The following is a 72,089-nucleotide window of genomic DNA, read 5'->3' as shown; positions in this document are numbered from 1 at the left end:
CTTTTCTACAATATGGATAATATCATATTGTTTTTCTACTGTCATCTATTAATATTAAGTTCCTGTAAGCTTTCCAATATTGGAGATTACTTGCATTCCTGGGTTAAATCCTTTTTGGTTGTAGTGCATTTTTTTTCATAAATTGTTAGATTCTGTTTTCTAACTTTTATTTGTAATGTATATCCACATTTAATGTGTAATAGTTTTGTTCCATCGTATTTCCCTTCGAGTACTATTTCCTCCCTTTTACATATATGAAAGAAGTTCTATAACATAAGAGTTAAATACATACTGAAGACTGCTAGAACTAGCTTGGAGCAACTTTGAAATTAGTGCTTTGAAGTAGATAGATTTTTGACCAGTGATTCAAATTCTTTAGCAGCTATTCAGACCTTTATCTTTCTTCCCGATAAATTCTTACTTTTCAAGAAACTAGCTTTAAATATAACATAATTTTTTTTCTAACATTCTCCTTGTTCCAGTGTTTGTTGTATCTGTGATTACATCTTCTTTTTTCGGTATTCAAACTTTATTTATGGTTATTCTCTTTATGCTTAAGGAAGTGCTTTCTTTTATATTTATTAATATTTTCAAAGGCACTACTTTATTTTTATTTTTATGATTTTTTCATTGTGTTTTATTTAATTTATTTCTACTCTTACTTTATTTCTACTCAATTTGGGTCACTGGGGATTTTTTTCCAATCTTTCAGAGTTGAACACTTAGCTCATTGTTTTTTTTTTTTTCTTACTGTTTCCTATTAAGTGCAATTAAAGTTACACATCACACTGTAAGAATAATATAGTTTCATCTTACAAGCTTTGGCATGTAGTGTTTTTATTGTCATTCCATTCCAACATTTTGTAAATGTTAGGATTTCTCTAATGACATAAATAATTTATAAGTATATTGGATTTTGTTTAAAAAAACATTTGTTGTTTTTTAGGAAAATATGCCATACTTTTGTTATCGATTCCTAGTTGCACGGTTCTACTGGTAGAGACAGTATAATATGATAAATTATTGGTAGTATAAAAAAATTCCTTTCTTTGTGTTGTAGCAAATGCTTCGGCTTTTGAAATGGTTTTTATTTTCCTGAAAAAAAAAATGTCTACATATGTGTTAGGTGATACATTTGTTTGCCTTTTTCTATGAATTTGTAGCTTATTTTTGCTCTGCTGGCTCTATCAGTTTATGAGAAAGATCTATAAGAATATTTTACTGTGACTCTGGTTTTCAGATTATCCTTTTAATTCTATTTTCACTTCATGTACATTGATACTATGTTATTAGACATTTGTTAGAACCATACAAATTCTCAATTATTTTGTTACTGGAAAGGTATTCTTTTTTTAATTTAATAATTACATCATTTTACCCAAGATATGCTTTTCATGAAAAAACTATTTATTGTTCCAAGTGCCTCATTTTTCTTTTAGTTGTATCTTATGAATTATTTACTTGTATTTGTTCCATGTTCCTATATGCTTTTAATCTTTGTCTCTCCACTGGAGGATTTAGTTGATTTACCATCAAATGTATATTATTAATATATTTTACTAATTCTACCACAATTTATTGTTTCTATAAGTGCGATTATTTTTCCTTTTGTCTTCAAATTTTTTCATTTTATTTTTCTTCTATGTTTTTGGAAATCGTGCCAGCTCAGTCATTTTGTTTGCTTGTGAGTTTCTTATTGATGGTTACTCTTTGTAATTTATTATGAAAACATAATATCTCAGAGAAATAATTTGCCTATCCACATGTCAGCTTTTTCATATGTAAAATTAGGAGGTTGTCTAAAGTCCTACTCATTTATATACCCTCTAATTTTTGATTAGAGGGAGAAAATAGGCTATATCTTATTGAAGCAGCCGTATTTGGAGTTTTAAAAGTTTGTAATTTCCTTTACCATTTCGGGAGATAGAGAACAATTCCAGAGAAAAGAACCATGGTCCTGCCTCTGCTTCCCCAGGAGTAATTCTGTGCTTAGTCTTTTTAGTAGAGTTCTGTGTTGGATTTTACTCAAGGAGAGGTTCTTAAAAAATAAAAAAAAAAGCAGCAGAATAAGGTTTTAAATCTATTACAAAGATGAAAATAAAATTAAGATAGTTCACTGATTATTGACTAACTGTACCCAACATGGTAAGTCAAAAATCAGTGGCAAACAATAAGATCTCAGAGCTTTGCATGTGTCCCTGACTTTCCATCTTTTTGGTTATTTTTCTCAATGGACATATATGAAGTGTGTTCCAATCATTTTGTTTGCTGCAAACTTGATGGGGCTAGAAAAAAAATGCTGAGTGAAAACTGAATAGAAAAAAACCAGCATCTTCAACAGCAATTTTCACAAATATTTAGTATTTTAGGAAATTTTATTATACAATAACTAAGAGGATAGGTTCAACCTGAATGAAAGAAAATTTGGAAAATATGTGATAGATGTTTCCAAAATCTGAACAGTTGTCATGTTTATAATGAATTAATCAGAGTGGTTCCAGAAAATAATACTAGAACAAAATATAGTCAACACTAGTTTATTAACAGGTAGAACTTCCAAGCAAGCAGTAGTGTTTAAAAAATTAGTGGGCTGTCATCTGCAGAAGTTAGTTTATTTATTACTAGAAGCACTTGAACATCAGAATTGCTGGGCTCTTCTAAACAGAATCCTCAACATAGGTGGTGGATGAAGTAGATAGAATTGAAGCTGCTTTCTAATTCTACAGTGGTATACATTGCAAATTAAACCTCCAAAGGTCGTACTTAGTGTAACACTTTGGTTCACAATTGCAAATCATTTTAAAGATAAGGCAGAATGAATAAGTACATGAATAAATAAAATTATAAAAAATAGTTAAATATTTATGTTCAGAGTTTACATCATTACAATGTTATTTTCTGGACATTTACTTGTCATAAAATAATTATATGTCAAGAAGAAGTTAAATATTTGTGAATAAAAAGTATAAACAAAAATAAGAAAAAAATATACTTGTATAGTTACTAAAACCATCACCGATACTATTGGCATTTTCATTCTCTTATTCAGTTTTACTCAAGTGCATAATTCCAGAAGGCACAGGTTTTTGTTTTGTTTTGTTTTGTTTTATGGAATTTCATTCTTGTTGCCCAAGCTGGAGTGCAATGACGCAATCTTGGCTCACTGAAATCTCCACCTCCTGGGTTCAAGCGATTCACCTGCCTCAGCCTCCCAAGTAGCTAGCTGAGACTACAGGCGCCCACTACCACGCCTGGCTAATTTTTTGTATTTTTAGTAGAAATGGGGTTTCACCATATTAGCCAGGCTGGTCTCGAACTCCTGACCTCAGATGATCCACCCACCTCAGCCTTCCAAAGGAAGGCACAGCTTTGAAGCATACTGAAACCTCAGCAATATACTATGGCGGGAAAAAGGTGGAAGCTCAGCCAAGGTGGCCCTTGGACTAGCACATGCATGTCTTGGAGAGAAAAACTAACTGTCAAACTGAACGTTCTAAAGGCATTGGGCACAATCTAAGTACAGCAATGTCTTATCCAGAGGTAATCTCCTCATTTGGCAGCAGCATTCTCTGTCCAGGTCATCAGTACCTTCACAGCTGCACCCCACCAGTCCTGGGCACATGGACAACAGATCAAGCTCCCCCAGTATCACATAAGTTAGGCACCAAAGAGTTAGCAAGGGTATTCAGTTCCCACTTAATTGATTTGCATATCATGCAGGCTCTGGTTTCAGTACTAATTGAAGTACTAAGCAGAAAACCAGGACAGTGTTCCGAAAACTGGACCAAGACAACAGAATAAAAGATATTCAACCTAAAAGCACTTTTCTGCCAAGGACTCAACCTAAATATCCAAGAAACTCAACTATAGGATTCAATTTCTTTGTAAAAATCATCTGAAGTCTCAGGGTTGTCGAAAGCCCATCTATTTCCATTGGAATTGTCTCAGGAACTACACGGACTACAAGGATATCAAGGAAAGGGCACAATATCTGTGAACTGTAATCAGAAAAGTAATAGGCTCAGTGGGTAGTTCCCATCTCTAACTATCAAAAATATAATGCATTATTTTAAATAATTTCTTGAGGACAAATTCACAAAACACAAATTAACCATCTTAAATAAAAAATTCAGTGGCATTTTATACATTTACAATGTTGTGCAACTAGCTCGAGTTCCAGAGCATTTCTATCAGTCCAAAGTAAATTGTCTCACCTATTGAGCAATTTGTCTCTATGCCCTGCAGCCCCTGGAAATCATTAATTGGTGTCCCTTCCCTATGAGTCATCTATTCTAGGTGCTTCATATAAATGGAATTTTAGAATATATGACCTTTTGTCATATATTCTAGAATCCTAATCCTAGAATATTATAGAACATACAACAGAAGACGATCTGTCTTCTCTCATTTAACATAACACTACATTGTAATATATATCAGTACTTCACTCCTTTTTATGACTGAACAATATTCCATACACACACACACACATATGCATATCACATCTTTGCCCATTTATACATTGATGGATATTTAGTCAATTCTATATCTTGGTTATTGTCAATCGTGCTGCTATGCACATGTGTATGCATGTACGTGTTTGAGTATTTGTTTTCAATTCCCTTGAGTATAGAGATAACTCTATGTTTGATTTTCTGAGAAATTACCAAACCGTTTTCTGTAGCAGCTGAACCATCTTACATTCCCTTTGGTAATATATGAGAGTTCCAATTTCTCCACATCCTTATCAACACTTCTTATTTTCTGTTTTTTAATGATACCCATTCTATTATAAAAATAGTGAGTGTAAAGTGGATCTCACTGTGGTTTTAATTTGCACTTTCCTAGTAACTAATGATGTTGAGCCATGTTTTTTCCATGTTCTTAGTAGTTATTTGTATGTTTTCTTTGGAGAAATGTTTATTCAAGTCTTTCTCCTATTTTTAATTGGATTGTTTGTTTTCTTGTAATTTATATTCAAGAAAAGTCCACTAGATGAAAATAAAAATGTTATTTTGTTAAACGTTTCAAAGAGATTAATTTTGTAGATGGTACAACCATCTGATTTCTTTACTTTTTGTAAACCCTTTAAAATTACTTCCAAATATGATTTTAAGAAAAAAATAAACTTGTTAATTTTGGAAGTTGTAAAGTAGATACAGTTAAAACTGACTTGCATAACACCAAAGAAAACATTTTAATTCCCTAAGCCAGTAGTAGGGGTAAACTGAGAACCAACCTAATTTTCACCACAGGGCCCTCTGGAACTAGAGGAACTAAAATGATGACTGAATGTGAAGAGGCAGATTCCTAGAACGTCACTCCTACTGCATTCTTTACCTCCACTCCATACCCCTTCCTTCTTCACTCAGGTAGGACTCTCTCTGGAATGCATGACAACATGCACAGTTAAGAGCTTGGATGTGATCCTGGAAACGGGCTTAAGTGACCTTATGAACACTGAATGCTGATTGCAAACACTCTCAACCTTCTTCCTCTAGTTGACTTCTATGGCTGTGCCAGCCAGTCCTAGACCCTTCTAGAAGAAAGCCAGACGATACATTTCTGAGGTATTTTATTACTTCAAAAGAAAAAAGCTAAGCCTAATAACATCATGTTTCTTTTTTAAAAAAAGCTCATGTATATCACTGTCCAGGAAAACTCCAAATCAATCAGCCTCTTCATCTGCTAAGAAAAAAAAAGTTCAAAACAAATGAAGATTAATATTCATAAACACAAGATATAATGACTGAAGCAAGAAGAAACGTTATGTAAAAAGAAATAGAAAACTTAAAACAACAACTGGAAATTAAATACATATTAAGAGAGTCTTAAAACCACATAGAAGTCTAGACAACAACATTGAAAAGAAAAAAAGAAAAAAATTTTCAGACTTAGAAGAACAAGGCAAAGATAGGGGAATAAAAATTTAAAAAAAAGTAGAACAGTTCAATATCCAAAATTATACAGTTCCTGAAAGAAAAAATAGAGAATATGAGAATAGAGAGAAATTAAAAGTCATTGAAATAATTAGAGAACATTTCCAAAAATAAGTTGACAGACTGAAAGAGCTGAGTGCCAAGGAAAATAAATGAAATTTGACCAACACCAAGGAATAAAATTTCAGAACACAGCAGACAAAGAGAATATTCTGAAAGCTCCCAAAAAGAATAAAACATAAATCAGCATGGGTTCAGACATCTTAACAGAAGTACTAGAAACAACAATCAGTGGAACTATGCCTTCAGAATTGCAAAGGAAAATTATTTCCAATTCAGATTTTTACTCCCAGCCAAACTGTCACTTGAGTATCAGAATAGAATACAGTGTTCTCTAATATTGACAATCTGTCTAACAATTCTTTCACTAGCAACAGAATATACTCGTCCAAAACAAAAAATAAATTTAAAATAGAGAGATATGAAATACAGATACAAGAGACAGAACACAAGAGTTAGGCAAAGCATTAGGACTTGGAGGAAGATAAAGGGAAGATCCAAAATTGGAGAGGTTGTAGCAGTGTGACTCAAGAAACAGACATACTGAGGGCTGCCATTTACTAAGAGTTTCATTGGTATGATACTGCCATCAGAATCTGATAGTGAAATGTCTAGCTGAGACTGGTCCAGCTCCATATCTCTTCTGAATCTGTGTTAATCCTGTACTGATGAATTTATTGTTCTTGTCTCTATGCCTTCCTACCTGGATTAGCTGAGAACACACATTCTCCTTCATACCGTTCCAGCAGTGTTTTGCTCCAATGTACGTCTGAGAGGTAGAGGTATAAAGGACAGAATAAGCTCAGCGGGCAAACATAGACACCATATATTAATAGAATACCAGTACTTGGTCCAGCACTAAAAGCCATAACCCTGGTAAACTCTGCCCATGCCTCAACGCAAGATTCACACATAACCTTGCTCATTACACAGGGTCTCTTATATCTTTATTTTTTTTTTTATTATACTTTAGGTTTTAGGGTACATGTGCACAATGTGCAGGTTTGTTACATATGTATCCATATGCCATGTTGATTTCCTGCACCCATTAGCTCGTCATTTAGCATTAGGTATATCTCCTAATGCTGTCCCCGCCCCCCCCACCCCCCACCCCACAACAGTACCCGGAATGTGATGTTCCCCTTCCTGTGTCCATGAGTTCTCATTGTTCAATTCCCACCTATGAGTGAGAACATGCGGTGTTTGGTTTTTTGTCCTTGCGATAGTTTACTGAGAATGATGTTTTCCAGTTTCATCCATGTCCCTACAAAGGACACGAACTCAAGATATCCTAAACCAAATTATTAGAAACTGTTTTTCTGGAAGCCTTCATCTAACAATATAAGTATTGCCTTTCCTTTATATAGCTAGGGTGTGCTGGCTACTCGTTTTTTTAAAAAGTGAAACACATATCATTCAGGCCTATAAACACAGATGATAAATTTTTAAAGAAAAAGGAGGGAATGGGCAGCATATCATGCAAGGAAATGGTTTTCTTGACATTGGAAGAAGCACATAATTATGGAAAAGCAAAGAGATTTCTAAAGTACTTGTAATATTATAATTCTTAATCTGGAAGGTGCACATGGAGGTTTGTTTTACAATCTTCTTTAAGTTCTATGTATATATGAGCTGCTTTTCTGTATTATGATACATTTCTCAATTTTTTTAAAAACTGTGGCTCAACTAAGGTGGTTAAAAGTCCAGAACTCCTAAACACAGCAAGCTGGGAAACTTTCCACAGTCCCAGATGATTAGTATCCAAGAATGGCAGCTCCCACAAAAACAAGTTACTTCACATATTCAAATTTTATTACTATAGTAATTAAATCATGCAACTTTTGTTCTGTTAAAATATTGACCAATCTCTTTTTAGTGACCTGCTGCATTGATGGCCCACTAATGTGTAATATGGAAAGTTCCAATTTGGTAACTAAAATTGAAAGTATAAGTAGCATCTCTTCCTTTTGATTTAATTGCATGGAATATGGAGGAAAATTAAATTTGGGAGAATAAAGCAATTATCATTTGTGGTTTATGTGTTAAAATCAGTCCTGTAGTTGTAGACAGGATTAAGTAATTATAGGTTGGAAAGACAGCTGCAAAGGTATTTTAAATATATCATAATTCAAGAATTCTTATATTGTAATTGAATGTTTGGTATAATAATCTGAAATTATTTTTATGTCTGGGTAATGAAAATGCAATAAAAAGTTTAATTAGAAAAAATGCAGTGGATAAGAAGATAATGGAAACAAACTTTGAGAGAATATAATCATGCCTTATATCATGAATGTATATTTAAGACACCATCAAGTGCAATAATTAAGTTAAAGATAATCAAGGAACATTGTTATAGAAATATATTAATATGACGGTAATTTCTTTTTAATTATTTTTAAACATTATATCCAGGGATCTTAATGCATTTTATATTACCAGTTAACTCTGTAATAAGGCAAGTATTTCCCTTCATTTCTATTATGATCCTGCTAAACTGAGTCAAAGAGGAGAAAATTGTCTACCTATTTCAGAGTAGCAGTAACTACACTAGACCTGTAGCATGAAGTATATACTCTGGGAGCCCCAGTGAGTCCCCAAAATATGAAATGTGATAATACATTTAAAAACAGAAGATTATATTAGGATGCTATTAAGCATCCCTCAGGGGAGGTTCAATTAACTGTCTAAGTGACTCTGCCCTGCATAGTCAACATCACTGGTACATTCCAATTCATGACTATGCAGAATTACAAATCACATCATGCCACACTCACTTTTCAAAAATTAAAAATGTATCACTTCAAATACCAGGGATGTATTACGTCCTTTTCAAGTGCAATCTTAATTTTAAAATAGTTTCCAAACTAGTCCTACTGTGGATATGCCTCAGGAATATTAATTGCATTAGAGTCAATGACTAATCTTTATTGAAAGCCTACTACAGTCAGGAACTCTACTTGGAGCTTTATGTGTTACCTTTGTTTAATTCTCAAAATAATTCAGTAGGTTAGGCATTTGTGTTGTCCCTGTTTCCAGAAGGTCGTGACTCTAAGTAACTAGTCCAAGTCAACACAGTGAGCGAGTGAAAGATGAGGCAGCCAATGGCTTGAAGCGGGGAGAATATATTTTTGCATTCCAAAAGCATGCTTTTCATTTTAACTGTTAAGTGCTGGAAGACTCAGATTATAGATTTTATATCATAAGTCAAACTGTGAGGGGAATGCACAGAGAAATAAGAGCATGTTCTCCCCCATGGAGAGGATATGACATTATCTGGCCTGTGGAAGGAGTATAGAGGAATCTCAGACTGGAGAAAACCAAGTTAAAGGCTGGTGTAGGACTCCTTCCTCTTCCCAATCCCAGCCTTTACTTTGAACTAAGTTCTAGGGAAAATTAAATCAACAAAAACCTAAGATAGGGTTAAAGGAAATGAAAGAACAGAGGTGTTTGTGCCTGGGCAACAGAGCAAGACTCCGTCTCAACGAAAAGAAAAGAAACTTCTGTGGCCTGAAACAATGTATACTCATTTTTAAAATGGCCCCTCTAGGCTTGCCTCTCACTTTCATATCAATATTCTTACTATTTTCTCTTATATTTTCCCAATTTCATGGTCATATTTACAACAATAGATCTTCTGACTCCCGCTGTTATTCTGTTTCCCACATTCTCTCTCTCACTCACCCATAGCTTAGCATTTACAAGTATAGAAGAATATAGCAAATAAGTGTTTATTGTTTGCTATTTTTTTTTTTTTTTTTTTTTTTGCTATTCTTATTTGCTATTCTCTCCAGGTTACTCTCGTAGACAATCTGGGCACGTTCCTCTTTTAAAATGCGAGACCTGCAGTGTTTGGCATCCTTTTTCTTCTAGTTTTAAAAATGTATAAAAGAATAATCCCCAAAAAGAGGTTCCCGCGAAAAGAGAATCGGAAACTATTTATGGAGTAGATACGGATCTATAAACAGTGATCTCTAAAACCTCTTTTCTTTTTTCAATCCCCCCTCTGTTCCAGAATGTGTTTCATTAATCTCCCAGCATACTGTCTGAGATCTGTAATTTTTTTAAATTTTACTTTAAGTTCTGAGATACATGTGCAGAACGTGCAGGTTTGTTACATAGGTATACATATGTGCCATGGTGGTTTGCTGCACCTATCAACCCACCACCTAGGTTTTAAGCCCCACATCCATTAGGTGTTTGTCCTAATGCTCTCCCCCAACCTTGTCCACCAATCCCCTGACAGGCCCCAGTGTGTGATGTTCCCCTCCCTGTGTCCATGTGTTCTCATTGTTCAACTCCCACTTGTGAGTGAGAACATATAGTGTTTGGCTTTCTGTTCCTGTGTTAGTTTGCTGAGAATGATGGCTTCCAGCTTGTTCCATGTCCCTGCAAAGGACATGAACTCATTCTTTTTTTATGGCTGCATAGTATTCCATTGTGTATGTGTGACACATTTTCTTTATCCAGTCTATCATTGATGAGTATTTAGGTTGGTTCCAAGTCTTTGCTATTGTAAATAGTGCTGCAATAAACATACATGTGTATGTGTCTTTATAGTAGAATGATTTATAATCCTTTGGGTATATACCCAGTAATGGGGTTGTGGGATCAAATGGTATTTTTGGTTCTAGATCTTTGAGGAATCACCACACTGTCTTATACAATGGTTGAACTAATTCACACTGCTACCAATAGTGTAAAAGCATTCCAATAAAACCTGTCTCTCAAGTTTGGGTATAGAGTCCAGTGCTGAAACAGTCTTGATAAAGGAGCTTTTGCCAAGATAGGAATGCACAGGACTCATCTTAGCATCTCAGTGTACAAGAACAAACCACAGTTGGTCATCTCCAGGAGGGTGTGGGCTTGTGCAAAATTAAATCACACAAACACTGCCTGATTTGATTAAGAAGGATTTAAAGCAGAAAGACTAAAAACAAAACAAAACAAAAAAACGGAAAAAGAGGAAGCCTGATACTATACAGAATATCAGGTGTGTCACAGTGAAGAACAAACAAGTCATGAACATTGCCTATTAATCAAAAGAAGAAATATATGGGAAGGAATATGGGACTCATACCTGGCCCAGGGCCTCAGCTTTAGTGATTAATGCAGAGACTGTGGATGTTGAAAGAAGTAAAACTGCGTTTTTATCCTGTAGGTCACATAGGACTTATCAAAATATCTCATGTACCCCATAATATATACACCTACTATGTATCCCTAAAAATTATGCTTGTACTTTAAAATTCTCCCATTTTAAAAGGGAAATGTGGCGGCCTGTGCTCAGATTGTCCACAACAGTAAACTGGAGGGATTAGCAAATAAATATTCTCCTATGCTTATAAACGCTAATTTATGGTGGGTAAGAGAAAGAATGTGGGAAACAAAATAACATGTAGTCTGGTTAATTTTATGTGTCAACTTGACTGGGCCATGAGATGCCCAAATATCTGGATAAACATTATTTCTGGGCATGTCTCTGAGGGTGTTTCTGGAAGAAATTAGCAGTTGAATTGGTGGACTGAATAAAGCAGATGGCCCTCCTCATTGTGGGTGGGCATTATCCAACGTGTTGAGGACTCAAATAGAATAAAAGGGCTGAGGATGGTTAAATTAACTCTGCCTGACTACTTGAGCTGAAATATCAATGTTCTTCTGCCTTCGGACTTGAACTGGGACTTACGCCATCAGTGCTTCTGAGTTCTTGGGCCTTTAGAGACTAGAATGATACCAGCTTTCCTGCGTCTCCAGCTTGCAGACAGAAGATCCTGGGACGTCTCAGCCTCCGTAATCGCATAAGCCAATTCCCTATAAAAACCTCATTTAAGATAGAGATAGAAATGATAGTGATAGAGAGAGAGATGGAGATAGAGATATCTCCTATTGGTTCTGTTTCTCTGGAGAATCCTGACTAATACGCACTGAAACCATGACGGTAGATGATAGATACCATCAGCAAACAGTAGAGTAGTTTGGAAGACTTTCCAAAGGCAATAGAGAGTAATGGGGCTGGCATAAGGGAATCAAATGGGATCCCAGGCATAATGTTCTTTGGAAAGTGAAAGGAAGAGCTAAGGCCACATGTGAGCAAAGAAGAATGAAAAACCCAAGTCAACACACCAAAAGATGATCTTAAGAGTGGATAGAATAGAATTTTAGAAACAGAGTTATGACTAGAAAGAGCTAACAATATCTAGACACAGTTTTTATTTATCATATATCCCAGAGTCTTGTAGAAATAATTTTCTAAATGTAAGCAGGAAATCGTCCCACAGCTTGTTTTCTTTGGGGAAATAGGTTGGATTTCCTAGGAAGGAGATGACATGGAAAATAAAAAGAAATTACCAGAAAATCCAGTTTCAAAATATTTTGCCATCTTACCTAATAATCCTGAACCTAATTTATCTTGTGGGAAATAATTTCATAATTAAATAGAAAATATAAAACTTTAAGATATATGTGGACTGGATGATAATATTTTATGTTTCTGAGTATCGTTAGCTTTTACTAAATGCTTTTTACATGCATCATCTCATTTTCACCAATGATCTACAAATTAAATAAGACACATATGGATTTATCCATAATCCATTTTATGGATAAGAAAGTTGTGATTTCAGGCAGTTTAAGTAGTTAGCCCAAGGTTTCAAAACTAATAGCAGAGCTGAGACAAAACACCTTTTCAGTATGCTTTAAGTTGAATGATTTTCACACAATATCTCACTGACTTAGTAAAATGTGCATGGCTAGAAGTGGACCAGGACTATGCTAGGGGCAGGGCATTATCTAGGCAGAGAATTTGATTTCTGAGAGTATTTCAGAACAAAGCAATACCATTTGAAGGTAAACTCAAGAAACTCAAGGAATAACACCAACATATCAATTTATTTAACTAGGGATCTAAATATTTTCTTGGATGTATTTGGATTACTACCTACAGAAAATAAATCTAAGGAGACTTCCAAGATGAAGGCAAAACTGTAAACAAAGTTAGTTCTATCACTTTATGATTAACATGGGTCTACCTTGAGAGTGTACTATTCTTGTGGACATCAGCTAACTTCAAATCAAACAGCCTTAGTTTCAGTTGGCCGAAGCCACTATTTAGTTTATTTTGGAGCTGTCTAAGGTGCTCATCTCGAACTGTAGCTTTCAGCTTATCAAGCCCACCTAGCAACTTTTCTGGTCCTATCTGTTACATTGATAAAATGACTGTGATTTTCTTTTTTATTTAACCACAATCTATAGTAAGTAACACACATAACACACATAACTGAAAAAAAAAAACCCTATGATATTTTCTATTCTATTTTTCTTTACTGTAAAGAAAAGACTGTCTTTATAACCCATTAAATTGGTTTCATGACTCACGAATGGATTCTGACTCACAGTGTAGAAAAGAAAACTGAAAAGGACTATTTATATATTTATTTTTGAGACAAGGTCTTGCACTGTCATACAGGCTGGAGTACAGTGGCATGATTACAGCAAACTGCAGCCTCAACCTCCTGGGCTCAAGTGATCTTCCCACCTCAGCCTCCCAAGTAGCTAAGACTACAGGCATGTGCCACCATGCTCAGCTACTTATTAGATTTTTTTTCACAGAAATTAATTCTCACTATGTTGCCCAGCCTGGTCCTGAACTCTGGGACTCAGGCCATCCTGACTCCTCGGCCTCCGAAAGTGCTGGGATTACAGTTGTGAGCACCACACTCAGCCTGAAAAGGACTATTAATGACCATACTCATTGGATATACCTCTTTGTCTCATGTCTTATTCACCACACCTGCCCTTGTCCTCTTGCCTTGAATGTGTGTTCAGTCCTGTCACTTTACTGCATTTTCAAAATGACATCAGGTAAGTTCCTAAAGAAACCATGGTCAATTTGATTTGGTCTCTAATATACATCCTCCACTAACCCAAGACCATGCCCCTTCACTCAAATATAATAAAGCTAGGGAGATCATGGGGTGGGGTAAATAACTGAAGTCTGAATTGAGAGTGCTCTTTCCAAAAAGGATCTGCCAAAGAAAGACCAAAGACACCAAACACAGGTAGCCATTCATATCATTTTTCTGTTTTTCACCCCACGTGCTTTTCTTTCATTTTTAGCAACTCAAGGGCAAATGTAAACCACTCTATTGCTCATGACCACCTTTCATCCACATCAAAGTTTGCAGGTAACACTTTCTTTAAAGTCATACAATAACTATAAGGTCTGAATTATTCTCTTCACTTCTGTGGATGTGAAAACTTAGCTTCCAGGAGGTGAAATAGATTTCCCACGATAAAATAGGTAGGATGTGATGGACATTGTAAGCTTAGTATATCAATTAGACAAATAAGAATTGTTTGGAAGTGCATTACATAATGCACAGTTTAAGAACATGAACAGTTTAGATACAACATTATAAACTAGCATGTATTAAGTAAGTAAAAAATAATGAAGCATCCATCATTACTTTAAAAAGCTATTAGACCCTTAATCCTTGTGCTATTGCACAATTTAATCACTGAGTGACATTATTTTAACAACCCTGGCTATAAGATAAACAATCTTAAGTAATCTTCTAATGAGAAAATAAAGCAAGGATCTTTTTCAACCATAGTACAACAATCTGGAGTAACTATCATCTACCCTGAGTGGAGCAGTGATCATCTTAAACTCAGTCTTAATCAGGGGAAATGATGAGGGAAAAAATATCGAGTTTTACTCCTGTCCCTTGTGTTTTTCTGAAAGCTTTTAGAAATTCCAATAAATATTTGAACCATTAGAAACATGGGCAGGAGCAACATTAAGAAATAGAAATGGATCCAAGGTGTTTTGAGAAATATTAAGACATAAGGGAATATGAAGGCAAGAAGACAGAGAGCTATAGTTTTTGAGTCTGTAAATGAGATAATATATTTTTCAATTAGTCAAATAATAATATATAAAAGTAAACAATAATTATGGGGGTAATTATTCCAAGATAATGCATTCAACCATTTTTCACAGGGTAGGAGTTTCTAGAGGTAGGGATATCTGAGAAGATCTGAAGAGTCACTGGAGTGAAAAATGAAGGGCTGGAACACAAGAACCATGAGGAAAGGGTAATAGTTACAGCCATTTGGGCAAATGAAAAGAAAGCAAATGGTGACTGAAAAAGTCTTCAAATCAATTCACGTGTATTGTAAGAACGAGTCCAACATTGTTACATTCCAACTTTTTGAAATTCTTTAATTGCCTTAAAATCATTTATATTACACATATATAAATAAAGTTAAAGTGAGGCAGTCATTTAAGTATTAGCACAGGCCACATCGAAGGGAAACGACTGTTCCTGAAATTCTCAATTAGGCTATGAATGCAAGATGAGCTGAAGGGAAATAGGTGATTTCCATTCTGTAGTGTGTATATATGAGGTTTTATTCTCATGACAAGAAACAAACCATGCAAATCTCTTTAATTTCTAGCATTTCAGCTTTCTAGAATTATTTTCCTGTCTAATTGAAATTCGCCACTCTATTGTGATGACAAAGTGTAATTTTACACTTTTTATGTAGTTTGTGTCTTTAGCAACAATATATTTCACAACTGATAGAGACCTAACATGAGTATAATATCCTCAAGAAAATACAATTTCATCTGCCTTTCAGAAATGTATTGTTCTAGACCCTCCAGAGGACTCAAAGCTGTGCCCTGGATGACGCCCCCATAGAAAAATTCAATTACCTATTTTTCTATATTTCTTTGACTAAAAAAGAAATACTCAAAAATCAACCCACAACAGTACATGGGGGTCAAAGAAAGAAATTATATGGAGACTACAGAGGAACCTACCAACTGAAACAATGTTAATTGAAGAAATTATGTAAATGATTCATTTTTCAAATTCTTTACCATCATTTTCATTAAAAAATGATAATAGTATGATAATAGTGGCAAATTGGTTTTATGATCCATATCATCTAATAAATTTTCGATTTCAGGTGTTCTCTAATTCTGCTTCAAAGGAACATCTGTGTTCTACCCATTGAACTGAGACAATCTGCCGAAAAAATGACAGCACCTCTCAACTAGTAATAAAAAAAATTTTTTTTTCAGATTTTTTTCTCATAAAACTTCCTCAACCTTTGATAATGTATGTGCACTAGACTCTAGTAAGAATGATTATACATTCTGTTAATTTAGTATAATTTAGAAGTTATACATTTAGTTATTTTAAATTAATTGTGTCAATATTTCATTCTCCTCTCCCCAGAGCATCCGGGTCTAGGTGGTGTGAACTTTAGAGCAGGACTTAGAATCCAGGCATTTGGCTCTTTCCCTAGCATCCTGCCTTCCAGATCTAAATGCTTTAGTGAGATTTTTGAAATACCAAAAAGAAAATATTTCACAATATTTCTAGGATTCTTGATGAAAAAGTACATAGATCTAATCAGACATTTGATTGAATAATGCTTTTATTTTTCAATCCAAAACATTGAAAGTCTCTGGGTGCTGTTCCTTTTTAAAATTTTGCAATTATCACACAAAATTAAGTATAAAAGGAGTGAAGCAGGGAATAGAGATTTACCCCAATAAGGGTATTCACTGAAGTCCTTATTTGAACAGGTTCAGTAAAAGGTGAATATTAAGATAGGAAACTAGAAGATGAATAATACAGCAAGGGAAATCCAGACACCTGAGCATTCATAATAAACTTTTATCTCTATAGATTTATAATTCTCAAGTAGGAAAATTTCTCTCTCCATTTTCTACCTCAACTTTTCAACGTAGAATTTTGTCATATGAGATTCCTTAGTCAATAATTTCCAAGAGCTTTCATGTGAAGACACAAAAGTGGCCAGGTGTGGTGATGGGCACCTTCAATCCCAGCTACTCAGGAGGCTGAGGTAAAATAATCATTTGAGCCCAGGAGTTCAAGGCCTGCCTGGGTAACATTGAGAGACCCCTGTCTTTGGAAAAATGGTTTTAAAAATGATATTTATTTGGAATATATTACAAGGCAGCATGGGCAAGAGTCATCCAGGGACTCCGGATGCCTCAGTCTATGTGCAGAGGGGCTGAGGGGATTCATAATATCATGGCCCACCTACCACCTGCTAAGTCCTGACACTCAATTGGGAAGCCTCCCACTTCTTAGACTATCTTAGAAAAGAGAATCATTTTCTTACTGAGACTAATGATTGCTGGAAATAACTTTATTTATCTGTCATGTACCTTACATGCATGATCTCAACTCACCCTTTAACCAAATGTATGAGATAGGATCTATTATTAAACCAGTTTTTTGGCTGGCAAAATGACAAATCTGGAATTCAACCATTAGGTTTCTAACAATGTAGTTTCCAAAACACTATGTGCTTCCATGTCTCTTTTGAGTCAGAAAACTAAATTAGTATTTCAAAATAATATAAAGCGTTTAAGGTCAGCAAGCAATCTGATGATAAAGCTAATATTCTAAACCCTGGGAAATATATTACACCAGTGGAAAATCCATAGGCACCACAAAAGCCAATGAAAATCTATGGATAGTTTATTAGAGAAAGAAAATGTAGTGAATATTTCTCATTTCAAATTTTCTGACACTAGAATCATTACTTAAAAGTCTTTCTAGAAAAAGGGCTCTTACATAGCAGACATGTTTTATTGGCATAGTTATCTAACTGAATATCTAGGCACGGCAATTTAAATAGAAAAGAACTTAAACATCCCATTCCCTCAGCAAAATAAAATATATATATTTATATGTACACATTCATAAAAGCCTTGCTTACATACGATTACTTAAAAACTCTGTGTCATCAGTATTTCTAAATGTATTACCAAATAAGTAAGAGATTTTAGATAATTTTCAGTTCACAGTACAATTCTTTGAAATTAACCCACAAATTGGTTTTACCTTATATTTATATTTTATCAAACCCATCTTTCTGACGTAGGCATTCTTTTCTTGAGATTCTTACCAAGATGGTTATCATGCACAGAGTACACACTAGCCTTTAGTGGTTTTAATCTCAGCTTAACATCTGTGCGTTTAGTACAATTCTTTTCTTTCATCTGATCATGTACATGCTAGGATGTCAAAACTGAAGTCTTCTGACATATCAGTCATAGGTCCTAGAAAATGTGGAAAACCTTCAAGGTTTCAAATTCAGTTTAAGCAAGAAAACTAGAAAGTTCATCACAATGATAAACTATATTATCAAATCTTAATGAATGACATTTATAGTTGGTGCACAGCCAAATACGCTTTTTTATTATAATTTGAGTTCAATGTCTCATCAACTGAGAGGCAGGAGGGGAAAAAGCAAGTTTTATTACAAATTATCATCAAATTCAAATACAACCTTTCTTGGTTACTGGGCTTCTTCACAAAGGATTTCAGACTAACATGCCTATAAACAATAAAATTTACCTAAAATGCAGTTTTCTGGAAACCGAGCTGTTTCATTGGTTTGTGAGCAAAGCTCACTCTTGTACTATATTTTTCTCTCCTCACAATTCATTTCCCTTAATTAGCTTCAAAGTTTTCTCACCATCAATTTGAGAATGAAATTTCACTTAACAAAAAACCCATAATAATAAAGGCAACAATTGCATTTACAGGTAGCTAAAACTTCAGAGGTCTTCAAGACAACTATTAAATTCATGGGAAATTCACCTCTTTGAAGAGACTGGTAACAGAGCTCCAGATCTTCTTAATAGACAGCTCATTACTGCAGATTGTCTATGCAAATTGTACACTGACTCGGTCCTCAGGGAAGGGTTTTTTGTTTTCTGTCTCGGGTACTAACCTAGTATAACTTGCCGTATAACTGCCCTCTTGCCAGTAATGTTGATGATGGTGATTATTAGTAATAACTCTGAGTAATGAGGTTTTCTTCCTTGTACTCAAAATAATTGTTCCACGTAAATCCACAGCAATTTTTACAGCACGCTAAAGATTAGTAACATTAGAAACTTGGCAAATCTTACTTAGAGAGGCATTTTACCTAATGATCTAATCCATCAGTTCCTAGGCTCAGTCAGGAGACTCAGGACCGAATGATCTCCCCTCTTTCCACAGTAGCACTAGCAAATAATTTAGTCACCAAGCTACATTTTTAGGAGTTTTTTTTTTTTTTTTTAAGTGCTCTGAAAAATGTAAAGTCTAGTTTAAGCAAGGGAAGCCTGTGAGGGCATGAATATACGAAATGTACTGAAGGTTAGTCACATAGACTGAGCAATACCTTAATTGATCATTAAGTAAACATGACTTAGTTTTTAGACAAAATTGTTCTTATACTTCGATGTCTAGACTCATTTCTAACCATGCTAAACTTGCAGTGTGTCAATCATGTGAGCTAGTGTATGAGAGTAAAGAAGAGGTTAGAAATATGAGCTATGTGAGTTTTTTCTCAATCTCATCACTGCTCACACATTCCAGAACCTCTGATTTTTTTTTTTTTTTTTTTTAAAGAACAGGCCGGGCGCGGTGGCTCACGCCTGTAATCCTAGCACTTTGAGAGGCGGAGGTGGGTGGATCACGAGGTCAGGAGATCGAGACTATCCTGGCTAACACAGTGAAACCCCGTCTCTACTAAAAATACAAAAAAAAATAGCCAGGCGTGGTGGCAGGCGCCTGTAGTCCAAGCTACTCGGGAGGCCTCAGGCAAGAGAATGGCGTGAACCTGGGAGGAGGAGCTTGCGGTGAGCCGAGATGGCGCCACTGCACTCCAGCCTGGGTGACAGAGCGAGACTCCGTCTCAAAAAAAAAAGAAAGAAAGAAAAATAACATATGTATGGAGAAAGTCACTACTGGTCTTCCTATCTATTTTTTCTAACCTCACTGTCAGTTCTTCCCAAGAAAGATGTGGGACCACACATGCCAATGAAGAGGGTAAGGGAAAGGCAGGGAATGCAGGTTGGCGGTCTTGTCTTGCTTTTACATGGTGCTGTTTACAAATAAGAACTAGGCTGACCAGAGACAAGAACTCAAGTTCGCATCCTAGAAAGTTCCTTCTTTGTCCAAAGAAACTTCAAATAATTGGATCTTTTCAACATATGGGAAAGTAGCACAAGTTTTCCTACTTCATTAAGGGGCCCTTGATGCAAACAAGGGCATAAGTAGAGGTCAGTAATCTATTCATAATTCCACCTCTGTTGTATGTGGATTTCATATATATGTATATTTCTAGCTGTTTATGTTTGTGTGCCTACTTCTAGACCAACACCGTCTCACTTTATTTATTATAATAACATAGCAAGTCTTGATATTCAGGAGGAGAAGTCATCCTTAATCTGTATTATCCCTCTCCAGCTTTGGGGTTGCCCTACAATTTACCATATGAATTTTACTTAATTCATTGTCATGACACACACTGTTAGTATTTTTAGTAGAACTGCAGGTTTTTTCAATAGAAATGTCCAGCTTAGGGTTTTGAGTTTCTCATTAATGATCACAATATATATTTTATATTTATTTCTAATATACTATTTAATTCAGAAAGTTTTTATTTCATTGATTAATATTTATTTGTTTTCTACGTCATTCATTTATGTTTTTATTTTCTATAATATATTTATTGACTTTTTCTAGTTGGACATATTATTTATTTTCAATATATTTAATCTATTGAAGGCTATTTCTAAGCATGACTTTCACTTCATCCAAAAAGTGTTGTTCTATGTACCTTCTTAGTTATTTAGTTAAAAATATTTCACAAATTCCATTGAGATTTCTTTTTAACTCGTAATTTATATAGTAATGCATTTTTAACTCCCAAAAATAGAGGGTTTTTCTTTTTAAATTGTTAACTTTAAATTTATTTTAATTACAATCGAGTAATGAGATTCAGTTTCCTGTTGTAGAAATATATTTGTGTTCTTCTGCCTCCTTAGGCCCACAACTTCACATAAACTTCATATTTTGGAAGTAGTATTTTTCAGCTTCCTTGAGGCAAGCAGCTCTACCTCAACATCTACCTATAAGCCAAAACTTTGCTTCTGTGAATTTTCTCCCGTAGAGAATTTCTTAGTTTTCGTCATTCCATGGGAGTGGTACTTGGAAGTAGCAGAGTACACCAGAATAATAAAAACCCACTTGGTAAACCCTTGGCTTCATTTGTATGAATGAATCATTTTGTATATCAAGGAAAGATTTACCTCTTCAGGCATCTGGGTATGATATTTATTGTTGCTTTTAAAAAATACTTTCAGTATAATCATTAGGTGTTTAGAGTATAAATAGGCACATCAAATAATGAATTTACTAGCATATTGGCTGGACACCCTAGATAATATTAATAATTGCTATATCAACCACCACAGAATGAGATATTATTATTCCATGGGATAAAGAAACAACCCTACAGAAGTTAAGAAACCTGCCAATCAGACTTAATGAAGCCCCGGAAGAGAGGAACGCAATCACTCAAGAAAACCTTTTCACATACATGTTTGAAAGGAATTTTTAAATTTTGAGAGTTTTAAAAATATTATTTTAAAAAACTTTTTAAAATGCTGAAATTCTGAATTGGCACAGCAAAAATACACCTATATCACTCTTCTTCCACACCTTTTCTCAGGCTTGTGTGAACATATACAAACATGCATACTTAGTGTTTTTATTTATAAATGATCATTATTTTTGTAGTACATCACCACCATTTTTTCTTAATACATTATGAATAATCTTTGCGCACATAGATCTAAAACACGTCTTTTTAACAGTTGCCTGATATTCCATAAATAGATATATAACATTTTATCATTTGTCTCATTGATGGATTTTGAGGGATTGTGTAAGGTTTGGGGAAATTATGTTTAGTATTATTAAATTCTTCCTTTTAAAATCTGCGCAGCCAACTCATTGCCTATTACTTTGATCACTACTTGTTGTCTTTCAGACATCATGCCATCTGGACTCTCCAAGTGTGGCTGATGCACATTGCAACTAACACACGTGCCCTTGAGTTAGTCTCATTCCTAAATGAGGGAACAAGTGACTGGGAAAACAACAAAAAACTGTACACCTCAAAACTCTTCATGACTTTTCCTCAAAACTTTTCTACTGAAAGTTGAAGCTATCTGAATTCTAATTTCTGAAGGAATTGTGTTTCAGTTGTATTATGAATTGTGAGTTTCCAGTTGGGGGAGTTTTCCAGGAATGACTTTTCTTGGCCTGTCATATTTGACCACCCCGAATGTATTGGGAAAATGCTATGAGGCTTCTCAAAATAATGCGTTTCAACTTTCCCATTTCATTTTACAAAGCGTAGCTGTACATGCTCTGCAGGCAGGTATGATAGAAGATTTCAGCTACTGTCCTAGAAGAAAGTAGAAATCATCTCATTTGAGCATGTAGTAAAGCAACTATATATATTTTTTTGTATTATATTATATACATATATATATCCTTTTGAGGGCTAAATGTGATTAAACTTTGATTCATGGAAAAATAGAACGTCTTAGATATAAATTATTTGGCCTCAACCTTCATTAATTAATAACATTTTTCTTGAGTCCCTTTGTAAGATTCACCTAAATTGATGTTTCTAGATCTATGTTCAGAAAATAATTTCAGATTTTTACAGTACTTTTTATATAACAGTGATGGTATTTTGTGAGTGGTCACCTTAAGTCTTATGTTAGCTCACAAACACCATGTGATCCGAGAAACAAAGAAGAGGTGTTAGAGTGATAAAAAGAAATAGCAGATATTGACATACTCAGGTAATAAGGTATGTCATTTACTAATACTGAATTGAAAAAGCAATAATATAAAATCAGAGAAGATATCAATATTCTTTAATTTATTGGAGCTATAATTGCATAATGAGAATATTGGCTCCTTTGAGGCCATGTAAAAACTGTGCTAGTCCCTCTGTCACTTGGACCAATGGATCCATTCATTCCAAGACTTGATTTCCTGTCCAGTTTAGCATGCCATTAGCTGAAGGTAATTGTTGAGAGGATACTCTGTTACAAAAGCTACAGAAGCCTCCATCATTTCAGTGCAGGATAGGTACCCTGAATAAAGGATCCTATTTCCCCAGCGTCCCTCATTATGTTTGTTTCTTCACACAATTGTGTGATTGTGTGCTGCTAAATAGTTATTTGGTGGTAATGGTGCATTTCAAATTGGTGACTCAAATAACAAGAATGGAGGAAAAACAGGGAGTGAGTATGATCTTTGCCAAGCCATACACCTGCACGTTTCAACTTAGTCAATCAGGGAACAGAATCCCACATAAATGATTTCAAGACCTTTTGCAATGGCTGAGTGAAGGAGTTCTGTGAAGAAATTATTTGAAAACTGTGTAGATATTACATGACTTAAGCCTATCAGTTTGCTTAGAACTGCAGTTACTGTCTTCCTAGATAGACAAACTCCTTCTCAGTCTTTTTCTACACATTCAATGCTTTGAAGTGTGGAAGTGAGCAAGAGCTTCACCTACCATTTTTTGTTTGTTTGTTTGTTTGTTTGTTTGTTGTTTGTTTTTTCAAAGAAAACAGGGAATGTGATCTGGATTGGCATCTCTTTAAATTGTGTCTTCCAGAGACATTTTCCCACAATAATGTTCATAGATGCAGAAGAATTGGCTTTTTCAGCATATGAGCTTCAACACGTTGTTGAAGAGATGTGCTGGTAGAAAATGTATATTGTTGAAGAGATGTGATGGTGGAAAATTTATTTTTTCTTATGTTTGCTTTTCTTTTTAAATTAAACCAGATTTAATTATGTAGATTATTCTCTAACTAGCTGAGGTTATGCAATTTGGTAAATAGTATGAATTAATTTCTGCCTTAAACAAGTGAATCTTGAGTCTTGAAAATTTTTTTATACTCTTTGGTGTAATTTTTTTGACTATATATGAATTTATACCTATGAAGAATTAAAACAAAGTTGAAATCACTAAAAATATAATTTGTAGTCTGCAGAATTGTCTAGCCGTTAAATTACTGAAATAGGCCATGTTTCATTGAGTCTTCCAATATTTTGAAAATCCTGAAAATGCTATGAGGATGCAGAAAGAAGCAATGAAACTTTCTACAATTTTCACACTAAATCTGTGAACGACATGAATTAACATGCCTGTGTGAGAATGGAAGGATAACTACAAATAAAGCACTCTTTCACTAATATAACCAAGACATTGATGTGATTCCATCAAATGGAGTTGATTGATTCATTATCTTTGATCAGCATCATGATCAATGTGTCTGTCAATCAAGTCTTAAACCTTCTGAATCTCAGTTTATGTTCTAGTCAATTCAAGTTAATAGTACTTATCTGTCTGACAGTAGTAGCTTTGGCTTCACCAATTTAAATGTTAGAAAGTGTTTTGTGAAGTATCAGTCTATACATGTTCATATCTGAACATGGCACTCCAATACTCATTTGATTTATCCATTCCCATTTAAATCAAAACTTGAAATGCCTTTCTGTGTATTAACAAGTCATTCCGCAAGAAAAGAATTACCAAAATGCCGAGTTTTTATTTCCTCTCCTCGGTCTGTCTACAAAGATATGGCAGTGAGTCATGCATAGAAAGCTTATTTATACTTGCATGTTACACAAAGTTTCCCAAAATGTACTCATCTGCAAATGTTTTCCCCAGCTTTACAAACAATTACGTTGGCCAGAACAATGGTACAGCTGTGTCCTAAAGTTCAGTCACCTGAAGAAGCAATAATGTTATAAATTGTCCAATGATGAATTTATTGACTGAAAATTAAGAAACATAATCAAAATATCTTTGTGTTTCAAGAGCAGTTGGAAACGAGAAAATTTATATGAAATCCACACAAAGGTCAGAGATTTTACTTGCATATATTTTTTCCCTGAAAACTCAATAATTCAAACTTCATATTAAAGGGCTAGAAAAGATTATTTAAAATATGGTAAAAGGTCAGCCTACCACTTCTGAAGTAAGCTATTATACATCATAAATAACCAGAGCCAAGCATTCGTGAATAAGAGTTCTATCAGAGTAGCTAAATGATGAGCATGTTTAATTCGGAAAATAACTGAATAGTAAAGGGCAAAGAATGCACCCCTACGATGTATACTCATGCTAGTTTTTAATAGTATAACAAAATTGTAGAATTTTTTAAAATACAAAAGTAGACAAACCAATAACACACCCAGAAATTATAAATAGAATGTGGACGTAATCAGCACCCATGTCTCTTCTGTTATAAAGTGTCTAGGTCAGCCTGAGGAAACAAGCCCCACGGAGTGTGTCTCCAGCCTCTACAAATTAAGGGACCAGGCTAGATACCCTCTAACACCTTTAAATCATTAAGATTATCATTGTGCATATTGCTAGAGTAGGATAATAACTATTAATAATACCAAATTCTGTGAATGGCAAAACTACTTTTTAAAAATTACAAAATAAAATAAATAATTGTTATTCATTAAATGTTTTGCTTACAAATAATGCAGCTAGTTGCAAATAGGCTTTCTATTGGAGAAAAATGTGCAAACAATCTGATTTATTTTATACTTGGTCTTAATTTTATTTATAATCTGAAATATATAATGATGAAATATAAAATGAAAGACAGAGACACACACAGAGAGAGAGAGAGAGAGATCCTTTAGGGAGGAAATAATTCAGAACATTGGACCTCTTTAAGTATCATATTTTATACAAGTTCTGTACCTATGGATTTTCATGTACCTCTCCTCACAGATGTATTTCTTACATAAACTGTGAGAAATATGTGAAAAGATTGGGTATCTCTTCAGAAAAGACAATCTTAATGAACTTTCTTAAACAGAATAACTTTCTAGTGTAAATACTACCCAAACCCATAGGGTTGAAAACAACAAAAATACCTTCAGTGCAATTTTTTTCAAATTGCTTTAAGGAGATAGTAATATTTCATCATTTGAAAGTGACAGATTTTCTGAATTGGCTGATGACAGAAATATAATTTTGCTGTAAAAATGTTACACACTCTTTGTACTACTGAAGAGGGCGTAGGGTAGCCATCAATCTGCATTATGAATCAGGTCCTCCTGAAAGAGCTTCCCAGGTGGTCTGTGTGCTTCTACCATCAGGTAAACTAACCCAAAAGTAAATTTTAAAAGGAATGTTTTAATTGTCTTTAGGTAACTGTTTTTAAACATCAAATTCATTCCCGAGAATGTGGTATATCTCTGTCATTATTCAAGTGAAGGTCAACTGTACACCAGGTATGACATCCAAAAATAGAGAGTCTATCGCTCACGTCTCTGATTTGATAGTTCCTAGGTTTGTTTCATGATTTCTGTACGTACAATTGATCAAGTAGAGCTGCATTTACACATAAACAGCATTCCCGCCTTTAACCAATTCACCATGACTAGACCGTTAATGGAATTCACTTTAAAGTGACAAAAGATCCTTTCTACCCTAAGCAGAAATCATTAAATGAAGGTGTTTTTTTGTTTTTGTTTTTGTTTTTTTTTCCAGCAGTGCAACCTCCATATACAAAAGACCACGGTATATTCAGGCCACTGACCAAAGGGCTACAATTAGCAATTATTTCACTCATTTTCAAAGGGCCATTTAGAATTAACCCAAACAAGCCCTGGAAACGTTATTGAAAAATAAGAATGACATTTCTGCTACTTCTGAATTTTACAGCTCAGGAAAACATTCATATTGAAGAAAAATGCACACAATATCTCAGAATAATAAATCAGTCTTTGCTTCCTGAATTCTAGCAAAAACTAAATTAAAATTTTAAATACCTTTGCCCAAAACAAATGGTAGCAACCAGTACCTTTTATAAATGTTTATAATTAGCCTTCTTTGTGGACTTGTGATTGATTTGAGATTGAGCAGTGGGTAAACATTGTGCTATTAGCAGACCTGTTCCACATTCAGACAGACACCGGCCACTACACAGCTCAAGGGATATGGTATCTTTAAAGTTACCTGGGACTCTCATAAGGTAAAAGAAAAACCAACTCTAAAACATTGTGTGGTGAGAGTCAGGGTTTATACAATAGGGTCTTCCAAAATGTGTGAACATGAAAGATAAACTAGAGAAAGTATTTTTTTTTTCTTTTTTGAGACGGAGTTTCGCCCTTGTTGCCCAGGCTGGAGTGCAATGGCGTGATCTCGGCTCTCCACGACCTCCCCCTCCAGGGTTCAAGTGATTCTCCTGCCTCAGCCTCCCCAGTAGCTGGGATTACAGGCATGCGCCACCACACCTGGTGACTTTTGTATTTTTAGTAAAGACGGGGTTTCTGCATGTTGGTCAGGCTGGTCTCGAACTCCCGACCTTAGGTGATCCACCCACCTCAGCCTCCCAAAGTGCTGGGATTACAGGTGTGAGCCACCGAGCCAGGCCCAAAACATTTCTAGCTATTCCTTGAGACACAACACATTTGTAATAAATTGACAATCATCTAGTTGCTAAATAATAAAATCCATAATAAAACAGAAATTAAAAGTAGTTTTGTGATTTAATTGCTTCACTGGTAGAACACTGATTATAAGGAACATACGAGTTAAGCCTTTATGATCTGATTTACACTGCCTGGAAGGCCCCTGTCCTGCTGCAAAATAATCCTTATCATAGTCACCATCACAGCAATACATACGTACTTCACATTTTGGTTGCATTTTATAGTTTATTTTATTTATTCCTCAGAATAGTCTTGGAAGAAAAACAAACAAGTTGTAGAGGAAAAACAAACAGGGTAGAACTGAAATTGATAAGGCTTGAGTTGAATCCATGTGTCTGTACATTTGGAGAAATTACTTAACCTTCATAAATCTTCATATTGTAATATTTAAACTGTAACTAAATAATATGCACCTTGGAGAGTTGCTATGGTTATTGGTGTTCAAGAAATAGAATTTTGTCATCGTTCACATTTTATGGATGAAGAAGGTTAAATTTAGAAAATTTAAGTTACCTGTATACTAAATAGCAGAACTAGGACAATAATTTGAGTCAGAGAATTTCACCTTCTGTGTTTATGTCAATTATCATTTCTAGCTTTTACATCCAAGCTTAAATATTACCTTTGCTTGGAAACCTTTGAGAATGACAGTTTCTCTCCTAGTTTATAGCAATCTCATTTCTTTTGCCTCCCGTAATACTATCTATATACCTTATTTGGGACTTTTTATCATATATATTATAAATAATAGATGAGTCGATAAGTAGACAAATCAATAGATAGGGGATTGGATATACAAACAGACCACATGAAGAGATTCTCTTTACCTAACTGCACAGTAAGTTCCTCAAGGACAAAGAACCACACTTACCTTATAATGGAGATGCTTAATATTTTTGATACTTTTCTTTGGATACATGAAGTTTACTACCCATAAAGAGTGACTCAAAGTTGGATCTTTAAGATACACTTCTTTTATATTTTACTGTGAGTATCATATAGGTAAAATCAAGTAATGAAGTTTCAATTCTATATTGCTAATACAAGTAAAATTGTAGTGATTTTTAATATATAAATTGTAATGATTCTGACTCTACAATAGGTAACCCCCCCTTCCAGTGCCGATGCCTTTTTCCATAATAATTCACACCAAAGAGGATGAATTATTGCCCCTGAAAAGAAAAACACACATTCATGATGAACCTTTCACTGTCATGTTCTTGGAATAACTTACATTCTTTAAGCCCAGAGACTGCTATTAACCCTAAGCATGATGTTTAGGCTGAACATCTTATAAAAGTCTTTTTAATATTTCAGATTTGATTACAACAAGGTATCAGCTCGTGGTTCCAAAATAGTTCAATAACTAGATTTATTCTATATATATATATATATTTGCAGATGTTGAAAAGGGTTTATTAGGCACTTGGTCCATATGTAAATCATTCAAAGCCGCTTTAGGGACGATTACAGAATGTCTTCTCATAGTTGCTCTTCAACCCTCTCTACTTCATACTCCAAAAAGCCATGTAATTCTTCCCTGGGACTAACAAAAGGTTATTTTTTATTTTGTGTTTGCCCCAATACAAGTTACACTTAAATAACCAGAACAGTTAATTAGCTTTCTCTTTATAACATCATTTTAAACTATGAGCATAATTTTAAGTCACTTTAAGCTAGTGTATTTTTAACAAGTCAGACATTATTTGGTATCCAACATAATTATCCCAATTTATTTTTCCTGATTGAATTGCAGTAAATATATCCACCTCCTGTTTATAAATATATATATATATGTATATATACACACACACATATCCCTATAATCATTTCTTTCTTAAGCTATAATGTACTCAGGTTCAACATGTACTCAGGTTCAACATATATACCTAGATTCAACTTAATTCAGAAGGGAGAGAGTTTTCCTTTTTGCTAGCTTTTTGGAGGGTAGGGATCAGATTGAGATTCTTGTTTTTGTTTTGCTATAAATTTTCCTTCTCTAATATACTAATTAAATTTTCATTTAAAAATAGTAATCCCTCCAGCCCATTCCTAATGAGTGTCTTTTCTATGGATCAAAAGAATGTATCTTACTACATTAACATGAATGTTAGTAAACATGTTTCATTTATTACTCCAATTCTAATGGAATGGAACATATAAAAAATCCGTTTATGTTCAAGTACAACAATTTTATGCTTTATTTAATAGAAATAAATCTCAAATTAGTATCCCCTTTACTTTATAGTAAACTTTTCAAATGATAGAAAATAGCATCTCAACCTCAGCCATGCTTAACCATCCTAATTCCAACTTAAACTGAAGCATTTACCCAGTGTATCAAAATTCAGTTCATCTGAATGTATCCTCAGTACCTAGCACAATTACTGCATGTAAATAAATAGTTGTTGAAAGAATGAGAAGATGGGTAGATAAATTAGGACTGGTGGATAAAATATAGAGAAAGTTGCATAATTATTGGTTTATATTGGTGAAGACTTTAGGCCATTAGGGAACAGCCATGTATGTGCACATAGACGACAAATCTCACTTTGCTTCACACAAAAACCACAGCAAAATATTTGCACATTGTGGTGACACTAGACAGTCTAGATGCTATTTTTCAGTCTCATATTTCTTTAGTAAAATTTTAAAACCAATTTAGAAAATGTACAAAATTCAGATAAAACTGAAAATTTCCTTCAAATATCTAGAGTTTTCCATGTCATACGATTAGTAACACTGGGGTAACACTACTCTGCTATGTGAAGCAATTTTAGTTTTCACAAAGAATGTTTATATACTCTGTGTCCCCATTTTATTCTATCACATCCTTAAGATGCTAAATGGCTTTTCACAAAGTATAGCTGTCTTAGTCTGTCCAGGCTGCTATAACAAAATACCTTAGACTGTGTCATTTACAAACAACAGAAATCTATTTCTCAGAGTTCTAGAGGAGGGAAGTTCAAGATCAAAGTGATGACAGATCCAATGTCTGGTGAGGCTTGTGCTCTGCCTCAAAGATGGCACCTTATTGCTGTGACTCCCCTTCCCCCTCGCCCTTAGAGCAGAAGGGCAAGGCAGCACTTTCAACCTCTTTTATAAAGGCCTTAATCCCATTTATGAATATGGAGCCCTTATGACTTAATCATTCCCTAAAAGGCTCCACCTCTTAATCATAGTATTAGGTTCTAACATAAGAATTCGGGGGACACCAACATTGAGACCATTGCGATAGGTGTTTCCATTTTGTATTGCACTTTGCCCCAGTTCACTTAGCCCAGTAGAAAGGAACACACACATTTAGCTCAGATTAAGGGTTCCCACAATATGAATGGCCGACACTTATTTCTGTGTCTGCTCATGTTGAATCTCTAGCGCAGATGCACTCTCCTGTTCACCAGGTCTAATCCACAACTTAGCACACCACATAATTTATCATTCTATTATTTTTACTGTCTGTAATTGTTTCGTGTGCTTTCCTTGTCTCTCCACCTATAGCATGAGTATTTAAGGGAAGAACCCGGTCTTTTGCTTCTTCTGTGTCACTCAGATGGTCTAACACATGCTAAGCATATAATATACACCCAATAAACAGAGTATTTACTGCCTAAGAAGAGGATTACACAAGAACAAGAACAATAGGAATATAAGACAACAATTACTTTCAAGGATTTTAAACATAATATGCTGTTTCACTTAGAAAGGGTACTGAAGAAAACCAGACAGAAACATATCTGATTTTGTATCTTGAGCTTTGTGTTACATACTTTTTAAAAAATGAAAGAAATACTGGAGTTTATTTTAAAAATTAAAAAGTGGAAAAATATTTGCTTAAAATGTTTGCAGACTCTGCTTGGGTTTAAGGCAATTTCTACTCAGCTTTTAAAAACAGAGTATTTTGATTTCTGATAGTAACAAGTCTAAACATGGCACATAGGGAAAAAGAGGACCGTGTAACTCATATTAATGAATCAATTAATATGTGTATGATGGATGCAAGCTGCAGTTCACAGGCAGCTACTTGTCTGGTCCAGAACCCTATCAGTCTATTACCATCCATCATATGAGTCAGCAGGAAAAACAGCTCAAGGGATATTAGAGACCATAAGTCAATTCTGACCAGAATGGTCTCTCATTGGTTTTATTTATTTTGTATTAGCTGATACTCATGTACTTTTGCTACTATATTGTGTTAGAGATTATCTAACTCAAAGAAATGCACGTACATCCACACAGATGTCAGACTCTGACATTTAGTCTGGCCTGATCGAAAGTGGAGGATAACATTAGTGTCTAATTTCAATAAACACTTAGCAGGTGAACTGACTTCTTCCTAACTCTTCCTGTTTGTTGCATATTTATTCCATTTTTTTCTGTTAATGTGGAACATAAATTTATGGGTGGGACATAAATTCTTGGTGGCCTTAACCGTGATTCAATGCATAGCAGTATCTATCAGGATTCTCTTCATTGTTAACCGCAAGGGAACACCTTATATAAAAATATCAAAAAGACTGTATTTTGAAGGGTTTCTCATAGCTCACGTGATGTCCTACTGAAGATTTCCTTTATGCCACAGCAGAACCATTCTCTTCTCCCACGGCCTCCCTCTAGGGACCTCCCCACAATAGCCAGCACAACCACCATTCCATGTCAAATCTCTTCAACATGATAGGCTCATTTTCACAAAATCTTTCAAACTCCTACAACTACCAATATCAATAAATTTTTATAAAACCCCAAAGACCCAATACTTATTCTTTTTCCCTTGCATCATACAAATTCCCTGGTGCAATTAAAGCCTCAACCATCCCTGTTCTCTTCACATCATAATTGTTTCCGAGAAAAGGAACACAGTATGAGTATTCACCTTGATGTGGTGACATTGGTTCTCTGTCCATTGGGAGGAAGAGGTCCCACCTGCCCTCACTGAACTCACAAGGCAGCATGAGGGCCTCTGTGTGTGACAGCCCTGGACAAATGGGCTATTGTGCCTGCTGTAAGTAGAAGGGGTGTTTCAAACTGTAGTATTCAGTTTTCCCAGCACCAAGTGATTCCAAAGACAGCAGGTTAAAGTGAATACGAAGGAGAAAATAGTGTCTCAATAGCATTTTGCAGCCTGAATGCAGTAAGTGGGAAACCTGGGTGTTATTTTAGGATGATTTGACTTGCACTTGATGGGAAAAAAAGGTTGAACTTGATGGGGAAAAAAAACTAACAGCATCCAGAATAGTGTCAGGCACACATGTGCAATACAATGTTTTTAACTGAATGAACAGTCTGATATTATGTAGATGGCTAGTGGACACACTACTCACTAGCTGATGCAGGAATCACTGTTCAACCACAAAAATTCTGGGAATGTTTTGACCTTTGGATAATCTGTGGAGAAGCACCTCACGACTCAGACTCTATGCCTACCTAGGACTGGGGCTCTGTTCTGCTGGAAGTCATTTTGGGACAATGGGGAAAAATGCACTTTGGAGTTCAGGCAGCATAAAGCCCAGCTTTTTCAACTGATAGATGTGAGCTCTTGCACAATTTACTAATTGAGGCTGTTCAAAACTTAGTTTTCTCTCAATTAACAGAGTAAGGACATAATCCATGCATTGGGAGAAAATATTTGCAAACCATATATCCAGTAAAGGGTGAATGTCCGAAATATATAAGGAACTCAAACAACTCAATAGCAAGAAAACAAATAACCCAATAAAACAATGGGCAAAGGACCTAAATAGACATTTCTCAAAAGAAGACATACCAATGGCCAGCAGGTGTATAAGAAAATGCACATCACTAGTAATCAGAGAAAATGCAAATGAAAACCATAGTGAGAGATCACCTCACACCTTTTATAATGGCTTATATAAAAAAAAAGTGAGGATATAGAGAAAATGGAACTCTTGCTCACTGTTGGTGGGAATGTAAATTAGTACAGCCACTATAGAAAATAACACAGAGGCTCCTCAAAACATTAAAAATAGAACTACTATATGATTCAGCAATCCCACTACTGAGTATATAACCAAAAGAAGTGAAATCAGTATGTTGAAGAAATATCTTCATCCCCACGTTCATTGCAGCACTACTCAACAATAGCCAAGATACAGAATCAAACTAAGTGTCCAACAACAGATCAATGATTTTTAAAATGTGGTACATGTATACAATAGAACACTGTGCAATACAAATAAGGAAATCCTGTCATTTGCAACAACATGGTTGAACTTGGAGGATATTATGTTAAGTGAAATAAGCCAGGCACACCAAGACAAATACTGCATAATCTCACTTCTACATACAATCTAAAAAAGGTGATAACATAGAAGCAGAGAGTAGAATGGTGGTTACCAGGGGCTGTGAGGAAGGGGAGGAAAGAAGACTGAGGAAATGTTGATCAATGAGTACAAAATTTCACTTAGATAGGAGGAATAATTTCAAGAGATCTGTTGTACAAAATGAACAAAATATCAATGTGATGATATTTGAAAATTGCTAAAAGAGTAGATTTTAAGTGTTCTTAACAAAAAAAGGGTAAGTATTTGAGGTAATGCATAGGTTAATTAGCTCAACTGAGCCATTCCGCAGTGTATAATTTTTTTTTTCTTTTTTTGAGATGGAGTCTCGCTCTATCACCCAGGCTGGAGTGCTGTGGTGCAATCTAGACTCACTGCAACCTCTGCCTCTTGGGTTCATGCAATTCTCCTGCCTCAGCCTCCCAAGTAGCTGGGATTACAGGCACACGCCACCACACCCAGCTAATTTCTGTATTTTTAGTAGAGATGGGGTTTCGCCATGTTGGCCAGGCTGGTCTCGAACTCCTCACCTGAAGTGATCCGCCCGCCTCAGCCTCCCAAAGTGCTGGGATTACAGACATGAGCCACCATGCCTGGCCCACACTGTATAATATTTCGAAGTATCATGTTGTATGTAATAAATATACACAATTTTTATTTGTCAATTAAAAAACAAAAACAAAATACATTGAAAACAAAAATAAACTCTTAGTTTCCTTAACTATAAGATGGAAGTAAAAGAATGTTTCTATCACGCAGTTGATGTGAGGGTCTAATAAGCAAATGAATATAAAAATTACCTAGCATAGTGCCCAACTAAATATTGCTTTGGCTCCTTTCCTACCTCTCGCCTTATGATTGCCCCCAAGGAAGCACCAGTCCTGACCTAGTGGTGGACTTTCAGATGAGACTGAGCTGCCTGCCTTCCTGGACCTATCAATCACTTTCTGGCATGGATTCTCCGTTTGTGTTGACGTCTTGCTGTCAATCCACCTGCATTACTCATTGTTTCTTTCCAAAAATACATATTATATGCCTTCTATGCACCAGGCATTGTAATAGGCAAAGGGATGGGACTGTCTTCATAGACTTTATCCTCTCGGGGCACAGGATACCCTGATACAAACTATCACTTTGTCTATCGGTGCTACCGTTTCTACAGTTATCATTTTCTGGCACTATCTGGAAGACCACACTCATGCCACCCTCCCTATCCCACTCCCTGATGCCTATTTTAGCTTATGCAGTGTGCCTGGTTTAAGACAGTGGCCTCTTCCTCTCTGTCCTACTTGACTGTGCTTTTTTGACTCCACCCTTCCATCATTCTGCACATCTTTGGTCACCTAATCATCTCAACTTGTGCTTTAATTTTGTTAGCATAAGCAAGGTATATTTTATTGACTACAAAATTCAACAATTGTACAATTTGGTGAGATTGAGTAAGCACATATGACTATGAACTTCCACACAACATTGATATAGAAACTGTTTATCATCCTGCAAGAATCCCTTACCCACTTTTGATGTTATCTCTCTCCCACAACCCTTGGTCCTTGGCGAACACTAATTTGCAATTTTGTGCCTAGCCTCTTTCAGTTAACCTACACTTTGGAAATTCTTCTATATTGTTATATGTATTAGTAATAGCTTTGTATTTCTCACTAGGTTTTCACTATGTAAACATATCAAAACTTGTTTATTTATTCACTAAATCATAGACATGCAGTGCTTTCCAGTGTTAGATATTTTGAGTAAAGCTGTCATGAGCAGTTGTACACATGTCTTTGTACAGAAACAGATTTTCATTTCTTTTGGATAAAATACCAAAAATGAAATTGTTGTGGCATGTGATACTTGTTTAATTGTGTAGGAAACTGGTAAACATTTCCAACGTGGCTGTATCACTTTGCATTCTTTCAACAATGTATAAGTGTTCCAATGAGTGGCTCTCCATCCTTGCAGACACTTGCTATTGCCAGTCCTTCAACTTTCAGCCATTCTAGTGTGTGTATAGTGGGATATCACATGTGGTTTTAAATTGCACTTCCTTAATAACTAGTGAAGCTGAGCATTTTTTGTGTATTTGTTTGCCATTTGTATACATTCATCAGTGAAATTTCTCTTCAAATATTTTGCCCATTTTAATTAGGTTTTTTGTCTTCCTGTTGAGTTGTAAGTGGATGGTTAATTGCTCCGGAACAATTTATTTTTAAAAAATTCTTTCTCCAGCTTAAAAGAAAGTCAATTAGACATACGCGATTGGCTATTTTTGGAGTTTATATTCCCTTCCATTGAGCTATTTGTCTATCCTTATGTCATTACTACACTATTTGACTACTTCAGCTTTAAAAAGTCTCAAAATCAGGTAGTTAATAATCTTCAACTTTGCTCTATTTTCAAAGCTGTTTTGACTATTATTGGTTCTTTGCATTTCAGTATAATGTAATTCTACAAATATTTTTCTACAGAAAAGCAGTTTTGTATCAATTTTATTCTATTACCTTTCTTTCTCTAGCAAAAATCTACTGGGATACTGATTTTGATAGCACTGAATCTATAGATTAATCTGGGCAGAACTAACATCTGAACAACCAATATCCATGACTGATTACAATCCATGAGCATGGCATTTCTCTCTGTTCATTTACAGATTTTTCTGGCAATGTTTCCTAGTAGTCCATGTGCAGGGCTTGCCTATACTTTGTTCAATTTATCCCTGCAATTTTATACCAGCTATTATACTGAATTTTAAATTTCAATTTCTTATTGCTTTTTGCCAATATATATAAATGCAATTGCTTTGTTGAATACTGATTCCATATCCTATTTCCTTGCTAAATTCAACCATTAGTTTCAGTACAGATTTTGTCAATTCCTTAGAATTACCTATATGGATATTCAGGCCATCTGCACATAAAGAGTTTAACTTCTTTCTTTTTGCTGAATACGACTTTTGTTTCTTTATCTTGTTTTACTACACAAGCTAGAACTTCCAGTCCAATACTGAAAGGAATTGATAAGCACAGACATCCTTGCTTTATTCCGTTCTTAAGGGGAAAGTACACCGTCTTTTATGAATAACTTTGTTAGCTGCTGGTTTTTCCTCCAAAACCCGTTACTATCTCAGAAAATGGCTTCTTTTTATTCTTAGTTTACTGACAGTTTTGAGCAATATTAATGATGAATGGATGTTGAATTTTGCCAAATGCTTTTTTGGATATAATGAGATGATTATATATTTTTTTGTTTTTAATATAGTAAATGATATTATATAATTTTCGAATATTGAACAAATCTTAATTTTCTGAGATAACACTTGCTTTGCCATGATTTATTATTGTTTTTACAGACTGCTATATTTGACCAATAATATGTTGGTATTTTATTTATCTACATGATGAAGACATAGATCTACCGACTTCTTCGTCTGGTTTCAGTACCAAGGTAATGCTGGCTTTATAAAATGTGTTGAGAAGTTGTAATATGCTTACTTCTAAGGTAGTTCCCCAAGCTTTCCAGCCCCAGCCTATAGGACTGTGCACATGAATATAACGAGATACCATATTGCTTCTATATGCATATGATGGGATATCACATCACTTTCATGCTTATGTTACATTACATGGCAAAAGGGATTTTGCAGATGTACTTAAGTTTACTAACCAGTTGACTGAGTTCATCAAAAGAAAAATTATCTGAGTGAGTCTAGTCTGATCATGGGAGCCCTTTAAAAGCGGAGTTTTCTCAAGCTGATGATGAAAGAGGAAGTCAGAAATATTTTAAGTATGAAAACGAATGCAGAGAGCTACAAGGAGCAGAGAGCAGGCCCCCTGTACTAGCCAGCAAGGAAATGGGGCTATTAGTTCTACAACCACAAGGAATTGAATCCTACCTACCAACAAGCAGAAGGGGCCTGTAAGAGGACTCTTCCCTGGAGCCTCCAGGCAAGAGCCCAGGCTAACATCTTGATTTTATCCTTGTGAGACCATAGCAGGGATCCTATTTGAGTCAAATGGACTTCTGACATACAGAACTATGAGTTAATAAGTGGGAATTGCTTCAAGCTATTAAGTTAATGGTAATTAGTTACATAGCAATAGGACAGTGACACCAAAGTATTCTTTCTCCTTCAAATACAAAATATTATATTATCACTGGTTATTAGAAATTTGATTATCATGTGTTCTGGAGCAGTTTTCTTCATTTTTTTTTTTCTTGGAGCTTCTTGTACCTATGGATGTATAATTTTCAACAAACTTGAAAAGTTTCATTATTATACCTTTAAATATGTTTTTCTATCCCTCTATCTCTTTCCTATCCTTTTCAGACTCCAATTATACATGTGTTTGGACTGCTTGATGCTGCCTCAACACTCACTGACCTTCTGTTCATCTTTTTTAGTCTCCTTTTCTTTCTGTAGTTCACTGTGGTCAGTGCATATTATTATGTCTTCAAGTCGATTAATTCCTTCTACAGTTTCTATACTGCTATTAATCCAATCTGGTTTTATTTTTATGTCAGATATTTTATTTTTAATCTTATGGTGTTAAATATGCATCTTTTTCATGTCTGTCCTTTTTCTTATATTTTGTCTTTCCTCAAAATTCCTGAACATAGGAATACACTTATAATTGCATTAACATCCTTGCCTACTAATTGTCATCTCTTTTATTTTTGGCTCCGTTTCTACTGAATAATTTTTTGCCTCATGGTCATGGGTTATATTTTCCTGTGTCTTTGCATAACTGATAATTTTTGATTGGATACTAGAAATTATAAATTTTACATTGTTGGATGCTAGATTTTTTAAAATTATTTTTTGGGCTTGTTGCTGTGATTAAGTTGCATTACTTATAATTAGTTTGATTCTTTCCAGAATTAATTTTAAGCTTTTCTAAGACAGGTCCAGTACATCCTATAGTTTGGGGCTAATTTGGCACCACTACCAAGGCCTTCTGAGGACACTGCACAATCCCTCAGGTATTAAGAGATCTTCTCCCTCTGTCTGGCAGGAGCACAAAATATTAACAGCCACATGTGTGCTCCAGTGACTGTCTCACCTCATCTATTTCTCCAGCATTTTTTCCCTGCCCTCAGTCTCCTTACACACACACATAGATGAGCGTGTTGCCAAAGTCTCAAGGAAGCTCTTTAAAAATTTTCAAGCTCACTCTCTTTGTGTACCAAACTACCTTCTGGTACTTAGCCCTGCAACTTCTCCTCAGAACTCTGAATTCTGCCTCCTCAACTCAGCAAGACCATCAGACACTGTCTGGGTTTCCCTTCCTTCATCCGCATGCTAGAAAATATTTTCCTTCTGTGAGCTGAAGCACTTGCAGGACTCATCTTAATCATTTTTCTTCTGAGGATTGGTGTTCCGTGCTCTGTGTTTGCCAATATCTGAAACCCACTGTTTCACATATTCTGTCTGGTTTTCTAGTTGTGTAATGTCTAATGATAAATTCAGGTTCTTTTATCTTCTCATGGCCCAAAGCGGAAGTTTTAGGCACTCAGTACTCATAAACTCCAAAACTACATACTAAGAACCTATACAGGCCAAGCGAGTAATGCAAATGAATTTTGAAATATCACTGGAAAAGAACAGGACTTTCACAAATAATTTGTACTTTAAAAATAAAATATAGGGGAAAAAAAATTTCATCTGTAGCCTAGCAGGCCACCATTTTGTGTACTCAGTTCTAAACTCTTCTCCTTCCATTCCACCTTTGAGAGTAAATCAGAGTGATTAGAAAGTCCTCTCTTGCAAACCTCTGATAGGATGTGTATACCTGGTATGCATTTATTAGACACATTAATCTTTAGGAATGTTTGCGTTTTCTGCCTCAAGTATACTTAGTTGTCTTTCTTCTTAGAAAATTAGAGGATTTCAGCCAAAATTTGAGGGAGGTGTATGTAAGAAGGTAGCAGAGCAGAATGGAAAAGTGGAAGACTCCAGTAAGAACTCTGAAAAATCACACTTGCTTTATCCTGACTGGTAGCCAGAGGTACAATGACTCAATGCTGAACACTAAAACTTAAGCAGGGATAGTGGTTATAATTGTCTTTTTCTTCAGAAAAGACTGTGACACTCTAGCTAACTGCTGGATCTAATCAGTTCTGAAGGATTAAAATATAAATATACATTCACAAGTTATAAATGCATGTATATAGTTATGCATAATTTGTTTAAAATTGACTACATATAAAGTACATTCAGTAACATTTCAAAATGAGTGTAAACAACCCATATCTTGAAAAAGCAGTAATTCTTTAAAAATGTCACAAGGAAGTGGGTAATTATTACTCACAAACATCCTTAAATCAAGTCTCATAATTTTATCTCGATTTCACATGCGCATAGTAACCAAAGCACAAAATGCTGATCTAGATGAGGATTATCTAGCTGTCTATCTCTAACCGATGACAGCAGAGCTCCTGTGTCCCTGTGTCGTAACAAAGTCATTCAACTTCTAGAGGAGCAGAATGACACCTGGGAAAATAATTTGAGAAACATACCTGGAATGGTAGAATTGATCAATCAAATTCTGTGAATTGGAAAGGTATTTTACAGCCATGGACCTTTGAGGGGATTAAGAGGAAATATTATAAATGCTGCCAAGATTTCCCACCAGCATCCCGGAAAATGAAAAACTGAGGTTTTGCATACTTCAACTCATACAGGAGTTAAAAAGAAATTATTTAGGCAGACAGAGAAGGTAACGAAGTCCTCGGTAAGGTTTTCCTTTTAATGAAAAGCAGCCCCAAAATAATTTTCTTTTCTAACAAAGAGCAGCCATAAAACCAAGCTGTAGACATAGACAAGCAAGCTGGAAGCTTGCATGGGTGAATGCTGGCAGTTGTGTCTATAGAAAAAGGCTACCTATGACTAGGGATGATCAAAATGTCAGCTGTATCTTCCCTTCTCTTTGCCAAACCACGTGTACAGTAGTAAGGAGCAGACCACATGGTGCTGGTGAAGTAGAAAGTCTATTTGCATAATAAGACTAGAATAGGGTGACCAGCCTTCCCGTGAGTGATATGTAAATGTCACACCTGGTCAAACCAATCTCTGGGCCCTACGTAAATTAGACGCCGCCTCCTCAAGTCTGCCTATAAAATCTGCTACCGTCACCGGAAGAGGGATTTTCCTTTTGGAAGACCCTCTCCCTCACTAGGAAGAGAGCTCTTCTCCTTTCTCCTTCTTTTGCCTGTTAAACCTCTGCTCCCTACCTCCTCTTGCTCAGTCTTCTGAATCTCCGTCCAGGGTTTACATGCCCAGAGATGGGTCCTGAGGCCCACATTTGGTTCACATTTCAGCCTTGCAGTGTTGGGGGCTGAACCTGCTCAGTCCCTCATCTCTAGGAACAGGGCACACGCAATAGTCAGCGGTAGGGGGTGGGGGCCAGATTTCAGTTTTCTCTTTTACAAATAATGCTGGTGTGTGTGCATTGTTGTAAGAGTATTTTTGCAAAATAAATTTGGTAAAACAGAAAAAAAAAAAAATCTCTGGTCCTAAGCTCCTCATGTGTGCCATCTCCTTAATCTGCTTGGCGCAAGAGGATGAACCCCAGGTATTTACCCCAGACAATGATGCTGCTTCACAACCTAAGAATAAACTGGTGACAGAAATACAGCAATACAGCTCTCACATAAGAACACCTGAGGGAATGTATAATCCAACAAATGAGGGATCAGTAGGCACTGAGCTCTCATTATGGGAACCTACGTGTCAAATGTGTGCTACACATCCCATCCCATCCACCTGAAGGCTGCTCAGTGATGATGGAAGATAAATCATTCATTTCACTGGCTCTATGCAAATTTATTTTTTAAAACTACCAAGTGAAAATAAAGCCTGGGCTTTCTCAGAAATAAAATAAATTTAATTGTATATCAACCTTCATTATTTTAACATAACCACAGCCTTCCCTAGGGCTAATCTTTGGAGAAGTTGATGGTACTTGGTGTGATGTAAGAGCAATCAGAGGCCGGGTGCGGTGGCTCACCCCTGTAATCCCAGCACTTTGGGAGGCCGAGGGGGGCGGATCACAAGGTCAGGAGATCGAGACCATCCTGGCTAACACAGTGAAACCCTGTCTCTACTAAAAATACAAAAAATTAGCCGGGCGAGGTGGCGGGCGCCTGTAGTCCCAGCTACTCGGGAGGCTGAGGTAGGAGAATGGCGTGAACCCCGGGGGGCAGAGCCTGCAGTGAGCCGAGATTGTGCCACTACACTCCAGCCTGGGCGACAGCAAGACTCTGTCTCAAAAAAAAAAAAAGCAATCAGATAGTGACAGCCATTCTTGACAAATTCTTAACAAGCTATACTTGCCTATAATCATCTTGACAAATTCTTAACATGCTACACTTGCCTATAATCCACCAATTGGAAAATCATGTTAACCGACGAGTATGATGTCTATTTCATAGGTGAGGTATTTACTAAAAGTGTTAAGGTCTGGGAAACCAGTCAGGGCTTGCTATGAACTACTGAATTATTATTATTTTTTGAATGCAGAGACATTTTATTTTTTTACGTCTTCCCATTTCTATAGTTATCTTGCCCAAATTTATATATAATATATACATATATATTTTTTTCACTTTTATTTTAGATAGAGGGGGTTCATATGCAGGTTTGTTACGTAGTTATAGTGCATCCAGGTAGTAAGCACAATACCCAATAGTTTTTCTACCCATACCCTGCTCTTTCCTTCCCCACTCTAGTAGTTCACAGTGTCTACTGTTCTCATGTTTACGTCCGTGAGTGCTCAATGTTTTTATTTTAGCCAGGTTTCAGAGACAATCCCTGTTTCCTTCAACTATTCAGTGAAGAAGCCTGTTGATCACCTTCTTGAATTCCTTTTTCCTTCCTTCCTTCCTTCCTCCCTCCCTCCCTCTCTTCCTTCTTTCCTTCCTTCCTTCCTCCCTTGCTTCTTCCCTTGCTTCCTTCCTTGTTTCCTTCCTTCCTTGTCTATTTTTTTTTTCCTAGGGGAGGGGGCTTCATTCTCATTACAAAAGGCCTATAGTTTAGGACTTCATTTCTCATCTGGATTGTTACTTCCTCAAATCCTATTTTGCCCTGGCGGTCTATTATACAGATAACGTGCAGATGTTTAAAGAAGACCTTTAATAATCAGGCCCCTGACTACATTTGTCACCTCATCCTTTGTCACTCTGTTACAGGAAAGGGGTCTCAATTCAGACTCCTAGAGAGGGTTCTTGGATCTTACACAAGAAAGAGTTCAGGGCGAGTCCACTGAGTAAAGTGAAAGCAAGTTTATTAGGAAAGTAAAGGAATAAAAGAATGGCTACTCCATAGACAGAGCAGCCTGGAGGGCTGCTAGTTGCCCATTTTTATGGTTATTTCTTGATGATATGCTAAACAAGGGGTGTATTATTCATGCATCCCCCTTTTTAGACCATATAGGGTAACTTCCTGATGTTGCCATGGCATTTGCAAACTGTCATGGTGCTGGTGGGAGTGTAGCAGTGAGGACGACTGGAGGCTACTGTTGTGGCTATCCTGGCTTTGATGGGTTTTAGCCAGCTTCTTTACTGCAAACTATTTTATCAGCAAGGTCTTTATGACCTGTATCTTGTGCTGACCTCCTATCTCATCCTGTGACTTAGAATGCCTTAACCATCTGGGAATGCAGACCAATAGGTCTCAGCCTCATTTTACCCTGACCCTACTCAATATGGAGTTCCTCTGGTTCACACACTTGTGACAAGTCCAGCCAAACGCTGCAGCCAGAACACAAATTATACTCTGCAGAGGAGCTCCTGTGTTCTCATCTCCTTTAGGACATGCTATTTTCTTTACAAAAAGTTCCCTCTCTGGCTCCCCACATATTTCATATCATTCTGGCCAAGAATTCTTTTGGCCAAGATAACTCCTACTTGATTTTCAAGATCCACAATTAGTGCCACCTCTTCTTTGAGTTCTTCCCTGATCATACCCCATGGCATCCCCAGGCTGCACGCAATCACCTTTCTCTACACTCAGTAGCCTTCTGCACATAATGCTATCATAGCAACACAATGATCAGGGCTCACAACAGGGCCCTCAAGCAATATAAGCTACTTAAGGGCAGGGATCATGTATTTCTCTTATCTTTTCCACTGACTCACCTTGTGTCTTATGCTGAATAAATTTTTGTGAGTAGACAAATGAGAATACTAGAAGTAATTTTGACAGTAAACACATAAAACACTTGGAGTACAAATACTAGTGGGAAATTACTGATGTCTTCTCGTTATCGCAAACCATTTTATAGATGGATTCATTCATTCATCAAATAGTTACTGATAGCCTGTAATGGGTCGAGCTTTTGCTGGGGATTCAGTAACATCCATCATGGCCTGGCAGGAAACTAAAGGTAAACTCCAGTGGGGTAATTTGGGGATAATTTAATTAACACACTGACTTACAAAGGTGCGAGCAAGGTGAAGTTAAACCACAGGGGTATTGTAGCTCTCCTCTATCCACACCTTTCTGAATAGATTCTTCCTGAATTATCCTGATTCGAGTGTACCATCTGTTCACTATTAAGACTCTGACTAGGCCAGGCACGGTAGCTCACACCTGTAATCACAGCACTTTGGGAGGCCAAGGCGGGTGGATCACCTGAGGTCAGGAGTTCAAGACCAGCCTGGCTAACCTGGTGAAACCCTGTTTCTACTAAAAATACAAAAAATTGGCCAGGCGTGGTGGCACATGCCTGTAATCCCAGTTACTCAGGAGGCTGAGGCAGGAGAATCTCTTGAACCCAGGAGGTGGTGGTTGCAGTGAGCTGAGATTGAGCCATTGCACTCCAGCCTGGGTGACAAAAGCAAAACTCCGTCTCAAAAAAAAAAAAAAAAAAAATGACTGAGTCAAACGTAAATCCAGAATTCAGCCACTACGTGTCTTCTTCAAGATTCACCTCCTGGCCGGGCATGGTGGTTCACGTCTGTAATCCCAGCACTTTGGGAGTCCGAGGCAGGCGGATCACTTGAGCTTAGGAGTTCGAGACCAGCCTGGCTAGCATGGTGAAACCCCATCTCTACTAAAAATACAAAAAAATTAGCTGGGCATGGTGGTGCATGCCTGTACTCCCAGCTCCCTGGGAGGCTGAGGCAGGAGAATGGCTTGAACCCAGGAGGCAGAGGTTGCAGTGAGCCAAGATCACGCCCCTGCACTCCAGCCTGAGCGACAGAACAAGACTCCGTCTCAAAAATAAAATAAAATAAAAAGATTCACCTCCTTAGTCTAAACCATCCCATCCCTGTCTCTCACTTCAACAGGAACCTCTCCCTGGTCTCCTTGTTTCGTGTCCTATTTACTTCTCTACAGAGCCCTGTTGAGGCACCTTTTAAAATGCTGATCAGATCACACCACGTTTTCTAACCAAAGCTCTCTAATGCATCACCATCACACGTGGAATAAACTTCAAATTCCTTTCCATGGTTCCCATGGCCCTGCAGTGATATGGCCATAGCCCAGGCCTTTCCCGCTTACGTTATCACCTGTTACTCCCATCCTAGCCTTCTAGTTGTTGGTTTGAAAAGGTCCAGCCGCTTGCCACCTTCCCGGCTTGCACGGAATTGTCTTCCCCCAGGTTTTCACAGGACTCATTTCCTCCATTCATGTAGGTCTGTGCTTAAAGCCACCTCTTAAAAGAAGACTTCCCTGAGTACTCTATCTAGAATGGCTGCCCTGTTCAACATTCATTGACAATTTTCAGGTAGTCTGACCTGTTTGTAATGAACTTGGTATCTTATTTATTAAGGTTGGTGCAAAAGTAATGGCAGTTTTTGCGATTAAAAGCAAGGGCAAAAACTGCAGTCACTTTAGCACCAACCTAATACTAAAGAAAATACAGTCAGCCTTCTGTATCTATGAGTTCTGGATCTACAGATTCATTCAACCCCAGATGAAAAATATTCTTTAAAAGATAGAATAAAAATAACACAAACAAAAAATAATACTCTATAACAACTATTTACATAGCATTTGCATTGTATTAGGTGTTATAAACAGTTTAGAGATAAAGTATACAAGATGGTATGTGTAGGTTGTATACAATTACTGTGATATTTTATACAAGGGACTTGAGCATCCATGAACTTTGTTTTCTGAGGCAGGTCCTGGAACCAATATCCCGAACTACCAACGGACAATTTTGTATGTATTGTGGTCAAGGACTGTACTTGGGCTAACACCTACTAGCAATTAACAGTAAATACAAAACACCTAATTTTAAATAGGTTCATATTTTAATATATCTAGATACCATTTCCACATATTTCTCGTTTTACCACTGTGTGTAAATCTTTTCTGCCTCTGATGAAAAATAATTACATAAATTTTCTCTTATAAGAAACGTTTTCTTTCATTTGGTCAAATTCATATGAACATTCATTCATTCATTCATTTATTACGGCTACCATATCAAATTATAAACCTGCCCCCTTTTAGTATCATCTTCTTCTATGAAAAATAATCATTTTTTTCAGCCAATTTGAACAGGGCAATAAATTTAGAAATCAATATGTCAAGTTGCAATATATGCCCCTGGAAGAGTTGGTGTGAATATAAATCAAATAATTTTAAGTCAGTTACATTCAATATTATTAAAAGGGAAGTTAAAAATATAACTGTTATGCCCATCTGCTAAGGAAATCTCTCTAAGAGCAATGGATATATTTATAGCCAATAAAAATCTATTTTCCCAAATAAAGAAGAAAATCTTTCCATCACAATGTAAAATTTAAAATCTCATGTCTGTATTTTTCTGAATGATCATTTAATTTTACGCTACTATTGTTGAAAAATTATGTCTAGTACACTGCAAATTCTACCATCTGCCTTCAGAAATTCTCCAGGATAGCTTTCAAAGATTGATAAATTATTCATTTCCTGAAGTTGTGCATCAGAGCTTCACAGCTCATAAATAGTATAAAGTAAATTATGCAGGGTATACCTTACAGACACAAGATTTGTAAAGGAACCCTGTATATGCTCTGTTTTCCATACAGAAAACGTGGATTCATTCATTGATATGTTTTGACGTTCTTCCAGGGATTATGAAACTTTACCTAACCTAGCCATTTAATTTGCATCTAAATAGATAGGTTTTAGATTGAACCAATTTTAGATGTATCAAAAAAACTGTCTTCCCGCAGCATTTAATCTCCATTTGGAAAGAGCCAGTATATAGAAATCTTTTTGCCTTGTATCCTTTTCTGATCAAGCACTAGCCTTCACGTATTTATACATTTGATGACAGAATTTTTACCCTTAGCTCTTCATTTTTCTCATATAAATTGAAATCCTTTTTCTTTTTCTGATCAATTCACTTCAAGACCAACCCACAGTGAATTTTCATACATGAAAGGAAATGTTGTCTGTGGAGCTGATTTACCTACAACCATAACATGATTATTTTGGAAGAATGTGACATAACGGGGCCTTCTGATGGCCACCCCATCCTGCTATTCTGCCCCCAAAGCTAATAAGCTTTTCCAGTTACAGACTCCTCAATATTTGTCGAAGTTAACTTTTAACTGTTAAAAACATACAAGTAACAGCAGTGGAGATTTCAGTTAGGCACTGTACAGCTGAACACTTGGAGACCTCAGAAAGGCAACCAGTTCTTATAACTGTGAGAAACTCCAGGGTACGACGGTGGACACAACTCAGCCTAACACAAGTTAAAAGCACAACTCTATGAACCTGCTGTGAAGCAAAATGCCATTTTCACTTTCTACCTGTGTTTAGCTCTTGCATTTGAGTCAATGTGAGATATACTTTTCATCCCACGAGAATCCCAGGACCATCGCCTTACCATGTGTCAGTATCTACTAAGGTAGAGCATTCTCTTAACCTGCATGCCTGCAATATCAATTCTAAGCATGAACTTGAACAAAATGTGTGTATGTTCACCAAAAGACACATGCAAGAATGTTTTTCACGGTATTATTAGTAATAGCCAAATATTAGAAGCCACTCAATGTCCATCATCAATAGAATGAATAAATTGTGGTATGTTTGTGCTGTGAAATACTAGGCTCAGTGAAAATGAACACAACAATGTGGATTAACCATATAACATTAAGGAAATGAAGCCAGACACACAAAAAAATAACCCACATAAGTCATTTGTATAAAGTTCAAGCATTAATACAGGGTACCAGAAGTTAAATAATATCACCCTTTGATGGGCATATTGATTATTATTCTTATAATTAATAACAGTAACTGAGAAGGATCAGTAGGATTCTTCTGAAATTTTTGTGATACTATATTTTATTTCTTCACCTGGGTGCCGGCCACATGAGCATGTTTACTTTACAAAAATTCATTGTGCTGTGCCCTTACAGTTTGTCCATATTTCTGTATATAGGTCATATTTCAATAACAAGTTTTTAAAAAACCAAAACTTTAAAAGGTCCCAAAATAAGCAAAACATATCAACTAGAAGAACGAATATTTTTCCCAAGTTCTCAGCTCACATGTAATGCCGGCACAAAAACGCAGTGAATTATCAGAAAAACAGAGTTTCTATCTTTTCTGTTACTAGTTTGAAACTTCCTGAAGAGATTGATTTTATCTAGAGTTCCACACATTTCATGTAGATCAAAGTAGAGTTCTGATTTAGATGTGTCAGTTCATAGCATGATTTTTGAATGGACATTTGACACGGAATAATTATACAGATCATCACTGAGAAACGGATCAAAATCATTTGGGGGAAAATTCCCTGACCCAACTTTTACATATGCGGCTGTCATGTTCTCAAACAAGAAAAAAAAAACACAGCACAGAAACCAGAATGCCATCCCACGCTTCCTTCATTAAAGGTCACTTTACTTTGTTGACAAAATTTGAGCAGTGATGAAGAGCCGGTGCCCTCAAGGAATTTCCCATTCTGGTGATCTTTTGCAGATCTCACTTCCCGTGATGTTATAACCATGGACTTCATCAGAGCGAGTCACACCAATCACAGCTGACAAAATTAAGCTGTATCATATGCGGGTCACTGAAATGCAGAGTCATTGTTTCCTCAGTTTTGCTGGCGGGGCTTTTTGAGGGGATGGTTTTGAAGCTGAAAATTCAGTGAATTAGCACCCCTGATAGAAGTCTGATTCTTTCATCTTCCCTCCAGTCAGTGTCTATTATCCACTCACACAAGGATTTCAATTTAGGGGTGATCAAGAAAGCAACATCTAGCTTCAAGTAGTAATTGTCTCTTTTGATGTGATCTGTTTTGCATAAAAATGAATGAAGATGCACATCTCTGGAGGAGAACTTGACATTTTTAAAGAATCAGTAAGCAATTTGCCTCCTGAAACTATGTAAGGAAAATTAGTCTTCCTCCATTTGTATTGCATTATACTGTATTGATTGGTTGATTGGTTTTTGGTATAAAAGACACTGAATTCAAATGGCCTAGCCAAAATTTGTGTAGCAAGTTGCTGATAGGGCCAAGTCTGGGACCAGAAGCCACTTTTTCCAAGCTCTTTGAGTTGAAGGCATTCTTGCCTTGTGATGTTATTTAAAAAACAATATATTATAATGCTGTATGGTAATAGATATGACTGCACCTTTATGCATTCCTTTATCTTTATGATTTTGTCAACAGACTAAATCCATCTATTTGTATAAATCCAAAACACTTCAGTCATCCTGGGGGCAGACACAAAGCTTCATATAAAATTTAATACATCTTGGTCTGTCAGGCTCTGAGCACTGAATCTAACAGAAGAAATACACTCACCTTTCCAATCCCTTTGTTGTTCCCTAATACCAAGCAAAGCAGGGGCAGGAAAAAGCTTAGTGTACCAAATGTAATAGGAAAACGCATTAAATAGCTCAGTGTTCTCCTTTAAATATTGTGCTTTATCAAGTGGAAAATCTACACAGTACAAATAGAGTAACATACATTTTGAAAGTTTATTAAAAACTCAAGGAGTCTTGATCTTCTAACATTGACATTTCTGCTCATTGCAGTTAGATCCTTGGATTTTTCACAAGCTGTTGGAGTTGGAGTCAACCCACAGTAAATTTGTATCACTTTGAAACATAGGAAATAATGGCAGATCCCCATGATTAATCCAAAACTTGAAAATATATGCACAGCAATTAGAGAAGGAAAGTAATTCTTTCAACTTTAATTATCACTTTTTAGGTGGAACCTGCAAATGAGAACGATGAGAAAGGAAAACATCTCTATGTCCTAATTCCTATTTCTACAGTTAGATTACACCACATATTTCAGGTCTATCTTCCAACCCCAGAGGCTTAGACCCCCACAGGCTTTAAAAAATAAAATTGAAAATGTCAACATGTACAGAAGTAAAAATGAGTGACCATTATGTCACATAAATAGATGTGGAATGAGAGACTAGCCCTTTTTATTCACATTCATTTAAGTATTAGGGGATTTTTATTCATTTATATTATTTATAATTGGAAAGATGTTTGTCTTAGTTGGGGAAATATATTTTCCACATCTTGATAAGCATGTTCCTCACAATGCCAGATCCAAGAGATACTTCTTGGTAAAATATTTCTGTGTTCAACTAAGTTTGGGAGGCTGAATTCTCTGCAGCTCATTCAGATATTAGAGAGCATAACAACGTAACAAAGACTCAGAAACCATGCTGTAAAGACACCTTTAACCTAGCCTCTTCCTAATAATTCTAATATTGTTATTTCTAATCATAAAAGCCTGTTTCTTGAGAAACACATTAATAGCTTAAGATCGATTGGGTTCTTCCCAACACGCTTGGGAAATCCTTGTAGTAAAACACAGTGAGTGAAACAAGCATTAAATTATAATTAAAATAGATACCATTAACTCCATTTTATATTTCTTTCAGTCATCTTATACTTTTGAATACAATCATGTGCCACATAGCAATATCTTGGCCAACAACTGACGGCATATATGATCATGGTCCCATAAGATTATAATTCCATGTTTTTAGTGTACTTTTTCTATGCCTAGAAACACAAATACTTACCATTGTGTTACAATTGCCTGCTGTATTCAATGCAGTCACATGCTGAACAGGTTGTAGCCTGAGCAGTAGGCTACACCATCTAGCCTAGGTGTGTGGTAGACTCTACCATCTAGGTAGATGTGTAAATTCACTCAGTGATGGTCTATGAAAATCTATGGTCTATGGAATCTATGAAAAACCTACAACTAACATCACATTTAATAATTGCATAGTCAGGGTTTTTCAGATAAACAGAACCAACAGGAGATTGAACGATCAATTGGAATTGGCTCATACAATTGTGGGGACTGGCAAGTGAAAATCTGCAGGGCAATCCAGCAGGCTGGAAACTCGGGCAGGATTTCCATAGTACAGTTTTGAGGCAGAATTCACTGTTCTTTGTGTAAGCTTAGTTTTTGCTCTTAAGGCCTTCAATGGATTCAGTTAGTTCTACTCACATAATACAAGGTATTCTTCATTTAAAGCAGGGGTGTCCAATCTCTTGACTTCTCTGGGCCACATTGGAAAAAGAATAATTTTCTTGGGCCACACATAAAATACACTAACACTGATAGCTGATGAGCTGAAAAAAATGCAAAAAAAAAATCTCATAACATTTTAAGAAAGTTTATAAATCTGTGTTGCGCCACATTCAAAGCCATCTAGGGCCGCGTGCAGCCCACAGGCCGTGGATTGGACAAGCTTGATTTAAAGTTTACTGATTGCAAATGTTAATCCCTTGTACAAAATACTATCATGGCAAAATTTAAAGTAGTGTATTACCAAACAATTGAATGCAATAGCCTAGCCAAATTGACACATTAAATTAACCACCAAAATGTTGAACACAGTGCTTTTTTCCTAAAATTATAAACAAGGCAAGAATATCTGCTCATGCCACATCAATTCAACATTGTACTGGATGTGATGGTTTATCCATTGCAATAAGGCAGAGAGATAGAGAAAACGGGAGAAAGAGAAAGGGAAATATTAAATGAATTCAGATTGGAAGGAAGAAATAAAGCTGGATTTATTCAGAAAAAAATCCTAGGAAATCCACAATCAAATTAAAAGAAAAAAACTATTAGGGCTAATGAACTAATTCAGCAAGACTAAAGGATACAAGATGAATATATATATATATATATACATGTATATCTACACATATATATAATATATCTACATACTGACAATGAACAATGGATATTTATATAGATCTCAATCTACATAGATCCCCTAAGAGGATTCACATGAAAACAAACTTCCTCAAATTGTACTTCAGAGCAGTTTTCACAGATCATGCTCAAAGTCCTTAGTAGTGGTGTATATTGAAAGAATAGTCTTTGGTTTATTTAAAAAAAAAAAAAAAACAGCATATTCACAGCACAACCAGAACATCTCACTCAAAATTTATTTTTAGTGGATCTTTCAGACCTCTAAAGGATTCTCTGAAAGCTTAGCCGGACTAGTCAACCATAGTTAATACTTATTTTTGTATTCATCATTTCTTTTCTTCAAACAGCAACACTATTGATTCTTTAAATGCTCTTATGAAGTTTTCTGAACCACAAGGATCTATTCCAGGGAAGTGCTGAGATGAATATATAACAAAAAAAAAAACTAAAGGGAGAAAAAGTCTAAATCACAGTCCCAAACTTGGAGACGAACAAGATGCAATTAGATTCTTTAGATTATGTGAGTTTTTCAAGAAAAAAGCCCTCGATTTCAAGCAGTATGTGTACTTCATAATGGAAAATTTCCATTTAGGAGCTAAGGGTGTGGTACTCTGAAAGTGTCAGGATGTGATCAGGCATTGGGGAAATAAGCCTGAGACTTAAAGGCACTGTGCTTCAAAGTTCCGCGGCTGCCACTGATTCATGCCCCTCTTCACTTGTTCAATAAAACATTCCCTCATGTGAAGAGAGGAATTAAAGCAATGAGTATGTGCTTCCTGAATACCGTTTTCAACATCCACTAATGTTTGACAATCTTGGTTAAGATTGAAATTACTCTGCATAGTATTCCATGGTGCATATGTACCACATTTTCTTTATCCAGTCTATCATTGGTGGGCATTTAGGTTGATTCCATATCTTTGCTATTGTGAACAGTGCTGCAATGAACATACGTGTGCATGCGTCTTTATAACAGAACGATTTGTATTCCTTTGGGTAGCAAACTAACACAGGAACAGAAAACTAAAATACTGTATGTTCTCACTTATGAGTGGGAGCTAAATGATGAAAATACATGGAAACAAGGACACAAAGAGGGGAACAACAAACACTGGGGCCTATTGGAGGGTGGAAGGTGGGAGGAGGGAGAGGATCAGGAAAGATAACTAATAGATGTTAGGTTTAATACCTGGGGGATGAAATAGTCTGTACAACCAACCACCATGACGTAAGTTTACCTATGTAACAAACCTGCACATGTACCCTTGAACTTACAATAAAAGTTTGTTTTTTTTTTGAAGAAATTACTCTCACCCTTTATGGAGTTTGTTTACAAAACTAGGCAACGTCTCTCTACAGCTTAACCCATAAATGGAGAAGGAAAGAAGGAAATCACTTTGTGATGAGTTGAGTAGGTGCCCTGATAACAACAGGTTCACAACCTGGGAGGCGGAGCTTGCAGTGAGCCGAGATTGCGCCACTGCACTCCAGACTGGGCAACACAGCAAGACTGTCTCACAAACAAACAAACAAAACAGGTTCACAATAACACAATTTGCAGAAATGAATAGCTAATGATAATTTAACATTTTCTATGCACCAGGCACTTTGCACTTGGCAACCTGCATCACAGTTTTTCATTCTTGCAATAGCTCTTTAAGGTAAATACTCTTACTCTTCCCATTGTACAGATAAATTATATTACAGATGTATATTACAGTGTGTATTACCTTGTACAGATGGATTATATTAACATTATGTTAATTATATTGTTCAGATAAATTAATTAAGAAGATAAAGTCGTGAAACATCACATAACATATCTAAAGATGAGCTGATATCTCAATCCAATTCTATATTGAATTGTAGAATTTTAGCTCTTAATTGGAAAGCTATGTTGCTCCTTTTAGACCAATTGAAATTCCCAAACTTCCCTGAATCATTTTCTTACCCTGGTCATGCATTTTCCCATTCCTGCCCTCAGTCCTTGAAAGATTCCTTAATAGGTGGACATGATAACAATGTATACAACTAGAATTTTTTAAAGATTGCTGAAATTAGGATGAGCATCATCTACTTCTCTAATTATACTACAATATGTTCAATAAAGCCTGCTATAAAAACAGACTCTTTGGCATTTTCAACCATATAACTGAGTAAGGAACATGTTATCTCCCAAAGTCAACACCCTGTGTAACCTGTGCACTTCCCAGACTAGCTTTGAACTCAGTATTGTTCTCAAAGACTTTGTTTTCCCATGACCTTATGTACCAGTACAGTTTTTATTAAATTATTATTTACTAAATTAATATACATTTATATTAATTATAATATAAAACTTCAACCGCATGAGGCCAGGTGCTTGACCTCTGGAAGAGAGTTGACAGGGATTACATTTTAAGGAAGAGAAGCTTATTTTCATAGGACACCTAGGATCCAAGCAAGGTTGTGCAGAGTGGGCTTTGCCTAGGATAATGAGGATCTGATCACTCCTTTTTTTAATCTGTCAGTTTACCAGTGTGCCATACTGCTGCCCACACCACTCTGCAGCATGCTTTGTAGGTATCATCATCTCAGTAAAGTAAGCTACACTTCATTCCCAAGTTTATATGCCACTGAAGATTTACTGCCAATTTGATTTATGAACTTCCTTTGCTCGGTTCCAATATCAAGAGAACGCATGACCCTATTCTTTTCCTTATATTCAAAGTTTTCCTGAACATAAAAATAAGCTGTGTTAGATAAACACAGTTGTGATATTCTCTTTGCAGTGGAAGACAGACCAACATAGGGGTGCAAGGCGAGGGTTGTCAAACGAAAAAGACTACAATTCTAAAAGAGAGAAGAATTCCACCCTGAAACATTTAGCCCTAGCACTTTAAGTAAGACATTTAGTTTTGGGTGGTCCCTAGGCTCCTGAAAGTACTACTAGAAAAATCCTTCCTGCCCTACCTTCTTTGTACATAGCAAATCATATGTCAAAGTGCTTTGGAAGGAATGAAACATTATACAAAAGTATAGTAGCTTTGTAGTATTTTAGTAACCTTGTCAAAGACTAGAGATAGAGTCATCACACAGATTTCCTCTTCTCTTCCTCTTACTCTCCCATCTTTCTGCATGAAGTATGACAAAGACAGTTCTGGAAGGAAGACATGCCTCTTTGCTTCCCTTTCCAAACCACGTCCCACATTCTATTAATGCTTCTCCCCAACTCCTCAGTTCCCTCTATCCTCATGGTGTTTCATCTTCCGATTTCCCAGCAATCAAGTTTAAAGACCACAGACATTAAAACTAAAATTCTGAGTAATTCTGAGAAAATAATTTGACCTCTTTGAGACAGAGGTTTTCGAAGAGCTATTACTCTGGAGTTGGTGTGTATTCTTTCACATATTTATTTCGTATTTATCTGTAAGCATTATATAAAATTGTTTTACATGTTTTAAAAATTACTTAATGGATAGCGTATACTCCATGTCATTTTTTTTGCTTAAATTTTTTTGCTTAAATTTTGTTTTCCCAGGCTTATCTATATGGATACATAAACTCACGTTTAGTAATTTTAACTATGTGCACAGTTGTATGGCTATACCAAATTTTTTATCCCTTTCCTATTAAATTGTAATTTTAGTATTATAGTCAATGCTGCAATAAACACCATTGAATATATTTCCATTTGCAGCTGACTGAGAGATTCTCTACTAAATTTCAGGATCAGAGACAATTTGCAGGGTCAAACATATCAAATATTGACAAGTTGTTTTGAAATATGATCATACCAACTTCTACTCTCACCAGAAACATGAATGTCTGTTTCTCCACATTCACCCAAAACTTGATTGTTTCATACTTTAAACTTTTCCCTTTATTGTGAAATATGTGACATATACAAAAGGGTGATACAAGCAATTTTAAAGACAAAGATGAAGAGGAAGGGAAGACGAAAAAGAAGAAATAAACATTTATGTGCCTACAACACAAATTAAGAAACAAAACATTCATATTTTGCCCTCTTTCCTGAATTTTTCTGCAATTTGGGTTTGTCATTCTCTTGCTTTTTTCATAGTTTTGCCATATATTTACACACAAATAACCAGTATGTTAATGAGGTTGTTTTAAACTACAAATAAATGACATATGAAAATTTGAATTCTTTTATACCTGCTTAAAATTGTATTTTAAATTCATTCATGTTATTGAGTATAGCTTTAGGTTATTTTCACTACTATAAAGTATTTCACTTAGAGAATACAAACAATGCTTAACTACTCTACTGTTAATTGATATTTTGTTTATGTTCAGGTTTATATATATATAGATAGATAGATAGATAGATAGATAGATAGATAGATATATATATATTTTTTTTTGAGATGGAGTCTTGCTCTGTCACCCAGGCTGGAGTGCAGTGGCATGATCTTGGCTCACTGCAAGCTCTGTCTCCCAGGTTCATGCCATTCTCTTGCCTCAGTTTCCTGAGTAGCTGGGACTACAGGTGCCCACCACCATGCCCAGCTAATTTTTTTGTATTTTTAGTATAGGTGGGGTTTCACCATGTTAGCCAGGATGGTCTCAATCTCCTGAACTTATGATCTGCCCGCCTCAGCCTCCCAAAGTGCTAGGATTGCAGGTATGAGCCACCACGGCCAGCCTTATATTCATGTTTTTGCTCAAGTTTTCTTGTTATTTGTCCTTGCCATAATATCCAGAGGAGCTCTTTATGTTGTGATAGATGCCCTCTGAAGACAGCCATCACTAAATGTGTCCTTACCTGTTTTCAAATGTTTCTATATGCATCAAGCAATGGGGTCAGTTTTCCATCTGCTAGAAACTGGGCTGGCCTTGTGACTTGCTTTAATCAATAGCATGAAGCAGAAGTAATACTGTGCAATCTCAGACCCAGATTGTATGGGGCCTAGCAGCTGCCACTTTCCCTCTTGACTTTATTTCACCCTTATTATTGAAAGATAGTTTAGCTGAGTATAGAAATCTAAGAATTTTTTTTCGGGACTTTGAGGATACCTTCCACTATCTTTTGGCTTTAATATTGCTAGTAAAAAGTAAGCTACTCCTCTGATTGCCAGTCCTTGAAGGCATTCCCTTTCCTATCCACATTCCTGCATGCAGTTTCTCTATACTCCTCTAAGCAAAAATCTCTTTTAATCATTCAATATTCTGTATTTATCATATATATCTTTATTTATGTAACTAGGCATATATGTATGTATGGACGCATGCATGTATGTGTTGAGATTTAGCTCTTTTAATCTGTGACTGGTTTCTCTTATCATTTATAAAGAATTCTTAGCAACTATCTTTGAAAATAATCATCTTCCTTAGCCTCTCTCTGATCTCCTTCTAGGACTCTAATTAAATATATTGTAAAACTTTTTTTTTACCCTTTAAATCTCATAATTTTTCTTCATGGTTTCTCTTTCAATATTTTTGTCTCTACATGTTATATCTAAGCAATGCATTTTTACATATATTCATATTTATTAATTTTATCTTCAGCTGTATTTAATCTTGCACTAATCCCATTCATCAAATTTTTAATCTCAACTGTTAAGTTTCCACTCCTAGAAAATCTCTTTGGTTGTTTTTTTTCAAATATACTAGTTCACGTTATAGTTTCTTGTTACATACAGATATTTTCAGTGTTGTCTTAGAGTATTTTAAACATAGTATAATGTGGTTATTAATTTTGTGTCAATTTGACTGGGCAGGGATGCCCAGATACCTTATTAAATGTAATTTCTGACTGTATCTCTGAGAGTTTTTCTGAAAGAGAATAGCATGTAAATTGGAGGACAGGGCGAATGGATCCCCCTAATATGCATTGGCATCATCCAATCCACTGAGGGCCTGAATACAGTGGAAAGGTGGAGGAAGCTTGAATTAACTATACCTGATGACTTGAGCAGAAACATCAATTTTCTCTTGCCTTTTGCACTCCTGCTTCTGAAGCCATCAGACTGAGACTGGAATCTATACCCTCAGCTCTTTGCCACTTAGACCTTTGAACTATTCGATTGGCTTCCCTGAGCATCCAGCCTGCAGATGACAGATTATGATACTTCTCAGCCTCCATAATTGTATGAGCCAATGCCCTATAATAAAATCCTTTATAGATATATCTCTCCAATTGTTTCTGTTTCCCTAAAGAACCGTGACTAATACAGTAAGCATCATTGCTTTACAGTTCTTGTTAGATGTTTCTAATATTTGACATCTTTACAGGCTTATTTTGATTCTCTTGTTTTGTCCTTTTCTTCTGATGGTTCATTGCCATGGTTCCTTGTTTCCTTGTGTATTTATTATTTTTTTAACTATATAGTCTCATTGTCCTTGAAAAATTATTTGTGGGGTTTCTATGATACCTGTGATGAAAATTAATGCTGTTTTCCAAAGAAAGTGAATACCTTCCTCTTAATCCTACAATTTCTTCGGTTAGGCAGCTAGGGACCTTCAGTCAGGAAATAGTTTAAACTAAATTTCAAGTTGGAAAATATTTGAACTACTTGGGTGATGTAAATCTGAACTAAAAATGCAAACAGGGGTTAGAAAACTTTTCTTTTTCTTCTTTTATGTTCAGTACGAGACCAACTTTCCTTGTGACTGTTTGAGGCTGGGGAAGGAAAGGTTTATTTCTGATTCATCCTTTCTCTAAATTTGTATCTATATAGGGTTCCAGCTCAAAATGAAAAGAATACTCTACTAGTTCTGGGTTTTAACTTATTCATTCTTCATCTCTAAGGTCCATCTAAGATTATCAAAAGATCTGAAGGCTGTGGCAGCTTGACTGCTTTGTTTACATCCCTAGATTTCCCTAGATTTTTACCTGGTAATTTCTCAGTATTTGCGCTTTAAGATATTTTTTAAAGTTCTTATCTGCATTTTCAATTATTTTCCATGGCAGGATAGGTCCAAATAACCTATTCTTCCATATTCTAGGAAGTGGACATCCATCCATCAATTTTTAAAATTTTATTTATTGTATTTTTCATAGCCAGATGTTCAATTTGATACTTTTCCAAATCTGCTTAAAATGTTTACTTTTGTTCATGATGTTTTCAAACTTTATTTTTTAAAAAATCTAAACAAAATTATTTTATATATTTATATATATTATTTCTATACTCTATAATTTACAGATCTGATAGCTAAGATTGTTATTCCTATGATACTCACTCATAAAACCTCATTACTTATTAATTTCTCAATTGGGAGCTAATTTCCTCAGAATTTTATCAGCAAGAGTAATTTGAAGCCTAGTTTAAGATATATTTCACTGGAGATTCTTTGTGTTTGCTTCTTCCAGGATATTTGAGATGCTTCCAACCTAGCATGATTATAAATTAAAGTTTCAGCTTAGTATTTTTTGTGTCACACAAATAGCTGAATTCCATCTATAGCTATAAGTGTGGGTTTTATAGTCAGAAAATTTTTCTACTCTTGTCAAGGCAAAGGTTGATACATGTAGTTCTTCTCTTGCTTACTGTCTGAGCTGGTCACACATTGAAGATCCTTAATTAGTGGAGAGGTCTTTGATTTGAACTCGCCCTGCCAAGGGACACAAGCTCTCTCTCCTGTCCTCCACACACAACCCATTGACACTCAGCCCTTAGCCCACCAGAAATGTGCACACCTTTCAAGGCCAAAGCCAATGCCAACACTACCTTACCTTTGGAGAATTGAACTTTCTCTTTTGATCTTTTTTTTTTAACTCCTTTCTTTCTCATTCTCAGTATTAAAAAAAGATGTTTTATATATTTACCTTTCATTTTTATACGTTTGACAATGACAGGTATTTCTCTGCCTTTCAGAGAATCATATTCTGAAAAATGGAATTCATCACACGTTTTCAAACCTTCCTAATTATCTTCTTTCATTTGGCCTGACCTCCCTTGATGCTTATTTTATACCCCATTCATCACATTTACATAAATTTTGAACTTAATCAATGTTTAGTGAAGTAAATTGTTGCTGAATGATAAGAGAAAATGTGTTAGTTACTTTTCCAACTGAGTGATATGTGCTCAGCAAAAATAAAGAATATGCAAAATACCTTTCTTACCAGTTTTTAACTTTGAATGTTGCAGATATTATTACTTTGCAAAATTAACAAACTAATTGTTCTATGAGTTATACACTATCTCTTAACTGTTACGTTGTGTGTGGTAACACAAAGTTATGTATGACCTTAGAATTTACCCTACAAATATTAGAAATGCACATCTGTCTTCCTCTATTTATTATAATCTTTCTAGTCTTTCCATTATCAACATCATTATTAGGTAGTATTGTAGATTTATGCAAGAGCTTCTTCCAAGAACTAAATGGGTTTTATGGAGATAAACAGTTGAAAACTTAGTCTGATTTACCTACTTAGCACCATAAATCTCAGGCCAAAAACAGAGTTTTCTGTCTGAAACAGCTTTCAACTATTAATAGACATATAATTTATACTCAGTCAAGTCTATGTGTGGTTAGTGGTGGGGGAGGGGTTTGAACTGTGAGAGTAATATGTAATGACATCCCATTTCACTCTGTATCCTAAAGGAACAATAATAAATGCTTTAAAATTCTCAAGAGTAAGGAAGGAACCAAAGACTACCAACTTTGGCAAGTTAGGTAAGTGGTGTAACACAGAACACACTATTGAGTACTCACAGAGCAGCTTCCTGGAGACATTATTCTCAGAAAATCATAAGGATTCCAAGCAAGGAACTTGGAAATTACTGCCATAGATACCCTTTCCAAGATTATCAACAGTCCTAAATCCAAGATATTTTAGCCAACTCTCACAATCTATATTCACTCAACACAGAGAACTTCTTTCAAATCAATAGACTTTAAGAATGATATCATTCAAGGCACTTATCTGAAAATGAAGATTTAAATGAAACTATGCTATAATTGGAGTTTCCAAATAACCTCAGATAAACCAGAATGACTTCAACTAATTATTTTGTTTCCCCATCCTCAGTTGTAATGTAGGTGCGACCTTGCTAGCTAATTTGTAAAGTAAAAAACATATGACCCTTTCTAGGGTCCAGCATTTATGTATGAGCTCATTGCTGAATAGAACATTTGAATTTTTACCATTAGTAGTGGGGATACTACATAGTGACAATCTAATAGGAATTAAAATCTGATTTGTTATTTCACTAAACCTTATTCTTTCAGAGAGTTGTGTTTGCCTCTTTGTAACCAAAAAAAAGTATCTGCACCATAATTTCCTTTTTGGAAGAAAAAAATGAGAACGGGCTTATAAAAACAAGAATATTTTAAGATAGCGGTAGCGGTACTTGACTTTTCCTGCCTAAGTGAGAATTTCCTGTTGAGAGAGTTGACAAAGCGGGTTTGAAGCAGCTTTCCTGTAATTAATTTTCTTTGTGTGTGAATTTAATACTGATGCAAAGGTGTTGCTCATTTGACAACTCCAAGGTTTAATGTCTAACCATCCAACAGGAAAGGAAGAACATGGCTTCCCAGAATTCCTCATTAATTAGCTTCAATCCTCACTCGATGATACCCATCCACTCATCTAAGACTGCTAATTGTTATCAATTGAATGATTTTCAGGATGAAATCAATACCTACAAAGAATATAACTCATTTACATTGCTTGTTGAACAGCTAGATGACAAGAAATGTTCATACTTATGACTCTGGACCAGATTTGAACTTCTACTAAACAGAGAGATAGCATTATGTATGCAAAGAGCATTGAACTTGAACTAAAATGACTGGATTTTTGTTCTACGTGATTGTGGATAAATTAAATAACCTGAGAGCTATGAGTCTTCATTTCTTCAACGGCAAAATACAGATGAGGTCAAAGTCTTGCCTAATGGTAAATATTTTTAAAATTATGATTTCCAGGGCACTAATCAAATCCATAGTTTTATGTAATAGAGTAAGCTCAAAAGGTATATATTTTGTAATGTCACAACTATTGTGTTAAACATCTCTCCACTTTAGTCTTTAAGAGTCAAGAGAAAAATAAGAACTTTGAAATATCTGCGTCTATTTCATTTTCTCCCTCTATTCAATGTTTGGCTTTTACAGTGAAACTAACTGAGATATTTGAGAATATAAAGGGTTTTGGATGAGTGAACATTGAGTGACTGAAGCTCTCAGGAAAGAATTTAAAAGATCTCAGAGGCATGCAGCCACGTTATATAAACATATTTTGAACTGTACCATCCTATCTATAGTACTGGCGCCACAGTTGCATTAAGTGAAATTCTATCCAAAAATTGGGAAGGTGCTCTGAGTTTGTTTGTCTGCTCTTCTGTTCTTTCTCAAAAACCTTAAATGAAAATGAAGGTAGTGTAGACAAATGTGCCCAGTCTTAAAAAGCTCCTAACTGGACCGAGAACATTTTAATTGCAGCCAACTTTGTCAAAACTGTCACTCTAGCCTCAAAGTGATTCCTAGGGGGAACTTCAAGTTACATTAATTTTTCTAGATGCTCATTCTTTTGAACTCTAAGAAAATTTATTCCTCCTTCATTTTTCTTTTCCTTTTTAAAAGAAAGGATGGGAGGTAAAAGGAAAAGAAATAGTTGCATCTCTAACTTCTGAAATCCAACAGACTGCTTCTATGCCAGTCTATTAGGGTTGTCATGAAAATGCATTTACTTATCTTTTATGCAGCCCTCCCCTACTCCATCAACTAAAATAAAGTTTGTATTTATTTTTTCTGGAAATATCCAAAGTGGCCCTGGCTAAGCTTCAAATCTATTTTTCTATATGCTGTGGCTTTAAATGTTGCCGTCTGTACTTGGCAAACAGAGATAACTGGAGTAAGCTCAACAATAACTGAACTTGAAAAAACTTCAAGAGCAACTGACTGTCAAAAAGTCAAATTATGATTTTCATTTGATGAATTGTAAAAAGCCTTTGATGGTGCTAGTAAGTCTTCTCCTCGTTATATTTCTTATACTTTGAAATACTTGCTGTGAATTATTTGTTTTACCCAGGTTTTAAACAAGAAACGCATATCATTTCTATTTGCCTGCTGTACTGTACAGAATTTAGGAATTCATTCTTTCATTATAAGTATGTCTGAAAAATTATTGTTTTACTCTGTGCCAATGACACAACTCAGCTTCGTTGGAGGAGTAGACATGAAGGTTGTTATACATGTTTGAATGAAATGACTTGATATGAATATTCACTACTAAAATTATCTGTCCAGAAATGGCCTTGAAAGCCATCTTTCCCATTTATCATCTTTACTACATGATCATTTAAACTAACTCAGATTTTTTTAAAAATCGTATTTTCTTAAGAATTCAGCCGGAGCAGTAGCCTGGGTTCTCCCTCACCAGCATCATAAGGAAGTCATCTCCCTTCTGTTTGACTTAAATCCCTCCTGGTGTTTTTATACTCATATATATTTTTTCTTATATTTCAGAGGGATAGCATTAGGAGAGATACCTAATGAAGGTGATAGGTTGATGAGTGCCACAAACCACCACAGCATGTGTATACCTATGTAACAAAACTGCACGTTCTGCACATGTACCCCAGAACTTAAAGGATAATAACAATAATAATAACAAAAGAGAGAAATCCAAGGTCTAAATCTCTTCTTATGCTTTAAAAAATGAATGCTGCCATATTCATAGATATATGAATATATGAATAGGGCAAATATGAATATGGCAGCATTCATTTTTAAAAGCATAAGAATAGCATATTCGGTTTTGAGAATCCCAATTATACAGAAAATGATAGATCTGTATCTCAAATGAAATTGTTTAGGAACAAACAGCAATGAGCAATCATAACATTGGACTACTTTTAATTCCATCCCACCTTAGAAATGTGACTTCAAGCAAGTTGCCCAGTCTCTCTGGATCTTAGGTTTTTTCCTTGGTGGAATAAGGAATTTTTCTCTCTGCTTATTTGTTTACTGTCCTCAAGGGAAAAAAACCTCGTCAGGCTCCCTCACTCCTGTAGCCCCTTATCTAACAGAGGACCAGGCAGTGTCATTGCTGGGTTGTCTAATGAGGACTGCACCTTTTTGAGATCTGGTGGCTTTTATTATGATTATTTTTCCTTGTGATATAGCAAACAAATACTATAGGTTTGCAATCAACCATGTTTTGCTGTGAAACATAGCTAAATTTTTGCGAAGCACATAATTCAATTGTCTTTTGGCAATAATGGTAGATTTTTTTTTCAAAAAGAAAGAAATATTCTTCAAGAAATTTATGAATAACCCCTAAAATGGAAACTTAGTATATATTCTGTCTGTAATTTTTAAAAATATGGTATTATGATCTAGACATTGATTTTTTTTCTCTTCTGCTATGAAAAATAAAGTAAAATTATGACTTACTTTCCCCTAAGAGACCACACACACCTAAATTTTCTAGATTTCTGGTGTTTGTTTACTATCTAATAGTGATGGAAAATGGGAAAAGAAGTAAAACAGGCTGGGTGCAGCGGCTCATGCCTGTAATCCCAGCACTTTGGGAGGCCGAGGCAGGCAGATCACAAGGTCAGGAGTTCGAGACCAGCCTGGCAAATACGGGGAAACCACGTCTCTACTAAAAAAAAAAAAAAAAAAAAAAAATAGCCAGGCATGGTGGCGGGCGCATGTAGTCCCAGCTACTTGGGAGGCTGAGGTAGGAGAATCACTTGAACCCAGGAGGCAGAGGTGGCAGCGAGCCGAGATCACACCACTGCACTCCAGCCTGGGCGACAGAGCGAGACTCTATCAAAAAAAAGAAAGAAAAGAAAAACAAAAAGAAATAAAACAAAATTAAGTGATTAAAAGGAAACTTGTGGAAGAGTGGGTCATTCAGTGAAGTGCAGGGGAGTTGAGGGAGTTCAGGTAGAGGAGACATGCCTTTTCAGAGAAGGAGCTCCAAAAAAACTGTGGGGTTTTTGCTAGCTCTGCAAAGATAAATTTCAGTAGAGAAGATCATGATAAAACATCCCATGGTACGTTTATGATGTTACTTGTAAGAGGCACTGCTATGAATTTTATATATTGGCAAAGAACTAGAAGGGAATGTGAACACAAGAAAATAGTTCATGTGTTGAAGTAGTAAAATAATAACTATTTATATTTCTTCTGTATTATTCCTTTGTTACTGCACTCAAAAATACAGAAGAAAAATCAATAAATAGACAATACACTAAATTAACAGAAAGAGATGGGTTTTTTGTTCGTTTGTTTAAAGACTTTGTTGAAGACCTAGAAGTATGCATATTATTTTCTCTAAGTCTTAAAATTTTGGAATAGGTCAGCTATCAGTATCAGTTCACCTATAATACTCTCAGAGTATTGTAAAAGTGAATATACACAAGATTGTTTGGACCCACACCAATTGACAGCGGATCACTTTCCTCTGTAGAGCTTCACACGTGTAATTTCACTTTTTGGAACCTAACATTGCTCCCTAAAATTGAAACACCCACGTGTGTTTGGTTTTACCAATTGCACTAAAATACAGTTTTATTTTTATGCTTTTATTCTCCAATATTGATCATTTAAGGTCACTTTTCAGTGTGCAATTTATTAAAATGCTGTTTTTATCTTTTTCATACCCATCTTTTCCTGGCCTTCTTATTGGAACCTCAGCAAGGTTTGAGCAGTATAAAGCAATCGTGGAACAGGAAAAAAGAAAAAGAATTCTTGGTTGGCAGCAGTGAGAAATCTTGGGTTTCTCGTTGCTTTGACTATCAACAAAGTGCCCTCTGTGTGTGAAGGGCCATGGGCAGTGCTGAGCTAGTCACTAGACAGTGAAGAAAAATGGCAGTGACTATTGAGGACTTGACCAAGCTGACCACTAGTCTCACCACACCCATCTCAGGCTTCACTAGAAGAAACAAACCAACTCTGATGGGGATTTTTGACATAAATACTGTCAGAAAGTCTAGTCACACATGTTTCTCTTATGGGTTTCAAAGCAAGTGACTCAGCTGATCAGTTCTTTCCAATCTAAAGTCACACTGGGACCTGAGACGTCTCTGGTATTTAAAGCATGCACCTTGAAACTTAAGATGCTATGCTAGTACTGGGCTCAAAATGTCCTCTCCCACATTCTCTGCTCCAAAACAAGGCTGCAATTTGGAAGAAGAGACAAACGGCTATGTTGTCGGATGTATACATGTACCCACTCCAGACTCATTTTATAATCCAGGGCAGGGTTTCCTATATGTGACACTGTGTGTCTATGAGCCTATGACATTGAGACTTGGATGAACACCAGGGGACATTCTCATCATCTCCCCATGAGAAATGCTCCTTTGTGCCAAATTTTTCATTCAAAGCGCACTTTTAAGCAAATAAGGTAAATGAACACTCTTGAGCAAATAGGGTAGACGAATTGCTAGCATAACCTGTCTTCAAGTACTATACTGCCTTGTTCTGCAGAAATACCTATTAGTAAATAGAAATAGATCTACACAAGTCTCTTTCCCACTCCTACTTCGTTTATAATTGTATAGGATTTCTGGTGAATCTGGAGGTGTCACCCTGACCTCAGTTTATCATTGCATTTAACACATGCCTTTTCTAGAGGGCTTCTGGCAGCTGAGTTTGATTCCAGAGGTCAATCTCAAAACTTCTTACTGAATCCTATCTCACTTGATGTTAGCATCTGCCTTCCCCCACCCCCCTGTGATAATCAACAAACCCATTTGGATTGGCTGTGGACACACCATGGTTTCCAGCAGAGCCTGTTTGCAGAAATGCACCGAAAACCATTGATTAACTTAACACTTGTTTTTGCAAAAACATTTTGCTCACTGCTTCTGCACACACACACATGCACACGAAAACACACACACACACACACACACACAAAAGCAGCAGCTAACACAAAAACGATTGATTATTTTTAATCAGACCTTCAATCTGTCTTCTTCATCTACTTTGACCAAAAATGCTAAATAAGAAAATTGTTGAGTATTTCTCTCTGTTGTTTTTCATTCTTTTGTACTCAAAGTTCTACAAGAGCTTTATAGGGTAGTTTATTCTGAAAACCCACCGACTAGAGAGAAAATTCAACTATAAGTTAGCCATGTGGTAGAGTTTTTCTTGCCACCATGGATGAAATGTAAAGGTGGCTTCATTATTAGTTTGGGGAAAGAAGAGTTCCAATCCAGTCAATATGCAGCAGCTAGTGTTCTGGAAAATGAACCTAGGAAACTCTTCTCACCATCGTGAGCTGAGCTAACCTGATAGGCCGTGGGAAAGGACAGCATATTACTCTGGGTAAATGAGAAGCACACAGAAAATAAAATTGTTAGGTTTTGCTTGGAATTGAAAATTGTTGAAGGTTGAAGACTTTAATGTAGGGAGTTTATCAACAGCCACAGAATCAGTGGCTTTATCACACAGCAGTAGGGTCTGCAAAAAGCCACTTCCTGCTGATGAAATTATAGACCTAGAGATTTGGGTCCAGATTTTATACTCAGGAAGCTCTTGAAAACTTGTTTTCTGCTGTCATGCTGAGGGAATTAATAGATTAGACGTTAACCACTAAAATTTTTTAGGTATCCCCCAAAATATAGCCTCTAGTGAAAGAGCAGAGTGTCCTTAAATTTCATAATATGGAACACTTCATTTTATATGAAGGTCATTTGTAACAGGTTCTGAAGCAATGTTTTACATGGGGTAAACACCTAGTAAATGGGTGCATCATTCCTTTGATTTAAACTTGCCTGACTTCCTGTAAAAGGAGAGGAAGTGACTATAGGCAGAGCTGAGGTTGGATAATATTTTTCCTGTTATGTATATTTTCTATTTGTTAATGTAATTTAGAATTCCATGGACTTCCATACTGATATACTGTTCAAACCATTTTGTGAATTTAAAAAATATTTTAATTGGAACAAAAGACAAATAATTTAGAGACTTAAATAGATATCCCTTTGTGGGGTTAATTTGGTTTTTACATTTTTTGCATATTTCTGTGAAAACATTAATTATAGTTATTGAATATTTATTGAGCAATTGCTACATAGTAAAATTATGTAAGGTAGGCAAAAAATGAAATGGTCGTTAAATTCAAGAGAGTCTATTCTTGTGGGCATCGGAGATATATACATATATAGTTTTATATATATAGTTACATATATAGTGTTTCATATATATAGTTATATATATATATATATAGTTTGAAAAATCATGGAATTGAGCATATTTACCATCTTTCGATTAATATCAGAAAAGAATCTCTGACCTCAAGAATATCAGAATATTCTAAGGGAAACATAGAAGTAAAACAATAATCATAATATTGTGTGATACATTTACATAAAAATGTGCCCAAAATGTTAAGAAAGCTTAAAAGAAATGCTCTGAAGCGGACACTTAACTTTGTTGAGCAACTTCTAAAAGGTGGTGATTCTTGAACTAGATCTTTAAAAAGTCACAATGGGAGAGAAGTTTATTCCAGGCAAAGGGACAGCTCAGAGAACTTGGCTTTCAAAGGGATAAACAGATCAAAAGGGCTGGACTAGACTGTATGTAGAGATATGATGAGAGATTGTCTAGAAAGGAGGGCTGGAACCAGAATATTAAGGACTCCTTCAAGCCTAAACTTTACAATAAATCAATTAGAAATAAATAAAGAACATAAGACATAAAAGTTGATTAGAAATTTTGGGTGGAAACAATATGGAGGACGAACTGAAGGCCAACAAAACTGGAAGAGAGATACTAGAAAGAATGAGTCATCTTGTCATGTGATCCTCACCAGATCTTCTTATTTTTTTACCATTTATTTTTAATGGTATGCAATACCCATAAGAAAGATGAGCAAATTCAGGAACCAGAGTTCAACTTATGCTATTCAAAAGTCATTTGCCAGCTTGAATGTATTGATGTGGATTGACTTAGCAAGCTACTAGCCCAAGAGTTGACTATCCTCATGTCTCTGCTATGAAATGCAAAACATATTCATTTCAACTACATTTTTAGAAATTTAAATAGTCATCACTTATCTCTAGGAGCCAATAACTGGAAGAAAAATAATTTATCCTAATTAAAATAAAGGGTTCATCCTGGCAAGAATGATTTGCAAATTATTCTTCCTTACTAAGGAATATCTACTGTTCTACTTTTAGATGTTCCACAAACATCACATTATTTATTTTCAAAGCTTTTCTATGATTACTTAAGGCAGTTACATTAATCCCTTATAGAATTGCCATCAGGGACGTCTCCAATGTCATTTTATATGGAATTCTTCTTTAGCATTATGCTACAGACTCAGACAAACAGGTTAAAATGTTTTTCTATGCATTGGCTGCATAACCTTGGGCAAATTATTTAAACCGTTAATGGTTTCATTTCCTCCTCACTAAAATGAATATAGTAAAAGCCTAATAGATTGTGTGTAAGGATTTGGCAAGAGAGCTTATGTGAGGTACTTAACACAGTACCTGCCACTTAGTGAGCACCCAATAAATAAATCTTAGCTTTTATTGGCTTTCAAGCATAGGATTTGGCTTGGGAAAAGTTCATTTAAAAATTCGCACAGCAGAATAGACCAACGATTAGCGACCTTTGAGAAACACTGGCTTTGAGAAAAATTAGAAATCTTACCTGAGACTAGCTTCACAGATGTTTTCCCTTTGAAGAAATGACTTCATTGGAGGAAAAGAGAAATCAAATCCCTAAAGATATAAATATCTGAATATATGTTTTTCATGAACTGCAAGACCATAACTTAAAAAAAATTTTTGTGATGTCCTGAGAGGGCAGATTGTAAGTCCTTTTAATTATATATTTGAAAAATAAGACCATAACTTTTAAACAAGGAATATAAACGTCTTTTTCAGTACCTCCAATAAGTTGTAAGAATGATGCAATTCAATCTGAGAAAGATAGACAAAAATAAATGTAAAGTAAGATAGAAATAATTTTCTGGTTTAAGGCTGATGTCGTTGACATATATCATTTAAGAAATTTAAACCTGTACTCAAAATATTAATATATGTAAAATATATATCACATAATATTTTAATTGCCATTTTATGAAAAATGATATAAACCATGAATTCATAGTACAATTAATACAAAATAGCTTTCCCTTATATTTTTACCATTTAAATATGAAGAATTATTTTAAATATATGCAACTATATAGCAATTTATTTTTTGTTTAATTATGAAGATTCTTAGAAAGCAATTATAGAATAAATCTAATAAACAACTGTTTAGAAAAATAAAATAGTAACTTAAAATATTAACATAGTTTTAGTTTCCTTGTTTTTGATTTCTAAATTGTAATTACTGCCCTGCGTACAGTGCATAGAATTGATGTTTACATCCGTCATGTTTTTATAGCCAAAACCTGCAAATGAATAAGAGTGGTTTTCTCCACAGCAAAGGTCAACAGATTGAACAAAGTTAGAGAAGCTTCCCAACATGAAATTTAATATTATAGGGGACTGCATTTTAATAAATGTATATAGAAGTTTTCTATGGAAGCAGATTTATGTGTGTACCTTCATAGGATCACTTATTTACAATAGCTTACAGTACATTTGCCAAAACCTACATCATACTAATGCAATGCTGCTTCCTACTCATACATGAGTTTTCAAAGTGATTTCCAAGTAGGAGCTATTATCCCTCCTTCACATACACGGTAAATGATGCCTACACACAAAAATAAACAGAAGTGACTTTCCCTAAGTTACAAAGTTCATCAAGCCACCCAGAGAACACAGAAATATTAACTCCTCTTTTGCCCAAGAAGCATGAACACCGCTGTTTTCCATGTTTAAGGCCAACTGAGTATCAAATTAATATCACTTTTTATAGGTAGTATTCCAGAATCATTCAGAAGTTGCCATTCTCCACATTTTGACCTTCAACTTCAATTTTAAGTACTGTCGAATGTCTCCAAGGAACCTCTCCTAAATATTGAGGAAGGCTTTTTATCACTTCTAAGCTGTTTGCTTTATTGCATAAAGCACATCTTCCTGGAAATAAAAATTCACTTGAGCAAAAGAAAAGTTTTCAGAAATCTCTTCAATGAACAGTTAGGTAGAGTGTGGGAATCCAGCCATATAGTGATTGCCAAAGCATAAATGGGCCTGGGATATTTTTCAAGTCCAACTAACCGGGAAGATGACTGCTTCTGTTGGTCAGAATGATTGACATTTTGAGCATAGCTGAAGGTTTGGAAACACTTTTTCCATTTTCAAAATGTGGGAATCAACTCTTCATTTACTTACTGTGAGTAGAGAGGTGAAATTTAGTATTACCACTTTATTTAGTAGCTCTCCCTATATGACATAAGTTGTGCAGAAATCGAGTTTCATTGATTACAGCTTCAACAGTGGAAGTATTGAAAATCATCGTTCAATTTATTAACTAAGAATTCAGCAGGACAGAATTTAATTCTCATTATTCCTTGTATCTTAAAAATAAAGCAAATTCCACAATCAAATAAGCAATGCTATTTTCTACTATTAGGTATTAAATTAATATTTTGAAAAGAATTTCTACTAAGTGATTTTTGTGAAAGGTGGATCTGGAAAGAACATTTCTACACTATGGAAAAATCTGAGGTGTGCTTTGTGGCTGCTGCAGCCTCTCCTGTCTCTTCTGTTTGTTCGTTGTGTGTTTGTTTCTTTTTCATTCATCAAATATAATGTTACTGTCTGGCATATAGTGGGTATATGCGAAAATCACAAATTACCTTCCTTTGAACAGATACAGTCTATTTTTATTTGGATTATGAGAAGTTCTGAGTATGATAAGACTGACATAGTATACTTCATAGATAAAAGAAGATCTACTTTCAGTGGTTTATACCTTTTTTGTTGCAACATAAAACCTGGGAAAGGCAAACGCAATTCTTATTCATAAATATTAACCATTGTGTTTTCCTGTGACGTACTTTCTTGTAAAATAGGCATGCTACTGACTACTAAATTCCATAACCCTTTTCAGATCTGTTCTTTAATTTTCAAAAAGTACAAATGTAAAATAAGTGGAAAAAAATTACTATGCAGTGTCTTAAAATTATTGTTTTCCTCCTGGAAACAGCTGGTTTTAGAGCTCTCCAGTTTCCCCTGCTGGAGTTGATGAGGTCACTATCACCTCAACCAGCAAAGGAAGTGGAATTCTTTTCAATAGCTTTGTTGCTTTGGATGTTATCCAGTGGATCAAGAAGAACATTAAATTTGATTCCTGACAGATTAGCAAAGGAGGAACAACTTTGTAAATACTCTGTTTTGAAAACATATTTAT

The sequence above is a fragment of the Hylobates moloch genome, unplaced genomic scaffold, assembly GCF_009828535.3.
Source record: "Hylobates moloch isolate HMO894 unplaced genomic scaffold, HMol_V3 SCAFFOLD_2, whole genome shotgun sequence".
In the NCBI taxonomy this organism is placed as follows: Eukaryota; Metazoa; Chordata; class Mammalia; order Primates; family Hylobatidae; genus Hylobates; species Hylobates moloch.
Note: the sequence above shows the minus strand (reverse complement) of the source record.